The sequence below is a fragment of the Eleutherodactylus coqui genome, chromosome 6 (assembly GCF_035609145.1).
Source record: "Eleutherodactylus coqui strain aEleCoq1 chromosome 6, aEleCoq1.hap1, whole genome shotgun sequence".
Taxonomy (NCBI): Eukaryota; Metazoa; Chordata; class Amphibia; order Anura; family Eleutherodactylidae; genus Eleutherodactylus; species Eleutherodactylus coqui.
Genome location: NC_089842.1, coordinates 100,435,582 through 100,507,670, shown reverse-complemented (window position 1 = coordinate 100,507,670; position 72,089 = coordinate 100,435,582).

The window sequence follows — 72,089 nt, the reverse complement described above, 5'->3', positions numbered from 1 at the left end:
ACTCCACTCCTCCTCATGCTTCAGTCACTTCCCGGACTCCATCTCTTCCACGTCCCACCACAATGGCTCTCTCCGATTAGCATGTCTTCCTACTGCAGAATAACATCCAGGAAAACCATTCATAACATCAAGTAGCACAAAAATAGTGACATTGCTGAAATAACGGTTTGTCAGCTCCTACTCTGTGCGCCAAGTGTTGCCCGGACTCTGTGGGTGCAATTGGCATAAACAATGCAACATAGTTTCAAACATTCCAGTACTATTGCAATAAAAAGCTAACTAACATTATAACACATCATCAACTTATTGCACTGCCAGGGGCTAAGTATAGTGCTTGTAGTTCATCCCCTAAATGCATATGAAAGAATATTTTATGAATAAGAACAATTACTAGCTTAGTAAGATGTGATAAACAGTATTTAAACTTGAGTGTGGGAAAAGAAAAAGCTAAGAGATAACCCCCTGTATGAGGAATGGAAAATCCTGTAACAAGCTTAACGGCTTATCTTACCAGGCAGCGGAAAATTCTTCAAGTATGGGGTCAGATCATCTCCTACACCCAAAAAGGTTTCCACTTTGCATTTAATTTACACACAGTAGTACAATAGCCTGTTAGTTCCTGGGCAGACTCTTTTAGCCAATACCATACAGTGCCTTGCAGTGCAGTGCCATCCCCCTTGATATTTCTCCTGTTTTGTTTCATTACAACCTGAAATTAAAATAGATTTTTGGGGTTGTGACAAAGCAGTGCACAGAATGGCCTTTAGGGGGCTGTAATCAGGCCTTCTGTTTAATGGAAGGTGCGTTAATCAGCAGGGACAGCTGTACAGATGTGTCTGGAGGAGCTAAAATCTCCAGACACATTAAGTCCTTTACTAAAAGCCAGAGTGAGAGGCTACAGTCCTGGCCAGGCCATTAAGATTCTGATTGTTCTTTATAGCAGTCCAACTTCAAGATTGCAGTGGGACACTAAAGGAGAAGATTATTCTTAACTCGAATTTCAGCCATGTTTTCTTCTCTCTCTCCCCTCAATCTACATAATTGTGAACTGCTTTCATTGTGTTAATGAGACTATGAAGGCTTTAGTCAAATGTTTATTACATTATTGTAAAATTTCCAAAATGTCAAATAAAAATTACAGTAAAAAAACAACAAAAAACATACAAGCAGAAAACTTTAATGTGCACAAGCATGCGCTCCCTGAAATTCAATACTTTGTGGAGTCACCTTTTGCTGCAATTGCAGATGCATGTCTCTCGAGGTAGGTCTCTAATAGCTTAACACATCTAAACGCTGACATAGTTGTCTGATCTTCCAGGCAAAATTGCTCCAAATCCTTCAAGTTGGATGGGTTGCGGTAGTGTCCAGCAGTCTTCAAGTCATGCCACGGAATCTCAATTGGGAGTTGAAAACCTCCCGACCCACGTCATAGGCTTTTCACTAGCCAAGCCAGGATCCTACTGCACACTGATAAGGGGCAAATACCACGAAACAGCTGTCTGTGTATGGATTCTGGCTTTGTTTACAATTCCGAGCCATTGTTATAAGGCTTGCATGAAGGGTCTAACACTGACTTGAAGGAATGCTGCCTTACAATAGGTACCACTACAGAGGTATTGTTCCATCTTCCTTATTTGAATATTCCAGAGAGGAGCATGGTTAGCCTTATAAGTCTTCTCACTCACCTTCTAGGTGTTCTCCTTAAGACGATACCCCTCCTGACCCACATCATAGGCCTCTCACTAGCCAAGCCAGGATCCTACTGCACACTGATGAGGGTCAAACTCCCAAAACGGTTGTCTGTCTATGGATTTTGGCTTGGTTTTCAATTCCCAGTTATTGTTATAAGGCTTGTATAAAGAGTCTAACATTCACTTGAAGGAATACTGCCTTCCAATAGGTGGCGCTGCAGAGGTATTGTTCCCTCTTCCCTATTTGCATAATGAATTTAATGGTGCTCTATGAGATTTTCAAAGTTTGGGATATTGTTATATAACCGAAACCTGATGTATACTTCTCTACAACTTTGTCTCTGACCTATTTGGGGAGCTCCTTGGTCTTCACGTTGCTTGCGTAGTAGTGTTGCAGACTTGATGCCTTTTCAGAAAATGTGTATTCATACTGACATCATGTGACACATGACAGCACACTTTGTTTACACACAGGGGGATCTTATTCAACTAATTATGTGACTTCTGAAGTTAATTGGTTGGACCAGACCTTATTTAGGAGTTTCATAGCAAAGGGGGTGAATATATATGCACTCACAACTTTTCATTTACCTTTTCATTCCTTTTTAAACAAAGTTTTTTTTCATTCCACCGCCACAATTCGTACTATTATGTCAAGATCCTCCTAGGAAGCGATACAGGTGGGGTTTCACTCTAAAGCCTTTTTCTTCTATTTTCTATATTTTGGGCTCCCTGGCAGCGTTCCCATTTGAAATTATGATTTGTGGCTATTTTTGGTATGATGTATTTGTGTACATTAGATGTCACATTATTCATTCTTTCTTAGTTTAGGATATTTATTCAGGCAATTTTTGATGCACTTGTATTTATTTTTTGGTATTGAGTTGAATTTTTGAATATATTTCACAGCTAAATTATTAATAATAATGCATTTATGATGCATTTGAAGGATCAACAATTTACGGTTAAAATTGGAGTCTTTTGGATTATAATATCTTATTAATAATATTTTTTTGTATATTTGGATGAAATTCAATCATTTATTTTTTCATAATTCTGCTGGTGAGCCCTCTTTTTGCTACAATATAAATGATTCACGTCTCATTCTGAATGGCTGTAGTTTGCATGTCTCTTTATTATAAGGGCATTTTGGTGTTCATGCACTTGTTTGCTTTTTTTCAGTGCTTTCAACTTTATGATGTTTTCTTAGCTGCGATGAATAACATTATTTCACTTTTCTATTATTGCTGCTATTGTTATGGTGGCAAAACAATTTTTAGAAACAAGTTCTGTTGACTGATGGGAAAAGTTTTGGGATGTCTGAAAAAAAATTCCCAGTTATGACGGAGCTGTAAACCCAAAGTAAAGGTTTAGTTCACTGCCTATATTTAAAGGTCCCTTCTAGCACCCAACACTAAATGCTACAAAATGCCCTTTTCCACTATGATCACAACTTTGATTGTATCAATAAGTTACAATAAACTTTGTCTATTTTGTTTTTCAGGAAAGCTGCAAATGTGCCGGAGGAGAGGTCACCATGAGGTGATGAGAGAAAGATTCAAGAAGGTTTTGCTTTCTTGGTACAACAAATAAACACTAAATAATTTGTGACAAGTTAAACAAGTACACCCAGAAGAACCATTCAACCCTTTGAGGAACAAAGCAAGATGGATGATAGTTCCTTGTCAGCTTTTCACCTATTTCCTGTTATTAGCTGAAAACAGATTGACATTTAAAGGCGCAGAAGTAGCATTAAGGTGTCAGATATGATTTGCCAAAAATAAAATGCAGAAACATAAACATGTCTTTTTAAAAGGTTTCTATAATTTTTCACGTAACACTCCAAGCAAAGCAGAACCCTGTGATATATCTTATGCTGGTTCTGAGTTGGAGGCACATGACACAAGGATTTGCTCTTGGGTGTTTTTAATCTCTATATCATGCCTTAGGCCCTGCACTAGGTATACATTTGTATGTCATGTTTGCCCAGAGTGTTCCTTTAACCTCTTCCTGACTTACTCTGCATCAAACCAGTAGTTCCTGCTGTACATGTGTGGTCCTGCTTATTGGGTGGCTCAGAAGCAGAGCCCGCAGTAATCAGAACGGGATCTTACAGAGTGGTAACTTACAGCTGCCATCCCCCGCTGCGACCACCAGGATGGGGCTAAGCTCTGATTGCAGCTAAGCTCCCGCCCCCTCTTCCCCCCCTTGTCTGCAGCCAGCAATAGGAGGCTTGGGAGGGCTTAGCTCTGCCCCCCTCTAATTGCAAACAGGCATAGGGGAGGAGAGAGGCAGAGAGCCGGGCGAGGGGAGGTAAGGGGATAAACAGATCAGATGGTAGCGTATATTGGCCAGCCGTGAAAACAGCAGGCTATTTATGCTCCTGTGACTAACCCCTAAGGGCGAAGGCAGACAAGCTTTTTTTTTTGCGAGTGTGTCTAATAGAACAGGGTTCCCCAACTCCAGTCCTCAGAAACCGCCAACAGGTCATGTTTCCCGGATTTCCTCAGTGTTGCACAGGTGATGTAATTATTGTCGGTGCCTCAGATACTGCCACAGTTGTTCTCACTATAGGATATCCTGAAAACATGACCTATTGGTGGTCCCTGAGGACTCGAGTTGGGGACCCCTGTAATAGAATAATTGGTTTCTTATCTTGTGTTCACATGTCCATCTTTTACAAGCACAAAATACTCACACCTGCAAAAGATAGGACATCTGTGCACTGGGAAGGTCCGTGCTGCGCGGAAAGATTCCCAGCGGGGGGTCCCCTAATCACTGAACACTGTGACAGCACTGTCACAGTGTTCAGTGACAACGGGACTTCCTGCGGGGATGAAGGAATCCCCTGCCACAGCTGTGACAGCTGTGGCAAAGGACTGCGATGCCATCATCTTGCTTTCAATAAGGCCGGTGCTACTGCAAATGGCCCAATTGAAAGCAATGGGATGCAGGCAACCCCCGCAGTGATATATGCCCTGTCCTGAAAATCATCCCTAGCTGCTGTACAAAAAAAACCCAAAACATCACCTCTCTGCCGTTGTCGTGGCTCCAGCGCGTCTTGTCGCTGGCTTGCCTGACACTCTTCTGCAGCTTCTTCTCTTGCCAGGGATTTAAAAATCCCCGCCTCCTGAAAGGGCTGTGTCTGATTGGCTGAGCGCTCAGCCAGTCACAGGCAGCGCTCAGCCATTCATTGAATGACTGCTGAGTGCTGCCTGTGATTGGTCACAACACTCAGACAATCAGAGGCAGCGCTGAGCCATTCATTGAATTCAGCGCTCCCTGTGATTGTCTGAGCCCTCTGACCAATCACAGGCAGCGCTCAGCTGTCATTTTCTTCATTTATAACCCTGCCTTTTTAGGCGGAGTCAAGCAGAAATAGCGGTCATCTGTATGGTTTGCAGAATCCCGCCAAACCATAGGCACAGCAAAAGCCATAGATCATTTTTTTTATTTTTCAGCCATTCTCGTAGTTTAACTGAACAAGTGTTGCAACATATATGTGAAGCCCATGACTTAACCTGGTCCCCTACCTTCATACCAAAATAATGATGATAGGCAGTCTTCATGATTGCGTTTCTGTGACGAAAATGTTATTTCACCACAAATGTAACAAAAATCCTTCACTAAATTCACACATTTTTGTGGCATTTTGATATAGCAAATTGTACACTTCAAAAGCACTCCAAAACCAGAAATCCTGAAAAAAAGAAACACAGAAACAATATAAAATTCAGTCATAGCAACAGTTATTATGTTTATAACCTAGAAACATATATAGAATGCTGTGTCATGTCAGTTAAGAGGTGTGACAACTCCCCCCCCCAAAAAAATTCCTACAAAATAAAAATGTAAACTCAGAAAAATGACATGCCACTGTATCTCCAAAGCAAGAGCTAATCGGTCATTTTTATGGTGATTTTTGAATTCAGCAGATGGAAGTACATAAGAATACGCTAATTTTTAGCCTGAAACAAAATCATCCTTGGGCATTCTTAAAATCTGTGACAATAGCTAATGGTCACAAGTTAGCACTTCCTGTTCTTTTTACAAAATCACAGAGCATGCCCGCCACACTCCTCCCATAAAGTCAATGAGTCATCTCCAGACACCAGTTTCCTGTGTCCATATCCTCTTCTTTCTCATTGTCTTCTTTTTACATTCTTATATCACCAACATTATGTGTTACTTTAAGAAAACTTTACTTAACTATCTAAGAACAAACAACACAAATGTCCTCCCTCCTAGTTCTGTACTTTTTTACAGAAGCCGTACTGTATCTGGAAATAAGGAACATGAAGATTAACACCTCGTGTGTTTTAGGACATCACATAATATTATAAGGTGAGAAGGAATTATATGTACAAGATCTTTTCTTCAATTAAAGCCCATTAACAACCCAAGAGAGGATGCGATTTCCTGCCATTTTATGGATTGCTTAAAAGGCTTAAAGTATTTAATCCCAAAAACATGCTTTTGGCAAAAATCTCTAAAAAACCCCCACGATCATAAAGAATTCTCGCTTTTTGATATTGTAAAGGTTTGCGGGTTTCCTATTGAAAAAACATTGTTTGAAAGCCAGACATTGTGTGGGAAGGACTGTGCAGATGTTAGACAGGGTAAAGCTAAAACTGAAATGGGATGTAAATGCTAATATATATATGCGTGTGTATATATATATATATATATATATATATATATATATATATATATATATATTCCTAAGGCACTGCAGGAAAAAGGGCAATAATCATATAAACATAAAATAAAAGTGATATCAATTATGTGCTACTGAAAAGTACTGCAGGCCCCACATGAACCTTATAGGAATCATATAGCATAAACATTTGTATAGTAGTAAAAACTTGGCAAATTCACATCAGCCCCCCCCCCCCCCAAAGAGGACTAATTAATCAAAAAAGAGAGTGAACCCCCACCAACATGTAAAAATGTAATGGAAATTGACTTGAGAGAAAATCCGTAAAAGGTCTCCCACCTACCATTCTATTCATAATACTGATGTCTTCTTCTTTGGTCCCCCTCAATCACCAATGGTTGTCACTAATATCTCGGCCCTCTTATAGCTGGGCAAATAATATTTAATCATTTCTGTAAAAATAAAATTATACATATATATGTTTGTGTATCAACTTCATAAACTTCTACTTATTTCAACTTAAATTAACCTCAAAAATAAAGTCTGAAGAGAAAAATATGAATCATGTAGGTGGGATATAGCAGTATCCTGACTCTATATGTCTGTCTCTTCATCATTTCCGTAGACTGCATTTACTGTACACAACCACAACAATTACCTAATAGATTTCCACCTCTCCCTAATTCCTCATATTTTCCTCTTTACTTAGATGTGATAATCTTACAGCATTTATCCTTCCTTTAAATCCCTACTCCATGTCACCATCCCCCGCCCACGCACATCATGTTTCTTCTGTGGGGCTTTTAACATGTTTTTATTGCGGCAGCCATATTTGAGGGGGACTAATAAGATTTTAGTGAACCTCATTAGTTCCAATAATGGTTTTCACTTTTCCTGTTTCTTCATCTTACGTTTCATGTTGGTTTTCCACTAATACTTTAGTTAGGGTACCACAGCGACTTTTGCAGTAAAAACATAGTTTAATGGTTTACTAGACCTCAATATTTCCCTGTTAGGGAAAAGGTTTCCTGCTAATCATAACTATTCTGGAATAGTTGAAATCCGTGCAATTGCCATAAGTCGCCAGAAACTTTTTCCCAGGTTGGAAAAGTTTGAGATTCTTTGATAGTCATGAATACATGGCAATTGCCCTGGAGCCCTGGCCTAAATGTATTACAGCAGTCTTCAGGGGGTATGTCTTCCTTGAGAATTCTTCAAATCTTTGAATTTCACTTTTATGTATGATTGAGTTGCATTATTAATGGACTGCTCCAGGGAAAGTCTGTTGACTGTGTTTTGTCTAGTGTGGGTCCCTAGAGGCCAGTGCATGACTTCGAGATTCAAAAGCAATAGATTATCCATGTGTCATGACCATAGCTAGTGTGGGTCTGGTGGGGCAGATGCTGGGTGTTAAGAAGCCGCTCTGCTTTAGGCTTCTTTAATATGGGATGACTGTTGGGCAAGTAAGCATATGACAGTTGTCCCAGCGATTATTGCTCGTGTGCTTTCACACAGGAGTTTTTAATTTCTCGCTAACTTACCCTGTTGGGTCCCATATTTACACGATACAAAAGTCACCCATAATTTGCTTATTTTAGTGATTACTTGGGCGATTGTTGGCCCTCTAGTATCCTTAGCCAAGGTATTTAGATACAGGTCATGGTCAACAAACTTACAGGGGTTGTACCACAATTGGAAGTTATTCTATATCCACAGGATAATGGGTAATTTGCTGATTAGTGGGGTTCCTACTGCTGAGACCCCCACCGATTTTGAGAACAGGTCTCCTGTCACTGCCGGGATCACTCCTTCCCCCGCAGTAATGTCACTGTGAATGGAGCGCTGACCGAACATGCACAGTCAGTGCTCTATTCATTTCAATCGGGCTGGTGGAAATAGCCGTGTGGCACCCGCTTGGGTGTCTCCGCGGTCCCATTGAAAGTGAATGCAGTGCTAGGGTGTTTCTCTGACCAGCACTCCACTCAGTCTCCTCTTCATTGCGTGGGGTGCAGTAACCCCACAGTAAGGAGGAGGGGGGACATGGGACCTTCCATTTTTAAGATCGGCAGAGTTTCAGCGGTGAGACCCACACTGATCAGCAAGTTATTTTCTATGTTGTGGACAGGCAATAACTTGCCTAGTTATACCTCTGCTTTTAAGTCTGTTTCTTTTTGGTTGAATTAAACATAATAGAGCATAAAAAGAAAAAAAGAAGCACATAGCAAAAAGATAAAGTGGTCTCTGCTAGTAGGAGGCTCAGTTGTGGGTCTGTTAAGACAGAGAGTGTTTCTTACAGTAAAAACAGATAGGGGGAGTTCTTATTTAAACAAGTTGTTGCAGTTGCACTTGGGCCCTGGGGGATTCAATGGCCTCTGTGTCATGTAAGCGATAAGCAGTATTAAAAATAAGAAGTTATAGTTGGAGGGCCCAGGAGCTTCAAGTTAGCTATCTTATTGGCTGTCATGCACATACCCACTGCTCCATTGTTTTATAAGTCAGCTCCATTTTGATACTTGTTGTAATGCACATCTGGGAATCTTTGGTTTGCCAATTGTGACAAAGGGTTAATATAAGTCAAAAAATAAATTCAGCATTGTAATACATTGTTCTCATGTTGCATTTTTTTGTTTTTTCCACTTGTCCTTGACGGGTGTCATTAAAATTAGATATTCTAGACACTGAGTGTAATTTAAAAATGTGCCTCCGGGTTTAATGCGAAGCTACTCAAATATCATATGAACTGTTCTATGAAAAAGAGCTTGTCAGTGTGTAAATGCACAGATATAACAGCAGACTTACTCAGCTATGGCATTACATAGGAACTTGCAGAAATCTAGAACAGACACAGATAGAATATTAAAATACAGGAATACGGGCCACACCAGATGTGTGCTGAATAGAGATGAGCGAACGTACTCGTCCGAGCTTGATACTCGTTCGAGTATTAGCGTGTTCGAGATGCTCATTACTCGAGACGAGCACCACGCGATGTTCGAGTTACTTTCACTTTCATCTCTGAGATGTTAGCGCGCTTTTCTGGCCAATAGAAAGACAGGGAAGGCATTACAACTTCCCCCTGCGATGTTCAAGCCCTATACCACCCCCCTGCAGTGAGTGGCTGGCGAGATCAGGTGTCACCTGAGTATATAAATCGGCCCCTCCCGCGGCTCGCCACAGATGCATTCTGACATAGTTCAGGGAAAGTGCTGTTGATGCCGGAGCTGCTATAGGGAGAGCGTTAGGAGTATTTTAGGCTTCAAGAACCCCAACGGTCCTTCTTAGGGCCACATCTAACCGTGTGCAGTAGTGTGGAGGCTGCTTTTTGCAGTGTTGCACTTTTTTTTTTTTTTTTGTATATCGGCTGTGCAGAGCATTGTGTCCTGCAGTAATTTTACATTGTCCAGAGCCAGTAGTGGTGAGGCAGGGACAGAAGACATATTTAGTGTATATAGGCAGTGGGCCTTTCCAAAAACATTTGGGAAAAAAAATCTATTTGGGCTGCCTGTGACCGTCCTCAGTGTACTGGGTCTCTGCTGGGGGTAGTTGTCCTAATTCATACGCAGCCAATAAGTATTACAGCAGACTTGCGCAAAATTCTTTCCTGCCTCTGTGTTGCCTCTTACATCACCGCTGTATTCCTGTCCACAAGTGTACTGGGTCTCTGCTGGGGGTAGTTGTCCTAATTCATACGCAGCCAGCTAAGTGTTACAGCAGGCTTGTGCAAAATTCTTTCCTGCCTCTGTGTTGCCTCTTACATCACCGCTGTATTCCTGTCCACAAGTGTACTGGGTCTCTGCTGGGGGTAGTTTCCTAATTCATACGCAGCCAGCTAAGTGTTACAGCAGGCTTGCGCAAAATTCTTTCCTGCCTCTGTGTTGCCTCTTACATCACCGCTGTATTCCTGTCCACAAGTGTACTGGGTCTCTGCTGGGGGTAGTTGTCCTAATTCATACGCAGCCAGCTAAGTGTTACAGCAGGCTTGAGCAAAATTCTTTCCTGCCTCTGTGTTGCCTCTTACATCACCGCTGTATTCCTGTCCACAAGTGTACTGGTTCTCTGCTGGGGGTAGTTGTCCTAATTCATACGCAGCCAGCTAAGTGTTACAGCAGGCTTGCGCAAAATTCTTTCCTGCCTCTGCTGTGCATTCCGTAAGCAAAGTCAGCCTCCAACCACAGGCCAATAAGCGGCACATTTAATTACAGCGTTCTGTTTCTGCACTACTGGTAATACACCATGCTGAGGGGTAGGGGTAGGCCTAGAGGACGTGGACGCGGCCGAGGACGCGGAGGCCCAAGTTAGGGTGTGGGCACAGGCCGAGCTCCTGATCCAGGTGTATCGCAGCCGACTGCTGCGGGATTAGGAAAGAGGCACGCTTCTGGCGTCCCCACATTCATCTCACAATTAATGGGTCCATGCGGTAGACCTTTATTAGAAAATGAGCAGTGTGAGCAGGTCCTGTCGTGGATGGCAGAAAGTGCATCCAGCAATCTACCGACCACCCAGAGTTCTGCGCCGTCCACTGCTGCAACTCTGAATCCTCTGGCTGCTGCTCCTCCTTCCTCCCAGCCTCCTCAGTCCATTACAATGACACATTCTGAGGAGCAGGCAGACTCCCAGAAACTGTTCCCGGGCCCCTGCCCAGAATGGCCAGCAATGGTTCCTCTCCCACCGGAGGAGTTTGTCGTGACCGATGCCCAACCTTTGGAAAGTTCCCGGGGTCTGGGGGATGAGGCTGGGGACTTCCGGCAACTGTCTCAAGAGCTTTCAGTGGGTGAGGAGGACGATGACGATGAGACACAGTTGTCTATCACTCAGGTAGTAGTAATTGGAGTAAGTCCGAGGGAGGAGCGCACAGAGGATTCGGAGGAAGAGCAGCAGGATGATGAGGTGACTGACCCCACCTGGTTTGCTACGCCTACTGAGGACAGGTCTTCAGAGGGGGAGGCAAGTGCAGCAGCAGGGCAGGTTGGAAGAGGCAGTGCGGTGGCCAGGGGTAGAGGCAGGGCCAGACCGAATAATCCACCAACTGTTTCCCAAAGCGCCCCCTCGCGCCATGCCACCCTGCAGAGGCCGAGGTGCTCAAAGGTCTGGCAGTTTTTCACTGAGAGTGCAGACGACCGACGAACAGTGGTGTGCAACCTTTGTCGCGCCAAGATCAGCCGGGGAGCCACCACCACCAGCCTCACCACCACCAGCATGCGCAGGCATATGATGGCCAAGCACCCCACAAGGTGGGACGAAGGCTGTTCCGGTTTGCACCGCTGCCTCTCCCCCTGTGCCCCAACCTGCCACTGAGATCCAACCCCCCTCTCAGGACACAGGCACTACCGTCTCCTGGCCTGCACCCACACCCTCACCTCCGCTGTGCTCGGCCCCATCCAGCAATGTCTCTCAGTGCATCCTCCAGCCGTCAATAGCGCAAGTGTTGGAGCGCAATCGCAAATACGCCGCCACGCACCCGCACACTCAAGCGTTAAACGTGCATATAGCCAAATTTATCAGCCTGGAGATGCTGCCGTATAGGGTTGTGGAAACAGAGGCTTTCAAAGGTATGATGGCGGCGGCGGCGGCCCCGCGCTACTCTGTTCCCAGTCGCCACTACTTTTCCCGATGTGCCGTCCCAGCCCTTCACGACCACGTCTCCCGCAACATTGTACGCGCCCTCACCAACGCGGTTACTGCCAAGGTCCACTTAACAATGGACACGTGGACAAGCACAGGCGGGCAGGGCCACTATATCTCCCTGACGGCACATTGGGTGAATTTAGTGGAGGCTGGGACAGAGTCAGAGCCTGGGACCGCTCACGTCCTACCCACCCCCAGAATTGCGGGCCCCAGCTCGGTGGTGGTATCTGCGGCGGTGTATGCTTCCTCCACTAAACCACCCTTCTCCTCCTCCTCCTACGCAACCTCTGTCTCGCAATCAAGATGTGTCAGCAGCAGCAAGTCGCCAGCAGTCGCTGTCGCGCGGCGTGGCAGCACAGCGGTGGGCAAGCATCAGCAGGCCGTGCTGAAACTACTCAGCTTAGGAGAGAAGAGGCACACGGCCCACGAACTGCTGCAGGGTCTGACAGAGCAGACCGACCGCTGGCTTGCGCCGCTGAGCCTCCAACTGGGCATGGTCGTGTGTGACAACGGCCGTAACCTGGTGGCGGCTCTGCAGCTCGGCAGCCTCACGCACGTGCCATGCCTGGCCCACATCTTTAATTTGGTGGTTCAGCGCTTTCTGAAAAGCTACCCACGCTTCTCAGACCTGCTCGGAAAGGTGCGCTGGCTCTGCGCACATTTCCGCAAGTCCCACACGGACGCTGCCACCCTGCGCACCCTGCAACATTGGTTTCATCTGCCAGTGCACCGACTGCTCTGCGACGTGCCCACACGGTGGAACTCTACGCTCCACATGTTGGCCAGGCTCTATGAGCAGCGTAGAGCTATAGTGGAATACCAACTCCAACATGGGCGGCGCAGTGGGAATCAGCCTCCTCAATTCTTTACAGAAGAGTGGGCCTGGTTGGCAGACATCTGCCAGGTCCTTGGAAACTTTGAGGAGTCTACCCAGATGGTGAGCGGCGATGCTGCAATCATTAGCGTCACCATTCCTCTGCTATGCCTCTTGAGAAGTTCCCTGCAAAGCATAAAGGCAGACGATTTGCGCTCGGAAACAGAGGCGGGGAAGACAGTATGTCGCTGGATAGTCAGAGCACCCTCCTGTCTATATCTCAGCGCGTTCAGGAGGAGGAGGAGGAGCATGAGGAGGATGAGGAGGAGGGGGAAGAGACAGCTTGGCCCACTGCTGACGGTACCCATGCTGCTTGCCTGTCATCCTTTCAGCGTGTATGGCCTGAGGAGGAGGAGGATCCTGAAAGTGATCTTCCTAGTGAAGACAGCCATGTGTTGCGTACAGGTACCCTGGCACACATGGCTGACTTCATGTTAGGATGCCTTTCTCGTGACCCTCGCGTTACACGCATTCTGGCCACTACGGATTACTGGGTGTACACACTGCTCGACCCACGGTATAAGGAGAACCTTTCCACTCTCATACCCGAAGAGGAAAGGGTTTCGAGAGTGATGCTATACCACAGGACCCTGGCGGACAAACTGATGGTAAAATTCCCATCCGACAGCGCTAGTGGCAGAAGGCGCACTTCCGAGGGCCAGGTAGCAGGGGAGGCGCAGAAATCAGGTAGCATGTACAGCACAGGCAGGGGAACACTCTCTAAGGCCTTTGATAGCTTTCTGGCTCCCCAGCAAGACTGTGTCACCGCTCCCCAGTCAAGGCTGAGTCGGCGGGAGCACTGTAAAAGGATGGTGAGGGAGTACGTAGCCGATCGCACGACCGTCCTCCGTGACGCCTCTGCCCCCTACAACTACTGGGTGTCGAAGCTGGACACGTGGCCTGAACTCGCGCTGCATACCCTGGAGGTGCTTGCTTGTCCTGCGGCTAGCGTCTTGTCAGAGAGGGTGTTTAGTGCGGCTGGGGGAATCATCACAGATAAGCATACCCGCCTGTCAACCGACAGTGCCGACAGGCTTACACTCATCAAGATGAACAAAGCCTGGATTTCCCCAGACTTCTCTTCTCCACCAGCGGACAGCAGCGATACCTAAACAATACGTAGGCTGCACCTGCGGATGGAAGCATTGTTCTCTATCACCATCAAAAACGTGGACCTTTTAGCTTCGTCAATCTGTGTATAATATTCATCCTCCTCCTCCTGCTCCTCCTCCTGAAACCTGACGTAATCACGCTGAACGGGCAATTTTTCTTAGGCCCACAAGGCTCAGTCATATAATTTTTGTAAACAATTTTTATACGTTTCAATGATCATTAAAGGAGATGTCCCGCGCCGAAACGGGTTTTTTTTTTTTAAACCCCCCCCCGTTCGGCGCGAGACAACCCCGATGCAGGGGTTAAAAAAACAAACAGCACAGCGCTTACCTGAATCCCGGCGGTCCGGCGTCTTCATACTCACCTGCTGAAGATGGCCGCCGGGATCCTCTGTCTTCATGGACCGCAGGGCTTCTGTGCGGTCCATTGCCGATTCCAGCCTCCTGATTGGCTGGAATCGGCACGTGACGGGGCGGAGCTACACGGAGCTACACGGAGCCCCATAGAGAAGAGGAGAAGACCCGGACTGCGCAAGCGCGGCTAATTTGGCCATCGGAGGGCGAAAATTAGTCGGCACCATGGAGACGAGGACGCCAGCAACGGAGCAGGTAAGTATAAAACTTTTTATAACTTCTGTATGGCTCATAATTAATGCACAATGTACATTACAAAGTGCATTATTATGGCCATACAGAAGTGTATAGACCCACTTGCTGCCTCGGGACATCTCCTTTAAAGCGTTGAAACTTTCACCTGAACCAATTTTTATTTTAACTGGGCTGCCTCCAGGCCTAGTTACCAATTAAGCCACATTAACCAAAGCGATTAATGGGTTTCACCTGCCCTCTTGGTTGGGCATGGGCAATTTTTCTGACGTACATTAGTACTGTTGGTACACCAATTTTTTGGGGCCCTCGCCTACAGTGTAATCCAATTAATTTTTTGCCCACCTGCATTAAAGCTGACGTTACATCAGCTGTGCTGGGCACTGCAATGGGATATATTTATGTACCGCCGGTGGGTTCCAGGGAGCCACCCATGCTGTGGGTCCACAGGGAGTTGTAACTGCATGTGTCCACTTCTAAAGAACCCCAGTCTGACTGGGGCATGCAGTGTGGGCCGAAGCCCACCTGCATTTAACATGACATTACCTCAGCTGTGATGGGCAATGCAATGGGATATATTTATATACCGCCGGTGGCTTCCTGGCACCCACCCATGCTGTGGGTCCACAGGGAGTTGTAACTGCATGTGTCCACTTCTAAAGAACCCCAGTGTGACTGGGGAATGCAGTGTTGGCCGAAGCCCACCTGCATTTAATCGGACGTTACCTCAGCTGTGATGGGCACTGCAATGGGATACATTTATGTACAGCCGGTGGGTTCCAGGGAGCCACCCATGCTGTGGGTGCACACGGAATTCCCATTGCGGAGTTGTACCTGACTGTGACTATTTATAAAAAACCGCGGTCTGACTGGGGCATGCAGACACCTTGACAGAATGAATAGTGTGTGGCACATAGGTTTCCCATTGCTATGCCCAGGTGTGCAGCTCCTGATGGCGGTGGCACAGGATTATATTTCTCATTGCTTCTGTACAGCATTGTGGGCTATCGCCCCGCCCCTTTTAAAGAGGGTCGCTGCCTAGCCGTGCCAACCCTCTGCAGTGTGTGCCTGCGGTTCCTCCTCATGGCAGACGCACTTACAAATAGACATGAGGGTGGTGTGGCTATGAGGCCAGCGTGTGGCATGAGTGCAGCTGAAGGCTGTGCAGGGACACTTTGGTGTGCGCTGTGGACACTGGGTCGTGCGGGGGGGGGGGGGCTGGGCAGCATGTAACCCAGGAGAAGTGGCAGCGGAGTGTCATGCAGGCAGTGATTGTGCTTTTTTGGAGGTAGTGTGGTGCTTAGCTAAGGTATGCATTGCTAATGAGGGCTTTTCAGAAGTAAAAGTTGTTGGGAGGGGGGGGGGGCACTTTTGCCGCTCTTGTGGCTTATTAGTGGGACCTGGGAACTTGAGATGCAGTCCAACATGTAGCCCCTCGCCTGCCCTATCCGTTGCTGTGTCGTTCCCATCACTTTCTTGAATTGCCCAGATTTTCACAAATGAAAACCTTAGCGAGCATCGGCGATATACAAAAATGCTCGGGTCGCCCATTGACTTCAATGGGGTTCGTTACTCGAAACGAACCCTCGAGCATCGCGATAATTTCGTCCCGAGTAACGAGCACCCGAGCATTTTGGTGCTCGCTCATCTTTAGTGCTGAACAGAACAGACTCGCTGACAAATATCTGTGTCCCTATACGGTGCAATTTATCATAGTAACATAGCTTGCAAGGCTGAAAAAAGACATACAGTATATCCATCCAATTCAGCCTATTACCCCCAATGTTGATCCAGAGGAAAGCAAAAAACCACATGAGCTAGAAGCCAATTTTCCTCGTTTTATGAGAAAAAGACTCCAATCTTGCAATCAGAATAATCTCTGGATCAACAACCCTTGCGAAGCAACAGTGACTATAACTTATAACGTGTCATATTGTTACACTCCAGAAAGGTGTCCAGGCCCCTCTTTTACTCTTTTAGTGAGTTCGCCATCACCACTGCCTCAGATAGAGAGTTCCAAAGTCTCACTGCTCTTACAGTAAAGAACCTCCTTCTATGCCGGTCTTTCCTCTAGACGTAGAGGATGCCCCCTTGTTATTGTCACAGTCTTAGGTATAAATAAAATGGAGAGATCTCAGTATTGTCCCCTGATATATTTATACATAGTTATTAGGTCGCCCATCAACAGTCTTTTTACTAAACTAAATAACCACAATTTTGATAACCTCTTTCAATGCACCTCATGATCCTGTTTGCCTTGGCAGCAGCTGACTGACACTGGTTGTTTCAGTTATGTTTATGGTTAACTAAAATTCCTAAGTCCCTTTTCACATCAGTTATACCCAGTGTTTTCCCATATGTGCCAAAGTGCATAACCTTACATTCATCAGTGTTAAATCTCATCTGTCATTTTTTGCCCAAGCCCCCAACTTATCCAGATCCATTTGCAAACGTATCCTGTCCTCTCTTGTGTTGATATTTTACTGTGCAATCCTTACACCTGGTCATTAATAAATATATTTAAAAGAATAGGGCTCAGTACTGCCCCCTTGTGGTACCCCACTAGTGACGGTGACCCAATCAGAGTATGCACCATTTATAACCCCCCTCTGCTTTCTATCACTGAGCCAGTTCCTTACCCACTTACACACATTCTCGACCAGACCAAGCATTCTCATTTTATAAACCAACCGTGTATGCGATACAGTATCAAACACTTTGGAAAACTCCAGATACACAAGATCCAACGAGTTATGCAGCTATTTTCATTGAGGTACTCCAGGATAGCATCTCTTAGAAATCATCATGATGTGTCAGGTTTTTGATGTACAAGTTTGATTTACAAGGGGTATTCTATTTTCATGAAAAACCCCCATAGATGCAGGGAACATGACACACATTATACATTACGTCACCTATAAAAAAACATTTCACATATATAAAAAATGTAACCAATCATTGAAAAATGTATTGATTTAGTTTTCTTTATTTATCTTCAGAACTGCCTTCCGTGTTCTGCCTGTTATCTATGGAAACAGTCAGTAGTTTATTTCCACTGTCAGTCATGTGACCTTACTATTTAATAATAAGAATAATTTTTATTTATATAGCGCCAACATATTCTGCAGCACTTACATAGACAGGGGGACTATAGAAAGACAAAAATTACAGAACCACGGTTACATAGTAATCCGTTGATGGAAACAGTAGGGGTGAGGGTCCTGCTCCAACAAGCTTACATACTACAATTAATGAGGTGATACAGAAGGTAAAGGGGCTGGAGATGTGCACGGTATGGCGAGGTGGAGAGTGAGGGATTCTATACACATAGACCATGGTCAGACATTTGGCCGTGTGACAGCAGAATCGGTATGACTGCAGGAGCGGTTTATGATGGCTAGCAGGGATTGCAGTCAGTAGGTCAGGGAGCATGTTATCAGGCGGAGTACAGAGAGGTTTGTTTAGGGAATGCGGTATGCCTCCTTGAAGAGGTGCATTTTTAGAGCACGCCTGAAGTTCTGCGAGTCCTGGATTGCCCGGGTAGCCTTTGGTAGTGCGTTCCAGAGGACTGGTGCTGCTCTGGAGAAGTCTTGGAGGCGGGAATGAGAAGTTCGAATTAAAGGGGCGCTCAGTCTGGTTTCATTATCAGAGCAGAGAGCCAGGGCTGGGTGATGGATTGAGATGAGGGAGGCAATATAGGGTGGAGCTGCACTGTGGAGGGCTTTGTGGATGAAGGTAGTGAGTTTAAATTGAATTCTGTATTTGACGGGCAGCCAGTGCACTGACCAGCACAGGGCAGAGGCGTCAGAGTAGCGGCTAGACAGGAAGATGAGCCTGGCTGCCACATTCAGGATGGATTGGAGGGCAACAGTAAGCATTTTTAGCGTGTCTACAGTGAGAAAAGAGTGGATTCTTGTGATGTTCTTGAGGTGCAGCTGACATGTTCGGGCCAGAGATTGGATGTAGGGGGTAAATGATAGATCAGAGTCGAATATGACTTCAAGGCAGCGGGCATGTTGCCTAGGAGTTATGGTGGCGCCACACATTGAGATGGAGATGTCAGGATGAGGTCGGTTAGTGGAGGGTGGAAATACCAGTAAGTCAGTTTTAGAGAGGTTTAGTTTTAGGTAGAGAGAGGACATAGTGTTAGAGACAGCGGACAGACAGTCGGTGATGTTTTGGAGAAAAGGCGCAGTGTATAGCTGGGTGTCATCAGCATAGAGGTGGTATTGGAGGTCAAAACTCCTGATAGTTTGTCTAATAGGGGCTTTGTAGATAGAGAAAAGGAGGGGGCCGAGGACCGAACCCTGGGGGACCCCAACAGCAAGGGGAAGAGGATGGGAGGTAGAGCCAGCAAAGGAGATGCTGAAAGATTGGTCAGATAGGTAGGAGGAGAACCAGGAGAGAGCAATGTCCTTTAGGCCAATGGACTGAAGCATACTGAGGAGGAGTTTGTGGTCAACAGTATCAAATGCTGCGGGGAGGTCGAGGAGGATCAGTAGGGAGTAATCGCCCCTCGATTTGGCTGTCAGTAGGTCATTGGATACCCTTGTAAGGGCAGTTTCTGTGGAGTGTTGAGGTCGGAAGCCAGACTGTAGGCAGTCTAAGAGAGAGTGCTCTGATAGATAACTCTGATATTTAGATCTGTGTAACTGTTCTGTTAGCACCCACAATGCACTTCCTTTTGGCATGAGAAAAGCTAAATTCTGAATTAAGCCTAGGGTGTGAATGGAATTAAACACTTTACCTAACTCAAGGTCCCTACAAGATAAGTGAAAAGTGTTTGCACAGTTACACAATATTTGATGTAGTTTAACACTGTAAAATATTGTTCAAAAGAGGATATCTTTTCTTTAAAACAAAAATGGCATCATTAGTAAAATGGCGCTACTAGGACCATGTAACATAGTAGAATTGTAAATTCTTTTACTGTGATTGCACAAATGGACATTTCCAAGGAGCCCTATATGATATAGATCCCTAAAATCACATAGAAAAAAAACAAAATGGCTGCATGTTACTGGGCTGAACAAAAGAAATGGCGCTGACTTATTCGACATCACTTTCTGCTATTCAGTTATTGATTAAAGCTGCACCTCACTGACCTCTTGTCTGCATCCCTCCTGAACACACACTACAAATACTACTAGTAAGGGTGCAGATTTTGCTGCGGATTTGCTACAATTGCTGTGGAATTCACCTTTTGCAAATCCACAACAATTCTGTGGCAAATCTTCATGTAAGACATGTGGATTTGGCCACAGTTTTGTCCATGGTGTATTTTTATGTCTCATGTAAAAAACCCCTAAGGCCTCCTTCACACAGGCGACAAAGTCGCGTGATTTTGTTGCGTTGCTACAAATCGCATGTATGTGAAGCCCATGCTTTCCTATGGGTTCCTTTACACATGAGATGTTTTGTAGCATGCAACAACCCAACACAAAAGCCTCATGGGTCCAGTGATATGTCCACTACTCGCGAGGTTTTGTAGCCCATGTTTCCCTGTGGAGCCTTCCTGTCTGTTACATCGAATTGCACAAATTGCATCACACTGCACGATTTTCGTGCAGTGTGATGCAACTTTGAATAGGAAATCCTACGCCTCCTGGATGCGCTGGCTGTGATCGGCTGACACTTAGCCAATCACAGCCAGTGCTCGATGAACCAATCACAGACTTTCTTTGAGTTCTTGCTCTGATTGGCTAAGCATCAGCCAATCACAGCTAGCGCTTCCAGGAGGCGGGGATGTTCAATCCCTGGGCAGAAGAGATGAAGAAGACAAGTGGACTGGGGACTGTGGAGAAGCTGCAGCGGAGCCACGGACAGCGCATCTAGGTGATCTATGCTTTTTTTTTTACCTTTTTTCTTCTGCAACCCCCTCCCCCCCGAAAATCCGCGCATGTGGTGATACAAAATCGCGTGACTTTGTAGTACCACATGCAAATTTGTAGCGCTACAAAATCGCGTTATTGCCACGAGAAGTGATATCGTACGGTGTAGCAATGCAATATTGCTGCGATTTTCTCGCCGCGATGCCATGTCTCCCATGTGAAGGAGGCTTTATACTGAGAACAATTTTATTTGACCTGAAGGACTAGCACTAACCATTCCAAATTCATTTTACTCAGGGGCAAATATTAAAAGGCTGGTCAGTCTGGACATTCCCTTTCTGCTCGTGGGGCTAGATAAACTGATCAAATGGTGTCATACTGCTGAGACCTACAGAAGTCAGATCTAACCTGCGGGAAAACTTGGTAGCAAATGTTCTCCATGTGATCTCCACTTGAAAATGGGTTTCCTAAACCTGTCACCTCTTTAATTCTTTTAAATCAACTAAATGCAATAAAAATGTAACAAATACAATAAAATAAATATTTGCACAGCAGTGATATACCGGCTTGTACTTTCCTCTTGGGATGGTAAGTTTATCATCATGGGGACTTATTAATCTTTCTTTCAGGGACTTCATCTTGTAAATGGCGAAGCGTTAGTCAGTGATTCAGGAGTCCTATTCCTCAAGCTCCGGCCGGAGGTGAATTGATGAATAAATAAATTAAGGTTTTTGCTCTACTTTAGGGTCTTGCTGACCTTCCATTTCCTGTCCTGATGTACAACGAGAAAGTAAACATTTAACTGAATGTGGCACAACCACACAATGAGCTTTTATGGTGGAATGAATGCTAGCTCTTTCCTTCCCTTTAATAAATCTTTCAGGCTGAAGACGTTAATGGATGAATAAGAGGCAAAGAGGGAAATGAATCCTCCAGTTAATGGACTCAATTTCTCAAATTCTTTTTTTGCCTTTTTGCTTGAGAAATGTTACTGAAGTTTGTGTTCAATTTAAAATATTGCAATTAAAGTTAGTCTGGGGCTATACAGGGACATCTGGTCAGCCATGAGTCATGGTAAAATCGGGGCTTGACCACAGACTCAATGTTTTCCAATGGCTACCTTCCCACCACTGGAAAAATTGTACTTTTTATGATGATCCCAAGGTTGTCTGTACTTTGTTTACCTTACGGAAACATTAAAGCCATATCAAGATTATGTTTCAATTTTACCCTGAGCAGCACAGTTGCCGTGCAGGACTAGACTTGTAGGTTCAAATCCCACCAAGGACAGTACCTGCATGGATTTTATATGTTCTTCCTGTGCTTGTGAGGTTTCCTTCAGTTCCCTCCCATACTCCAGAAACATCCTGCTAGGTTAATTGGCTTCCAATGATATGGGTCCTCCTGGTGCATGTGAAATAAGGGAATTAGATTGTGAGCCGCATGCAGGATAGGGACTTAAGTGAGAATATGTTGATGCTATAATAGTATATAACTCATGGTTTCTACTGCTATATCATTTGTCTTCTGCCTACCGTATGGGCCCCATTATCATTTTAGATCTTATTATCTCATTATAATTTTAGATTATCATTTACGTCTCTATATTGTGAAATTCTATTCCTTTAAGGATACTTTCACACGGACCAATTATTGTCTGAAAAATTGCTCAAACAAACAATTTTTTTAAGTAATAGTTTTCTCATGTAAACCTATGATCCAAAAGGGAATTGAGTAGAGATGAGCGAACGTGCTCGTTTAGGACAATTACATCACTTTTTTCGAGTAACTGCCTTATCGGACAAAAAGATTCGGGGGGCGCCAGGGGGCGGGGGTAGCAGGGGGAACAGGGGGGAGCTCTCTCTCTCTCTCCCCCGCAACCCCCCGTTCACCCCCGGCGCCCCCCGAATCTTTTCGCCCGATTAGGCAGTTACTCGAAAAAAGCGATGCTCGATCGAGTAATTGCTCTAAATGAGCACGTTCGCTCATCTCTAGTATTGAGTGAGAAATCACTCTTTATTTGCTAATCTCTTTGTTTCACGTCGTTCAGTATAAACGGGCAGTCGGTTATCTTTAAACAACTGTCTATTTACAAGGGAATGGAGGTGGGCGACCAGAAGAAATCTCCAGTGCACTTCGCCTCAATTCATTGAATGACTGACGCTCCTGGGTAAAAACACAGGAGTGATAGTTATTGGAATGACTATGGGGCACTTCCACAGCCCACAGTCGTCTCATGTAAAAGTACCCTAACACAGCATCAGATAATCCAGCACTTTTTTATCAATGCAGATAAAAATAAATAAATCTTGTAATTTGTATAGCGCCAATTTATTCTGCAGCACTTTCAAGTGATTCAATAAATAAAATGGTAGCAATAAAAACCGCAGCTTGTCCTGCAAAAAATGAGACCTCACACTCCCATGAATGGAAATAAAAAGTTATGTGGCTCTGAATGTGACGACAAAAAGCATTTTTCTTTTTAAATTAATGATTTTAAATTTTTTTTATAAAGAAGTAGAACATGACAAAAGAAATATTTAAACACAGTAGCTTCATAATGGTACTGACCTACAGAGTGAAGTTAAAATGTCATTTTTACTGCACTACAAATGCCACAAAGGCAAGACCCCCTGAAAAATGGCATGTTTGCATTTTTTCCATTTCACACCACTTAAATTTTTTTTTAAGTGTTTCTATACATTACATGGTACCATTTAAAAAAAGAGCTTGTTCTATAAATAACAAGCTCTCATATGATTGACAGAAAATAAGAAAGCTCTTGGAGCGTGGAGATAAATGAAACGAAAACCTGAAAATGATAATTAAAGGGTTAAAAGTGAAAATTTAAAAAAAAAAAAAGATGGCTATGTCTGCAAGGGGCTACAGATAAACTAGATAGTTTGTCTGTTTCGTGCATAGAGCTCTTATGCAGTCATACATGTCTCCATGGTTACAACCTGTAAATAAACCATATGTAGTCTGACTGTAATGTAGAAAACATAACATATTTTTCAGGGCATATGGGAGCTGGAGTTTCAGCCGGAAGACCAGTTGTATAGCTGAATGGATGTCAAATATTTCTCATCTGGGAAAATTAAATAATATGACCCTGACATTCTATTTGCTGACATCCACCTGAACTAACGCTGCCAGGTTTGTCCTTGTTTTTGCCCTAAAGTAAAAAACAATAATTACTGTAGCTCATTGTGATGTCTGACTGCAGTCATATACAAGACTATCACATGATATGTCTTTGTGTGATTGTTCTCAGTAAGAGAAACCAAGTCATCTTAGATATGATACCTTTTAATGCCTAACAAAAAGACAATGTTTTAGCAAGCTTTCGGACCCACTATGGGTTCTTCTTCAGGCTAGGCTGAGGAAGAACCCTAAGTAGATTAAAAAGCTTACTATATTATCATGTCTTTTTGTTCAAGCATCAGGAAAAACACTAAGTAGGTTTGAAAGCTCGCTATTATTGCATCATGTATTTTTGTTAGCCATTAAAAGGTATCATATCTACAAGATTACTTGGTTTCTTTTACTGAAAACAATCACATTTTCCTCTACTGGCTAACAGGGTACCAAACTGTCTTCTTTACATGATATATCTTACACATGTTCAGAAGGGAGCTTGGGTTTCAGCCAGAAGACCAGTGGAATGGAGGTCAAATATTTCTCATCTGGGAAAATTAAGCAATATGACCCTGACATTTTATTTGCTGACATCCACCTGAACTAACGCTGCCAGGTTCGTTCCTTGTTTTTGCCCTAGAGTAATACACAGTAATTACTGTAGCTCATTGTGATGCCTGACTGCAGACATATATGACACTAGATTGTTCTCAGTAAGAGAAACCAAGTAATCTTGTAGAAGTGAACACTTAGGGCTCATGTCCACGGGGAAAATAGGATTTAGGATCCGCAGCGGATTTCCTGCATGCGGATCCGCATCCCATAGGGATGCATTGACCACCCGCGGGTACATAAATACCCGCGGATCGTCAATAAAAGTGATTTAAAAAAAAATGGAGCATGAAAAAATCTGGACCATGCTCCATTTTCATGCGGGAGACCTAAAATAGGAATTTAAAGCATTTACTCACCCGCAGCGGACCGCGAAGCTCTTCTCTTCCTCACGGCCGCATCTCCCTTGGTTCGGCTCGGCGGATGTGCCCGGCGCATGCGCGCGGCACGTCGACGACGTGCCGGCGACGTGCCGCCGGCGTCAGGAATTCATCCGCCGGCCGAAAATGAAGATCCGGCCGTGAGGAACAGCTGATCTTCGTCGCCCGCGCCGGAAAGGTAAATGCTTTAAATTGCTATTTTCGGCGCTCATGTCCGCGGGGCAGGAGGGACCCGCTGCAGATTCTCCATGGAGAATCTGCAGCGGATCTGATTTTCCCCGTGGACATGAGCCCTTAAAGGGGTTTTCCAGGGGGGGGTTGTCACTTTAGGCCTCATGTCCACGGGGAAAATCAAATCTGCTCCGGATTTGTAACGCGGATTTGGGCCGCGGATGCAGTGCGGATGAGCTTAAAATAGTATTTTATTGCATGCGGATGACACGCGGATGCGTTTTTTTCACGCGTGTATGCACGCGGATGGCATTTTTGCATCTGCGCGTGAAAAAAAATGCAAGGCCACTGAAAAAGAAGCCAAACTTGTAATCCGCATGCAGATTTCACGCACCCAAATAAATGGCATTTAACACCCGCAGCGGATTTCCCGCACCCCATAGAGATCAATGGGGCCATCCGGAGCGTGATCCGCACCTAAATGGAGCATGTCCATTTTTTTTCATGCTCCATGATTTTTCTAATTCACATTTATTGACCATCCGCGGGTATTTAGCTACCCGCGGGTGGTCAATGCATTCCTATGGGGCGCGGATCCGCGCGCGGGTGATCCGCTGCGGATTTTAATTATTATTTTCCCCGTGGACATGAGGCCTTATAACCCCACAAATCAGCCGATTCTCGGGCCCACTGTTGGTGCAGTGGGGCCAGATATCTGCACTGCAGTCAGAGCCAAAAGAGTATTAGGAGGCATCGCACTCATTGAAATCAGTGGGGGAGATGCCTTCTATTACACTTTTGGCTCTGACCTCAATGAGATGTGCTGTAATGGAAGGCTTCACTGTCATTGATTTCAGTGGCAATCATGCCTCCTATTACACTTCCGGCTTCAACTCCAATGTGGATGTCTGGCCCTGCTTCACTGACAGTGGTTCTGATGATCAGCTGATCGCTGAGGATTCTACATGGTAGACCCCTGTCAATCAACTATTGATGACCTACCCTGAATATAGGTCATCAATAGTAAAGTCCCCAAACCCCTTTTAAAGGTAAATAGAACTGCAATACCAGGCACAGCCTCACATATGGATGAGCCACTGTGCTTGGAAATACATGGAAGAGACAGGAGTGCTACAACCCCCTCAGTCTGCTGATCGATAGTAGTTCAAGACCTCAGTCCTCCATCTATTACATTGGCCTAAGGAAAGGAATTCAATGTGTTTTTACCCTGGAAAACCCCTTTAATTATGCAGCTCAAGTTTCACAACAATATTCCTCTGACTTGTGGAACCAGAAGTTACTTTGCTCCTCTATGATCATGTTGCTTAAGATGTTTGTCATGTCTTCTGGTTATTGCATGGGAAAATACTTTTCACCCCTCTGAATACTCTCCACTTTCTTTAATCTTCTTCTTTTTTTCACAGCTCTCTCACTGTGGGTGTCTCACCTAGGAATATCAGTTTCTTGTGTTTGCACAGTGTATGAATTTCTCTGCAAACGCGTTTGCCTAGATTGTAAAAAGTTTTGTTTAGATCTGCATAGAACCGTACAACTATGACTAAGCTCCGAACATGAGCCTTGTGTTTTAATATCAAATGCTTATCAACATCTTCAGATGTAATGCTATATTTTTAAACTATAGTGTGGAAAAAGGAGTTGAGCTACCTCAGGGGAGGTCAGGAAGAGGTCCTTGTCCTAATTAGGTATCCTGGTGGCGAAGTAGCAAAAAAGGTATAAGCATGGGGTGCCGGGTGCAACCAACCCAGTAAACATACAACCTGTGGGTAGACATATGCAGAATGAAATGGTATGAACCAAAAGGCTGGGGCCCACTCATGCCCTAGGTGTCTCCCTACACATTTTGGGTGCTCTCCTTAAGGAGAGACGACACCCCTCTTGACCCACGTCACAGCTAAGCCAGAAACCTACTGATGAGGGACAAAGACCCCTAAACAGCTGTCAGTGTATGGTGTTCTGGCTTGATTTCCTATTTCCAATCATTGTTTCACAGACTTATTAAAAAGTCATACATTGATTTGAAGGAATGCTGCCATCTAATAGGTGGTGCTGCAGAGGTGTTGTTTAGAGATGAGCGAGCATACTCGCTAAGGGCAATTACTCGAGCGAGTATTGTCCTTAGAGAGTACCTGCCCGCTCGGAAGAAAAGATTCGGCGGAGGAGAGCGCGGGGGGGGGGGGGGGGAATGGAGGGGAGATCTCCCCCCCCCCCCCCCCCCCCCCCGCTCTCCTCCGCCGAATCTTTTCTTCCGAGCGGGCAGGTACTCTCTAAGGACAATACTCGCTCGAGTAATTGCCCTTAGCGAGTATGCTCGCTCATCTCTAGTGTTGTTCCATCTTCCTTATTTACCAACGTATAAGTCTCCTCACTCACTTTTCAGGTGTCTTTTCACATCCCTTCCGGATGCTCCCCTTGGGGTGAGAAGAAGCTATATCCCCAACCCACTCACCTCCTTGGTGTCTCCACACACTTTTTGGATGCTCTTCTTAAGGAGAGATGACACCCATCTTGACCCTTAAATAGACATGCACAGACACAGATGATTTTCATGAAATTTTAAAAAAAAATTTCGCTAACAATCTGTATGTATATTTTTTAAATTGTAAATTCCTGCATTTTTCATACGGACCACAGAGGCTAATAATTACACTGAGAGGTAACACCTCTATGTAGATAACACAGGATCCATGTTAGGCGTCGCCCTGCTCTCTCTGTATCATGTGGCCTTACTTGCACTTTCCTTCAGCGCTGTGGGAGTTAATCCTCCCCAATGCCCCTAACCCAGCTGCAGACTAATGAACCATTACGCTCCTATATAACCGGGCCAGAGATGCCTTGCCTGAACTTTGGTGTTCACTTGTGTCTTGCTCCCAGCAAAGGTATTCTGTGTTTGATTCCCGTGCACTGACCCTTGGATCTTTTATTTTGACTTGCCTGAACTCTGCCTTCCCTGGCTCTTGGAAACGTTACCTGGACTTACCTGAATTCTGCTTGCCTCAACCCTTGGACTTGTGACCTGGATCTTGTTTAAACACTGCCAGCCCTGTCATCAGTCTGTATCCTATCTGTGCTCTTCGGCCTATCTCATAGTGTGTTGCACCAGTGTTGCCAACCCCGTGGGTCATCCACCAACTACATCGGGAATATGCCAGGAAGAATAACAATTTGGAGAGTTTTGAATTAGTACCTGAAAACTGGATATTCACTTAAAGGGGTTGTCCCGCGGCAGCAAGTGGGTCTATACACTTCTGTATGGCCATATTAATGCACTTTGTAATGTACATTGTGCATTAATTATGAGCCATACAGAAGTTATAAGAAGTTTTTCACTTACCTGCTCCGTTGCTAGCGTCCTCGTTCCCATGGAGCCGACTAATTTTCGCCGTCTAATGGCCAAATTAGCCGCGCTTGCGCAGTCCGGGTCTTCTTCTGCTCTCAATGGGGCGCCGTGTAGCTCCGTGTAGCTCCGCCCCGTCACGTGCCGATTCCAGCCAATCAGGAGGCTGGAATCGGCAATGGACCGCACAGAAGCCTTGCGGTCCACGGAGGGGGAAGATGCTGGCGGCCATCTTCAGCCGGTAAGTAAGAAGTCACCGGAGCGCGGGGATTCAGGTAAGCGCTGTGCGGATTTTTCTTTAGGTCCCTGCATCGGGGTTGTCTCGCGCCGAACGGGGGGGGGGGGGGTTGAAAAAAAACAAAAACGTTTCGGCGCGGGACAACCCCTTTAATGCATCATAATTTGTTTTTACATACGAATACTACTGTTTTTTTGTAAAACCTTTCTTGTTTTTACTATATTCCATGTATTCCTTGGTTATACAGATGTCCAATTAAGATTTGTTGAACCTAAAAACTACTGAAATAATCCATTTCCAACACACTGTAGGGTGACATGTTCTGCTGCTAAACTTACCAGCTTTGCTGTATGGACAGGGACGGTATCTGCAAAGTTATCTCATTACCTATATGGGAACAGATGTATTACACTACTGGCTGTTTCCATTAATAACAATCTTTATTTATATAGTGCCAATGTATTCTGCAGCACTTTACAAATCAGAGGGTTGAGGGACAGATAAAAATCAGATTTTACATACAGTATTGGGCCACTTTCAGACACGTGTACTTTTACCCTGGATTTGGTCTGTGCTTTCTGAACTGTAATGTACATCTATGTATATATATACACATGGTTGCATTTTTCATGTCGGTGTTTTAAAAAGGCAGCATGCGCTACTTTTGTCCGTTTTGCATTCATTGATGATATTTGTACTAGGCAAATGCGGATCCGTATTTGTCCAGTTTAACATAAAACCAATGACAGCAAATACAGATCAAAGAAACATACAATACTAATGACATCTGTAATGATCCTGACACTCGTCCCCGTACTACTAGCTCTCGTGCACCTGCACGGAAGATAGTATCGTTAGCTCTCAGCGGGGCGGTTGGAGGAGATTTCTCTCCTCTTGCTCCCCCGCCCCTCTCCAACGACATAACATAGCGGCTGCTATTTACACTGAACGATCATCGTTCGGCTCATCGTCCATCGTTTATGCTGCATAAACGATAGACGATGAGTTGATCACTTAGTGTAAATAGCGGCCATTCAGTATTGAATGGCCGCAGTGTTATGTCAATGGAGGGAGGCGGGGGAGTGAAAGGAGAGAAATTCCCTGCAGCCTCGCCGCCCCCCAGCTGGCCGCTCTGTGCGGGGTTTTGAACGATAATTGTCCCGTGTAAACGTATACAGAAGCTGAATGACTGCAGGAGAGTCGTCCAGTCGTTCAGTTTTAAGAAGCTTAAAATACTGAACAACACATCGTTCAGTACTTAGCTGCCGCTGTTTTCTGTGAATAGAGAGGGGTGGAGAGAGAACTCTCCTCCAGCCCTACCGCCTCCCTGCCGGCCGCGCTGTGAGCGATCTAGCGATACTCGTTCCTCTGTAACAGCACAGGCGCGAGTATACACAGGGACGAGTGTCAGGCATCATTTACCCGACTCTCGTTATGTGTAAAAGTGCCTTAACATGAGAAAAAAAAGTTTGATTATTTGCCATTCATTGTGTTATAGCACTGATTTAGATCATCAGTGCTATAAGATCATCTGATGATCTAAGAACCCAACCATGTCTATATGCAATGTTACTGCACTGTGACTTTTTACAAACATTTTTGTTTTCATGAATAGTGAATGCATTGCCTGAAATGGGCATAGTCTGAATTTCATCATATTTGGAGCAGTAAAACGCCCTCCAGAGGCCTCTGAGTTGGGGAAAATTAATTTTGCTAACCCTATACATTTAAGGAGTTATCCAAGACCCTAAACTGCCATTTATTCCACTCTTTATCTTACTTGAAGCTGTACTCAAGAAGGACATATCAGAGCTTGAGTGGGTATAAAGGCAGGTATCTAAAGTAATAAATGCCCAGAGAGTTTACCACAATTGGGATTATTTTTAGAAAAAAGACGGCTGATGAGCGACCTAATAACTATGTATAAATATATCAGGGACAATACAGAGATGTCTGTCATTATCTATTTATACCCAGGACTGTGATTGTGAAGGGGGTTCTTTACTGTAAGAGCAGTGAGACTATGGAATGTTCTGCCTGAGGGCGTGGTGATGGAGAATTCGATAAAAGAGGGGGAGGGAGAGGGAGAGAACACACACACGAACCAAAGAAAAAAAAAAAGCTCAGCACACGGCGTCCCACATACAAAAATGCTCGAGTCTCCCATTGTAGTCAATGGGGTTTGTTACTCGAGTGGAGCTCTTGAATTTTACGAAAAGCTTGACTCGAATAATGAGGACACCAGCATTTAGGTGCTCGCTCATCTCTAGTTGCCAGCAATCACGTGATCACCAGGTCCAATAAAGGAAATGGCACTGCTGTTTCCTCTGTTCACTACATAGGACTCATTGAGCTCTATGTAGGCTGGACTACAGAAAGCAAAAGGGGTTATAACACGCTTCTATCTTCTCCTCAGGGTCCTCTGCTCAGGTGTAACGTCCAGGACTAAGCTCCATATTCAGTTTTTATGGGGTTAATAGAATGCATGTTTTGCTCCATCTTGATGCCTGAAGAAGGTGCAGAGTAATCACAGTTTGAGAATTGCGCAAGGCTTGCATAACAAAGGGCTAATGTTTCCAGCTTATCACTGGAATGTAATAGATGGTTCATAAAAATGGCAAAAACTTTCAGATTTCGACACATTTTTGACTGTTTGCGCTTTGTGAAATAGTTACTAATGCCATCCAATATTCCTGTCAGTGTTTTATGGTCACTGAACCATTTGCAAATGATATGGTTATTCATTTATGATGGACAGTAACCAACCTATAGCACTTATGTTCTGATTTTTTTTCATTATTTTAACCCGTTTAGGACCAGGCAGAGTAAATATACAGCACCTGGTCCCGGGTTTAAAGACCAGCCAATAGTAAAATTATGGCAGGGACTTAAGCCTCCTGCCTCTGCAATCAATCAGAGGAAGGACCGGTTGTCAGCTGTTAGTGACCGCTGATAACCTGGAGGAGAAGGCAGGAGGTTTTTTTTAACTCTTTCTGTCTTCTCCGAATAAACACCGCTCAATGAGCTCTGTGTACAGAAAAATGAAAGTGGAAGTGTAACTTTCACTATGGGAGCCCGGGAGTCACGTGACCGCCGGGATTTCCTGCTATAGCAGAGCTGCAGGGTCGTACTAGACCCTGACCAGCTCTGCCAGTGACTAATGTCACTAGAGGGGATGTTTTTTCCTGTAACTCGGGTTCCTATGGATGCCTCAGCTACAATGGGAAAGTGTCAAATAAAAAACAAAAAACATGTGAATGTCCCCCAGAGGTCTTATATGACATCATGGGGGACATAGATAGTAAAAAACATAATTGCATAAATAAGTAAAACAAAATTACAGAATAAAACAACAATATATGCATAAAGAAAATAACCAAAAACTGATGCCAACCAAAACCGTTGCTATAAGCAACCTGTAATCCACAACCATACATATTATATATCAAAATGTTCTAAACAAAATGAGGGACTCGTTCCCATACTTTATTTTAACATAAATATACTAATTAAAAAAAATAACTAGAAATGTAAAAATAGAATTTATTTTAGCTTTTTACCCCCAATAATACTAAAAAATGGGGGGGGGGGAAAGTCAGTGAAAAAGATATTTAAAAAATAGCCCTATATGTCACGGGAAAAAAACGCAGCAAAAATAATTTTGATAGCTAAAGAAAAAAAAATATGGCAATAAAACCACCACATGGGTAAAATCCCTAGAAAGTGTCTGGCCCTCAAGGTACAAAACAGCCTGGTCCTTAAGGGGTTAAAGGAAAGAAGCACACAAGAGGCTTAGAATCAAATCAAGACGAATAATGCGATCTTAACAGAATATTCCCACTTCAGAAGTGTATAGAAGATGCAAAGGAACAGATATTCATCCCCAGGCCCTTATTTAATGAACCAAGGTGGCCAGCAGCTGGATTAAGGTTTATTTAAAGAGACTCTGCCACCATCGTAGTGCCAGTCACATTGATTACAGTGATATAACTGCTGTGTGGATCTGTGCAGTAGTTTTGGAGAAACTTGACCACACAGGAAGGAAGTACAGACCACTTCAATAATGGCAATTAGAATAATCCCTGAATCAACATTTGAAAAGTTCTTACCTGACTCCAAGACCCGAATCAACAACCCCGCTGTTTATTTAATTTCTATATCCTGTAATAACGTAGTGCTCTAAAAAGACGTCTAGTCCCAACTTAAACTGCTCAATGGATTTTGCCATCACCACGTCCTCAGGCAGAGAGTTCCACAGTTTCACTGCTCTTACAGTAAAGAACTCTTTTCTGTGTTGGCGATGAAACCTGCTTTCCTTTATACGTAGCGGATGCCTTCTTGTTACCGTCACAGTCCTGGGTATAAGCAGAGCATGGGAGAGACCCTAGTACTGTCCCCTAATGTATTTATCCATAGTTATTTGGTCGCCTCTTAACCGTCTCTTTTCCAAGGCGAATAATCCTAATTTTGATAGCCTCCCTGGGTATTCCAGTCCCTTCATTCCATGTATTAGTTTAGCTGCCCTTGTTTGAACCCCCTCAAGCACTGTAACATCTTTCCTGAGTACCGGTGTCCAGAACTGTACACAGTATTCCATATGAGGCCTACCCCTTTAACTCCAATCAAAATCTGAAACCGCTACAGATGTAGCAAAATTGAATATGGTTTTTACCACATTATGATAACTTTCTGTGCTACAGATTGTTTACCCTGTACGTTACTTTACAATGGCTTTTGTTGTGTTAAGACATGATAATAATAGGTTTTTAATGGCTTAAGATAAGATAGCTTGTCACAGAAAATGACCACAGACAAGTTAAACTTTGCTACATCAATATGATGTCAGTTGACCTTAATATTCTTTTTCTCCCTTAAAGGGGTGTTCTTCTTTTCAGAGTGCTTATTTTGTTAGAACAGTTTGCAAAAATTAAGTTTTTTATGGGTTATCTTGCTGCTAAGATCGATCACCAGTGATCAGCTATAATTTACAGAGAAACCATCAGCAACTGCTGTTAGGGAAGGTGACATGGAGCCGGGGAATGTAATTTTTTTATACTGGCCCTCCCTGGTCTCCACACTGTCACCCACTGAAGTTTGTGCACTGTCCCATACAAGTCTATGGGAGGGTGCATGCACGGCGCTCAGACTTCAGAGGGTGACTGTGTGGGAACCAGGGAGTTGCCTCGCCGTCACCTCCCCTTACAATACCATAACTAAGATTTTATAGTGCTGCAGGGAGGTGACAATTTCCCTTTAATCTCCCTGCAGCGCCAAAACAACAGAAATAAAGCATTAAATGGTTCTCACTGAAATCAATGTGCTGCCTATTGAATGTACAGAGGTGTCCAAAAAGAGAGAGAAACTCTTTATAGCCACTTTCTATTTCAACTAATTGATGTGGCTCTAGGACCTTTTCCATTAACTTGCTATTCCCTAACAGGTGTTTTAAATTTAGGTTTTCTAATTTAGTTCCAGGTTCATGCATGTCACATTCACAGATGACAAATGGACAGTTGTTGAGTTGGGTTTTGCACTGTAGAACTTTTTTAACTGCCATTGTTATAGTCACCAGCCTTGTTAAGGGTGCTTTAACACAGGGAGATAAATTGTACATAATGAGCACTGATCGCCAATACAACAAGTTGCTTAGACTTGCAAAGCTGGCATTTCTATTTAGCCCCCTAATTAGTCCCCAGTGTTAGCAATTAACACAGTGAAATTGCACCTCTGGTGCACAAATGCGCAGAAAGTGGAGCATGTTCATCTCCTCTCAGCCTTCTTTTTTGCAAGCTAAACATTCCCAAATGCTTTAACTGTTCCTCATAGGACATGATTTGCAGACCGCTCACCATCTTGGTAACTCTTCTCTGAACTTGCTCCAGTTTGTCTATGTCTTTTTTAAAGTGGGGTGCCCAGAACTGAACATAGTATTCCAGATGAGGTCTGACTAAGGAAGAGTAAAGGGGAATAATTACCTCACATTATCTAGACTCTACGCTTCTCTTAATACATCCCAAAATTGTGTTTGCCTTTTTGGCTGCTGCATCACATTGTTGATTCATGTTCAGTTTATGATCTATTAGTATACCCAAGTCTTTTTCACATGTGCTGCTGCTTAGCCCAATTCCTCCCATTTTATATGTGCTTTTTTCATTTTTTCTTGCCCAGATGCAGGACTTTGCATTTCTTTTTGTTAAATACCATTCTGTTAGTTGCCGCCCACTGTTCAAGCTTTTCTAGATCTTTTTGAATATTCTCTCTTCCCTAGTGTTAGTTATCCCTCCTAGCTTTGTGTCATCGGCAAATTTGATCAGTTTCCCATCAATTCCCTCCTCCAGATCATTTATAAAAATTTTGAACAACACTGGGCCTAGGATGGAGCCTTGTGGTACCCCACTTGATACAGTCTTCCACTTGGATGTGCAGCCATTTATGACCACTCTTTGAGTACGATCACTCAGCCAGTTGTGAATCAACCTAACAGTTGCCTTGTCAATCCCATATTTGGTCATTTTTTCAATGACATACTTTGTCAAATGCTTTACTAAAGTCAAGAAACACAGTACATAACGCATTTCCCTGATCAACTCAGTCAATGATTCTGTCATAGAAGGAAATTAGATTCATCTCGCATGACTTGTTTGTAACAAATCCATGCTGGTTCTGGCTAATTACTCCATTTACTTGCATACATACTGTTTAATAATTTATTCAAAGATCTTTCCTGGTATAGAAGTTAGGCTCACAGGGCTGTAGTTTCCTGGATTCACCTTCTTCCTTTTATTTTAGATAGGGACAACATTAACCCTTTTCCAATCTTCTGGGAATTCTCCTGTTCTCCTGTTCTCCAGGAATTTTCAAGGATTATGGCGAGTGGTTCAGCAATTACCTCCACTGCTCCAATCCTTTAGTATCCTAGGATGTAATTCATCTGGACCTTGAGATCAGTTGATGTTCCATCTACTTTCTGAGAGAAAACAGATACAAAATAGGAATTCAAAAGTCCAGTCTTCTCAACATCATTCTTAACCAATTCACCATTTTCATCTTGCAAGCATCCGATAGCATCTTTGACTTTTTTTTTTGCTTTTGATATACCCCCATCATCCCTTTTTATTGTTTTTGGCCTGTGTTGCAAGCCTCAATTCCTTATTAGCTTTAGCTTTTTCTTACACTCGCTCTACACAGTTTCTGCAGACCATAGATGTGAAATTGATAGATATGAGATAGATAACCTGTTTCCCTGAAAATAAGACCTACCCTGAAAATAAGCCCTAGCATGATTTTTAAACGGTGTCCATGCAGCTATACATGTAAAAAATAAATATTTTGAAGCAAAAAGTTAATATAAGACCCTTTCTTATTTTCAGGGAAACACGATAGATAGATAGATATGAGATAGATAGATAGATAGATATGAGATAGATAGATATTTTATCTTATGCGACTCATGTATTAAATCAATTGTAAGCGATGTTCATGCACTTTGTGTGCTTGCTCTGGCCTGCTCATTTGAGCAAGGGTTAATACAGGCCAATCAGTTATGGTCACACTCGAACAATTTGTGCCTGTTTTTGCCATCAATCCTTTCCCACAATCCTCTCTTTCTTTTCATGCAATAATCTAATTATAGAGTCTCTGGTATATAATAGATATAAAAGGTGGTGTGAAGGCAAGATGAGGGAAATGGGGGGGAGTCATACACAAAGGGACTAACTTTCAAGAAGTCACTTGAGAATAGTGTTGGCTTTAGAAGTCTATAGCGTTCTGGGCATCCTGCTGTTATTTCATGACAGGCAATGCATCAATTTAACATGCGGCTACCGCACACACAAAAAACTCTCCTTCAAGGACATTGAGAATCCAGGGAAGTATCACTGACTTGGGAAGAAATATCTTTTATTGCATTAGTGCATTGTAAACCTAAGATATAAATGACTGTATCCTCGTATAATATTCCACATGTGTAGGTAAAATGTGTACAATGTGAGGTTCTCATATATCATTGCTCTGCTTGTAGAAAAGTTAGCAATTATAATGTAATTGCCAAATAAATTACATATGCAAGGCACACAAAAGGCAGCTACAACAGGCTTTTACAGAGTTTATAGAGGAACTTTCTTGTAGGTATCTGGTCCAGGATAATAACCACTAATGTCTTCTAAGTGTAGTTCATAAATTCCCATCCAATTCCCACTTCAACTAAAACATTCAATTATTCTGGATTCCCAAAATTTGTATTAAAATTAAATGATCAAGAAGCAAGTGATAACCCCTCTGCAATTACTGTATGTAAAGTCAGTCTAAGGGCTTAAACACACGGGTGCATGCACTAAGCCGCTCGCTGCTATGAAGCATATTAGCACATGTACTAGTGAAAAGTTATTTTTTTTACTGTTTAAATTTAGCGCTATTGCATGCGGTAAAAAAATACAGAAAGTTAGGTCCTAGCTAGAGATGAGCGAGCACACTCGTCCGAGCTTGATCCTCATTCTAGTATTAGGGTACTCGAGATGCTCGGTACTCGAGACGAACACTACGCGGTACTCGAGTCAATTTCATTTCCCTTCCCCGCATGTTTAGCGCCATTTTTTTAGCCAATAGACATGCGGGGAAGGCATTGCCACTTCCTGCTGTGATGTGCCAGCCTTGTGCACGTCTATAGCAGTGAGTAGCTGGGCCGATCAGGTGACCGCCGAGTACTTAAACTGGTCCCACCCGCGGCTCGCCTCAGACGCATGCTGACAGAGGTTAGGGAAAGACCTGCAGCTGAGATAGGGAAAGTATTAGAGTAGGGATCCTCTCTTCAAAAACCCCAACGGTCCTTCTTAGGGCTACTCCTCATTGTGTGCATTACTGTTGTGGCTGGCTGGGAGCAGTAGTGCACCTTTTTTTTTTTTTTTTAAAGCATCTAGGCTTGTGCAGAGCATTTCAGCTATACCATTCTCTGTGTGCAGTGCATTAGGCAGAGTTCTCATTGCTAAACAGTACGCTAATATTTGGCACAGGATTGGAATGATGATCGTACATCAATTTATCATCAATTCTCTACAGCATTGTGGGCTATCGCCCATACTTTCAAAGAGGGTCACTCCCTAGCCCTGCCAACCCTCTGCAGTGTGTGCCTCTGGTTCCTCCTCATCCAGTACGCACTTATAAATAGACATGAGGGTGGTGTGGCTATGAAGCGAGCGTGTGGCATGAGTGCAGCTGAAGGCTGCGCAGGGAAAATTTTGTGTGCGCTGTGGACGCAGGGTCGTGCAGGGGGGTTGGACAGCAATGCCAGCATATAACCCAGGAGAAGAGGCAGCTGTGTCGCCCCCGCAGGCAGTGATTGTCCTTGGTTGCAGATAGTGTGGTGCTTAGCTAAGATCTGCCAGCGCGTGTGCCTTGCTAATGAGGGTTTGTCCCAAGTAAATTGTACTTCCCTCACAGAGTATTGCGGGTCCTACCTCGGTCATGGTTTCTCTGGCTTCTTATGCCACCTCCTCCTGCTCCTCCTTGGGGTCTGGGGAACAGCACTGGTCGCCATGTATTATCTCTTGTTTTACCACAGTTATCCGAGATACTGGATTGGAGCATTCACAGTAAGAGTAACTGATTGAATGAGACGTGCATAGGATCACTGTATATCTGTGGTGGCTACTTTTCCGACACCTCCTGCTTCACACGAATCTTTGGTGTTAGTATGCGCTGCTGCAATGTGGAGATGTGTAGAAGTGCTGGCACCTGAGTCCCCTTTATGCCCACGTTTGCGGCTTCTGACAATTTTGTGACGGAGGTGGCACAGGATTGGAATTATGATTGTACGTCAATTTATCATCAATTCTCTCACTTTCAAAGAGGGTCGCTGCCTGGGCTTGCCAACCCTCTGCAGTGTGTGCCTCCGGTTCCTCCTCATCCAAGACGCAGTTATAAATAGACATAAGGGTGGTGTGGTTATTATCAAGTGAGCGCGTGGCATGAGGGCAGCTGAACGCTGCGCAGGGGAAATTTTGTGTGCGCTGTGGACACTGGATCGTGCAGGGGGTTGGACAGCAATGCCAGCATGTAACCCAGGAGAAGAGGCAGCTGTGTCACCCGCAGGCAGTGATTGTCCTTGGCTGCAGGTAGTGTGGTGCTTAGCTAAGGTGTGCTGTGCTGCTCATGGTCTGTCCCAAGTAAATTGTTAGGGGGGTGACCACCAGGCTCTGGCCCCCAATTTGGCTTAATAGTGGGACCTGGGAGCCTCAGATGCAGCCATGCATACTTTCCCTGCCATTCCCTATCCATTTCTGTGGTGTTTCCATGACTTTCTGAGGTTTTCAGGTGTTTCACACAACCTCCCCCATACGGAGCATCGGTCAGCTTGAAAAATGCTTGAGTCCCCGATTGACTTCAATTGGGTTCATTCCTCGAAGCGAGCTCTCAAGCATTACGAAAAGTTCGACTCGAGCAACGAGCACTCAAGCATTTTGGTGATCACTCATCTCTAGTTCTCGTATGTACAAAAACTATGTGTGAGAAAGATAGGGCAATGCCTATCTTTTCTCATGAGTAATCATATCGCACAAGAATCACGCTTGTCAAAGCGAAACCATTGAAGAATCGAGCTGAAAATCAGATGACGGTATCATATTTCTTTGAATATAATATACACAGGGTCTTTTTTGGACAAATAGTTTCAGTAAAAAAAAATCGCAGCCTGTGCTATTCGTGTCCGATTTTCCGTCATTAAAAGCATATGTCAATGTTTGGTGTTCAGCACTGCAGACAGTACATGGTCAGGATGCCCATATGCTGTCCAGTCTGAGCTGTGCCCGAAAATCTTGGGTGCAACTTTTAAACGCCCATGTGCAAGTACCCCATATCCGGCTTCACACAGGTGAGAAAATCGGACAATCCAATTCTATGCGGGAAACAAATTGCTGTATGTTCTATCTTGCTGCATGTTCTTGCATCGCAGCGTCCATTGTTTCTCAAGGGGGCTGACGGCAGCAGCGCCGACCCCATTATATGCATTGGGAGAAACGAAACTCTACCATCCTCTGCTGTGGCTGTGACAGCCGCGCTGGAGGATCCTCAAAGTGATGTGAGGCTGTTTTGCTATTTAAAAGCCTCGCATCCCTTGGGAATTCACATGGTGGCGAGTGCGATAAGGGGGCGGGATTCAAGGCCCCATATCGCGCTCGCCCATGTGAAATTAGTGTAAGGGTTCATTCACACGGGTGCCAAAATCACGCAGAGGTTGGCCGCGCAAACAAATCACAGCAAAATTGACCAAAAATCATGTGAATTAACACTTTTCCACGATCAAGTCCCGAACCTCATTAGCATTAAAATCTCCCATTCGCACGATCGGCAGCGGCATGTTGCCGAAAAAATGCACTGCTGAGAGAGAGATTTTTATTTTGTCTAGTCAGCACAAAACCTTCAACTCACTACATACAGCCATCTGACATTCTTTATCAGCACTACCTGCTGCTAATCTCACTCCCCCTAGCAGCATTAAGCTAAACAATGGTAATGTTTAGCTAAGGCTACTTATCTCACTCCCCCTCACATGCACTTCTATAGCACTCTTTGTCAGCTAGTTGCGTTTTTCAGTCAAAAATGCTCGAGTGCTCGTTACTCGAGTCGAACTTCCCGCGATGCTCGAGGGTTCGTTTCGAGTAACGAACCCCATTAAAGTCAATGGGCGACTCGAGCATTTTTGTATATCGCCGATTCTCGCTAAGGTTTTCATTTGTGAAAATCTGGGAAATTCACGAAAGTGATGGGAACAACACAGAAACGGATAGGGCAGGCGAGGGGCTACATGTTGGGCTGCATCTCAAGTTCCCAGGTCCCACTATTAAGCCACAATAGCGGCAAGAGTGGGCCCCCCCCCCCCCCGCACTGTCAGCATAAAGATCATTCTTCTCTGCCGCAGCTGTAACAGCTGTGACAGAGACGAACGATGTTAGCCCATTGAATTCAATGGAGCCGGCTGTATTGCCGGCTCCATTGAAAGCAATGGGCTGCCGGCGAGCGCGGGATGAATTTTCGGGAAGGGCTTAAAAAAATAAGCCCTTACCTGAAAATCATCCTAAAATGTGTAAAAAAAAAAAAAAAAAAAAAAAAAAAAAATGTATACTCACCTTCCCCTGAAGCCGGAGTTCAGCCGCGTCTGGCCGGCAGTTCTCCTGAACTGCTCTCTGTAGTATTCAGCAGCCGGGGATTTAAAATCCCTGCCAGCTGAATGAGCTGCCTCTGATTGGTCACAGCCTCACCAATCAGAGGCAGCTCTCACTCACACCCATTCATGAAATCATGAATGGGTGTGAGTAAGAGCTGCCCCTGATTGGTCCCTGCGCTGAGCCAATTAGAGGCAGCACTCACCCATTCATGAATTCATGAATGGGTGTGAGTGAGAGCTGCCTCTGACTGGTGAGGCTGTGACCAATTAGAGGCAGCTCCTTCAGCAGGCGGGGATTTTAAATCCCCACCTGCTGAATACTACAGAAAGCAGTTCAGGAGAACTGCCGGCCAGACGCGGCTGAACTCCGGCTGCAGTGGAAAGGTGAGTATACTTTTTTTTTTTACACATTTTAGGATGATTTTCAGGTAAGGGCTTATATTTTTAAGCCCTTCCCGAAAATTCATCCCGCGCTCGCCGGCAGCCCATTGCTTTCAATGGAGCCGGCTGTATTGCCGGCTCCATTGAATTCAATGGTCAGTGCTTGTTTAATCGAGACGAGTACCGTGTGGTGCTCGTCTCGAGTAACGAGCATCTCGAGCACCCTAATACTCGAACGAGCATCAAGCTCGGACGAGTATGCTCGCTCATCTCTAGTCAAGACCTATTTTTTCACGCAGCAGAGAATTTCAGTCGCTGAGGTCCTATATTATTAGGTGGCGCTGTTTCTAGAAGAAAGTAGCCATAGGTGTATCACCTTTAATTCTACAGGAATTTCATAATGTAAGATGCCCTTGTGTGTTGTTTGTCCCATTATTTGCAATGCTCAGCAGCTGTGGGTTTGACAGCTCTCTTCTGAACCTACACATGCTACTATGCCAGCTGTGTTGGGTGACTATCTATAGGGGATTGTCTCATGAAGAAGGATTATGGTCTCCCCTATTCAAGACCCTCCTCCCTCCATCAGCTAGAGAGGAGATATGCCCGCTCGGAAGAAAAGGTTCGGCTGCCGGCGCGGGTGAGAGGTGAGTTGCGGCAGTGAGGAGGAGGGGAGCGGGGGAGAGATAGGGAGAGAGATCTCCCCCACCGCTGCCTGCCAGCTGCCGGCAGCCGAATCTTTTCTTCCGAGCGGGCAGGTACTCGCTAAGGGCAATGCTCGATCAAGCAATCGTCCTTAGCGAGTATGCTCACTCATCTCTAGTGACAACTATATGGTAGTATTATGTGGGCTCTTTAAGGGTGTATTATGTGGATGATGCATATTATTTGAGCACTGTACTATAGTATTGTGTGCGCTACATATGGCAGTGCTCTATATTATAAAAAAAATAAAAAGCCTTTTAAATTGCAAACTGGGCGAAAGGGAATTATTCTATGAAATCATTTGTGGCGCAGAGAATAGAACCCATGGTCTTCAATGGGTTTACTGTAGTCTTCGCTTTTGCGTGAGCATTTCGTGTGCAAAAAAAGCATGATCTATTTTAGTACGCATTTGCACACTTATGGGGACGTGTGCGCCTAAGACTCGCGCAATTGCACAATTTAGCGGGTAAAAGAACACACTGGAGAAATTAGGCTAAATAGCATTTTAACTCGGAGCACAGCTGTGTCCCACACTCATGTGAATGGTCCTGGTCAATGAGAAAAGTACAGTAAAATGCACAGATAAACATGCAATTGCACAATGTTCACGGTGCAAAAAGTTGCGCTATCACATGGAAGCCGCCCATAAACACAGATTCAAGTCCAGTAAATACATCCTCCTGGAACTTAATGTGTTAAAGAGGTCATGTGTGGCCCAAATTGGTACTTCAGTTGTACGCTCTCTAATGTCCTTTCTTTCCTTGTGATTGTATAAACATGCCTAAATTATGGGTTCTGGGCCAAATCCTGAATTATAATAATGCCGGGGGTCATTCTCCATTCTCTGACTATAATGGAAAATCAGAACCTGAATATTAAAAATGTTATTTGTCTCAAGAGGAGATTTTTGCTACTTAATTATTTCGACCTCCTTACTAAAAGCATTTTTAGCAAATTGGATATGCATTGGTTTTATAGCAGAGGCTTTCCAAGAACTGCTAGCAATTTTAAAGCAGGATTGGAGCAAGAGTGAATGTTGCCCAACACCAATTGGAAATTGTAAAGTGTTTCTATTATGGTATTTGAAGGTTTTTAAAGGGGTTTGGGGGGAAGCCGGGCTTGGATTTTCAGCTGCCCGCATTGTGGCCGAAAATTGCATGTACGAGAGAAAGCAACGACCAAGTCGCAGCTAGGTCTTGCGTTTTCTCGCCTATTCAGATGGCCGGGTACAGCGTATATACGACGCAGCTCGGAATTCCATCTGATGGGGGGGGGGGGAGTTTAGTGCTGCTAAGCTGTCTCCCCCTCACTCTCCCTCCCTTTGCTGGCTGATCGCAGCAATACAAGCTCCCATAGAAGCCTATGCAAGCCTCGGCAAAGGGAGGGAGTTTAGCAGCACGAGACGCTGCTAAAGTCCCTCCACCTCCCCTTCTATGGTAAGTGCAGGCTGATCGCGGCCAAAAGATAGGACAATCTGCAGCATATGTGCTATCTTTTCCGGCCGTCCAATTTTACGTTCCGGAAAATCGCCCATCTGAATGAATGCATAGGAATCCAATGCTTCAGATGGCTGCGATTTTGGGCCAACGATTTATAGCTGCAAAATAGCTGCAATAAAACGTTTGTGTGAATAAGGCCTTTAAAGAAGGGACCCTAATATATTAGCTAGAGCGGCAGTATAAAGCATCTCTCATTATGGAAGACCTTTCAGATGCCCAAATTAAATGGATGGCCCATTGACTTCAATGGGAACTATGCAATGCTTCATTTCACTTATGGTGGTGCTGTTCTTTATTTTGGTGAAGCAACAAGGAACCTGGATAGAGGACCCCCTCTATTAACCCTGAATTTCCTAGTAGGGTGTATAAAATGTTTTTTTGTTTTTTTTCTCCAAAAATGAACAACCCATTTAAGGTGTTTTATAGATGGTAGAGAGTCTGTCTGAAGACAGGTACCCTTTAAGAAATATAAAATGACAACTGAGCAGATGTACAGCACGGGTGCCTGATTCCTGCAGAGGGCACATGTATTAAATTACCTTGTTAAATAAATACAGGCGATGTCACATGCGTGGGAGTCAGGGGACAATAGGGACTGCCTCAATGTAACTTCTAATGAAAAAGAAGTCTGATGCCAGATACTGACAATGCTGTGTACATTACATGATATGAGCAGCAGGCTTTGTTAATGAAGTCAGACTTTAACCCATGTGAGCCTGCGACAAATGCATGGCGTCTGATAAGTGGCCAACATAACAGAGCAAACAAGTATGTAGAGATCCCAGAGGTCAGCTCTCACTATCGCTCATCTGGCACTGCTCACTATCCATTGTGTTAAACTGATAGAAAGTCCAACCAGAAAATACACCGTACTCACAACTGAATAAGGACTTTTTTAGACGACCGTATTTGTGCATGGTTTTGTGTGTGTAAGGCCTCCTTCACACAGGCGAGAAAATCATGCGATATTGCTGCGTCTTCTTGCAGCAATACTGCGATTTTGTAGTGCTGCAAAGTCGCATGTGATGCTACAAAGTCATGCAACTGTGTAGCATCACATGCAAGGATTTTCAGGGGTGGGCGGGGAATATAAGCTCTACTGAGAAAATAAGCTATACATCACCTCCACCGCCCTGTCCGGGGCACCGCCGCAGCTTTTCCCCGGGTCTCGGCACTGTTTCTTTTCTTCATCTTCTGGCTGGGATTGAAAAATCCACGCCTCCTGGAAGTGCTGGTTGTGATTGGCTGACGCTTAGCCAATCACAACCAGTGCTTGATGAATGGCTGTGATTGAACCAAAAGACTATATACACATGTCATGTAAGTTCATTTTTTTCCAGTTAAATGCACGTATTTTGGACTGACAATCATTTTTGCAATAGGGTTTAAGAATTCTGCACCGTTTGTCTTCTGCAGCTTCTACACATTGCTGTATACAGACACTGCAGTCTCAGTAGGAGATCTGTCAGTGAAGCTGGACTGACGGCTTAGTTTCCCTTTTGTTCTGTCTTCTCCTGAACATTGTTTTATCAGCTACAGTAATTTATGACCTCAAAAAAGTTTATTTTTGTTGTACTCATAAATTAGTTATTAGGAAGGTGCAGGAGAGGGAAGATAAGGGCACAAAAATGAAGGGTGGCTTCAAGGCCCGTTTAGACACAACGATAATCGCTCAAAAGATGTCGCTCAAGCGACTTTTGAGCGATCATCGTTGTTCCATTTACAGTGCAAGATGATCGCTCAAGATGAGTGATCACCTTGCGCTGCCAGCGGAAGATGCAGAAGACAAGCAGGGTATCCTCGCTTGTCTTCTGCATACAGCTGTTCCCCTCTCCGAGCGCACGGCTGTTATACAGCCGAGCGCTTGGAGTGGAGGATGCAGACAGCAAGCGGGGTGTCCCCGCTTATCTTCTGTATCCAGATCCAGATGTTTTCTGACCGGAGCACCCAGCTGTTATACAGCCAAGCGCTCCATACCTGGTAGGGAGAACAGAGCTGGACCGCTTTGTTCTTCATACCCAGCTGTCATCAGGGAGCGGGATACAGCTGAAACAATAGTATCAGCTGTATCCCGCTATGAATCCCTGATAAGGCTCATCGTCGTCTTTCAGCATGCTGAACGACAACAATGAGCGAGGGCATAATGAAAACTGCACGATGTCAGTGCAGTTACACACAACGATTATTGCTCAGAAGACGGCTTTTGAGCAAATTTTGAGTGATAATCGTTGTGTCTAAATGGGCCTTAACACAGGATAAATATCCCAATGATTATTCTATGCTTTCACACAGGAGGGATAGTCATTCAGTGAACAGAGGTGGAGCGTGCTAGAGATCTCTTCCCACCGCCCGCCTCCATTGAGTAAACAGGCAGTCGCTCATGGATGAATGACTGCCTGTTTACATGCCCAATAGTCACTTAGTTTTGTGAAATAAATACCAAGTAACTTTGACAAGTGAGCGATTCCCGTGCTAAGATTGGACAATAATCACCTGTAATTGCTCTTTTTGTAAAGTGACCCTAAGGGCTTATTTAGACGACCGTATATCGGCTCGGTTTTCACGCCGAGCCGATATACGGTGTCCTTGTCTGCAGGGGGGGGGATGGAAGAGCCAGGAGCAGGAACTGAGCTCCCGCCCCTTCCCCGCCCCTCGCCACTATTTGCAATGGGAGGGCCGGGATGGGGGCGGAGCTAAGCGCTGTTACTTAGCTCCGCCCTGTCTCTCCTCCTATTGCAAATAGTGGCAAGGGGCGGAGAGGGGGCAGGAGCTCAGTTCCTGCTCCTGGCTCTATCAACCTCCTCCCCCTGCAGACAAGGACACCATATATCGGCCGGCTGTGAAAGCCCAGCCGATATACGGTCTTTCTAAATAAGCCCTAAGTTGTCAGTCCAGACTTGCTAACAGACCCCCATTGAAACTTAGACTGCAGTGTCTGCATACAGTGATATGTAGAAGCTGCAGAAGGCAAATGGTGCAAATTCTTTAGTAAACCCTATTGCAAAAATGATATCAGACCAAACTACATTTAAGTGGAAAAACGCATAATTATACAACTTGAAGGGTCTAGCATGGTGCCACATCTGGCACCATGCCATACCTGAATGGACCCTAATGCTTATAATGGGGTCTGTCCGGTTTCCGTTTTGCCCCTCAATATTTATCAGGATGAAACAGCACAATGCAGCACTATTTCATCCTGGATTTTAACAGAACTCTGTAACAAAAGCTTTGGAACAGAAGCTCCAACGCAGATGTGAAGGAGTCCTAAGACTTCTTTTAAAAAATGGGATTAGCTCTACTGGTGATCAAGGCAGGACTTGCCCTATCTTCCTGCTTTTTTTTCAAACTCACGTAGAATAGTACAGAGTTTGAAAGGTAAAAGAAAAAAAAGATCTTTACCTTGTTCATGTGCAACTACGCTCCGTAGCGGCAACTGTAGTTGCGCAAAAGCCCTCAAAGAGAGGTGGATCCAACTGACCATTCAATGTCTATTACATTTTCAATCAACGGTGGTTTAACAGATGTTGGTAATAAGGATCAGACATGTTGGATTTCAACATGTCCACTCTTTTTATTCTCCATGGAGATGAGGTATCTGGCAGCGGCTTACTTCCCACTCTCTACTGAGAATATTTGCACCCTCATCTGAGCACGTATATGGGAGGGTCTGGAGGAATAGCAGTCTGATAGGTCTGTGGCCATCTTACATGATTACGAGAGATACATTATATGACCTAGGGATACATCGAGGAGTAACAACTTGGTGCATTGCACAAATAGACCTTTTTGTTTGCATAGAGTACAGTCAGATGAGGTTCAGTACATTAAGGGCAGTCCTGCCACCAAATGCTACTCTGTTTATACAAGCAGCTGTGACCAGCGTTCTCTGAATACTATCATTTCATCCCAGGCAATTACACAGAAGTCATACTTTCATTTATTCCAGTTTGAGCTGGGTTTTGCGTCTTCATATAATTGCCACTGTATAAAGTATAACTTCCATGCACAATACATCCTTGTTTTTAGTAGGTAACAATTTACTTACTCAATGGAATGGAAAGATAATGTAATGTGGTTAGGGCCTCACAGGTCGACATGGAATTTTTAAGGTAGAACTACATGCAGAAGTCAACACATATGTATGCAGTCTTTGTGTAACACAGATATCTCTGTCTCTATGATTAAATATAGGATTATGAAAAGTCTACAAACTGGCACCAATGATGAGAGGGTATTACACATTGCAGGTACAAGTCGGGCCTGGAATATCAGTACATAGTATAAGCCAACCTGCCACATAGGATGTTCTCTTCAATATCAAATAAACTTGTTTAATGTTTCCTGCTACTAAATGGGCAATAAAAAGAAGTGAACTGATTAAGTTGGCGTCACACCTGCATTAGAACTAGGGTTTTCATCTCTCTGCTTTGTTTTTTTTTCCATTGACTTCAATGGGGTTAAAAAAAACTGAAAGCAAACGGAAAGGCTTCTGTTTGGGTCTATTCTATCGGGTTTTCGTTTTTTGGATGGAAGCATAAAACTGCAGACTGCACAAATCTCCCGTCCAAAAATCAGAAACCAAATGAAATGGAAATAAACTGAAGCCTTTCCATTTGTTTTCCATTTTTTTGAAACCCCATTGAAATCAATGAGGAAAAAAATGGATCCTTTATTCCATTTTGTTTCATTTTCTCTTCTCCAAAAACAAAGCAGAGAGATGGAAACCCTGAACTGAGCTCTAACACAGGTGTGACAGCTACCTTAGGCTTCCAGTCCACGGGCGATTGTTCATTACGTTATCCGCGGTGATAATGCGCACGCGGGTAACGCACCAAACGCTTTCCATAGGATAACATATGCAAAACGCAGCCTGATGTATATGAGCAGAAATCCTTTTGATTTTCTGCTTGCTTAATAAAAATCACGGTATGCCACGATTTGGAGCGAATGAACCTTCCATTTAAAGTCAAAAGCTGCGATAAATCGCAGTGACTTTAGAAGTTCTCCCGCGACAGAAATCTGCTTGCGTTAAAATGCAACGCAATGTTCTTAATATTTATGTTGGTCATTTGTCTCTGCATCTCCGGCGGTGGCTTCTCCTCCCTCCGCAGCAGACATTGCGTTCGCCGCTGTAGATGCAGAGACAAATGCCTATCAGCCAATTCATAAATCCCGCCTTCAAAACACGATGGCTGTTGATTGGTTCTTAGAACGCTGCTCAGACAATCAATGCAGCGCTCGATGAACCAATCTCAAACATCGCATTGTTTCATTGAGAGCTGCATCGATTGGCTAGCAGCGCTGAAGAACCAATTAGAGCCATCGCTTCCTGGAGGCGCGATTTATGAATCCCGGAACCAGGAAGCGACTTTCTGTCGGCGGCTGAGGACTGCAAACGTGAGCTCCGGAAAGCAGTGGGAGGACAGATAAGTATAATCCCCTAAAAATAAGACCTAGTGCCTCTTTTGGGGCAAAGACAGAGTCTTATTTTTGAGGAAATCTGGTAGCAGTAGTACAATGTTACTAGTACTATTATTATGACTAATGATTTTATTACTGGTATTATTTTATTACTATGGTATTAGGATTTGCATTATTCGTATTCCTCCAGGAGAAATGCATTGCAGCGCAGTATGGAAGGTGGAGTAAATTAGTACCTGTGTAAGGACAGCATATTTCCACATTATGTAAATAGAATGAATGACAGTGATATCTGGAAGCTGTCCAAAATACTTTACCTATAAACCAGTTCCAGCCAGAGAGACAGGATGTTCTGCAGCACAAAGGATCATACGATTAAACAAAATGCACAAACACTGGGTGTATCATTAACAAAACAAGGTTGTGTTCTGAGAGGCTGGAATTCATTCTGACGCAGACGCCACATATTTCAGACAAAATACTATGTTGCAGACTTTTTTTTCCACCTTTGACAACCTGTTCTCCTTGTATTTCTAAGAATATTATTTTACTGAACTGATTCCAGTTTATCTCACAATTACTTACTGTATCTCCAAAAAAAACACCAGTTAGGGCTCCTCCAGACGAACATTCGCATAAGTGTGCGCAGCGCAGTGTATTTGCGCATGAACTATGTTTGAAAAACCATGTAATCAGCCTGTTGCATGTGTCAGCGCATATGACTGTTATATTTATGCGTGCAGGACCACTTTACACACCTGCGTAGTTATTAAAGCCTAATAGAGCTCAGTTGTCACACTCTTCCCCTTGCGTATTTACGCACTTCAATGGGGTCTTTGCTGCACAAAGCGCAGGAAAATACAGCAGGTCCTACGTTTTTGCATACTCACAAGATGAACGCTCAAAATGCACTTATGAGAACAAACCCATTAAAAAATAAATGGGTTCATATTTAAGTAACTAAGGGCTCTTTCACACAAACGTTTACCGGACGCCGTTTTCACGGCCGGACGATATACGCTATGATCTGAGAAGTAAAAACTCGTGAACAGGTGCACAAATCTAATGTCTGTGTGCCCATTCAGACGGCATGGGCCCCGGCGCATATATAACGAGGCCGTCATGCCGTTGCTTCTTCCCTCCCCCTCATGACTCACCTCCTCTCTCCTCTCCTCTGGCTGTTTGCAATGAGAGGGGGTGGGATGGGGGCGCAGCTAAGCACCACCCCCTCCTCACCTCTTGTGGAGGTGGGATGGGCAGTACTTAGCTCTGTCCCCTACCATTGCAATCAGCTGGAGTGGAGGAGAGAAGAGGGAAGGAGTTTAGTAGTCACGCTGCTAGACTGCCTCCCACCTCCCTCCTCTGTCATTGGCTCCCACAGGAGCCCATACACTGGCCGATGTATTCCGGCCCTAAAGATAGTTCCAGGACTATCTTTTGGGCCTGATGTAAAAGTGTCCGGCGCTATATTGGCCGGGCGCTTTTACATCGCGGGAATACGGCAATGTGATCTGATGCATTGGAATCCAATGCATCAGATCGTAGCATATATCAGCCTAACCGTGAAAACGGCGGGCCAATATTCGCTCATGTGAAAGAGCCCTTAAGGGCTTAAACAGACAAACGTGCTTGTGGAGGTTTTTGCGTGCCTGAAAATCACGCCAGCAAAATGCGATGAAGCGAAGCCATTGATTTCAATGGGTTTGATCTCACGAGCGTGTCAGAATTGCGTGCGAGAAAAGAGAGGTCCTGCCCTATTTTTCTGCTCTTCTTTTTTGCACACACAATAGTGATGGGTTGGAACAGTAAAATGTATGGCACTTCGTCGAAGACATAACTTCTTCATGCAAATATACGCTCTGATGCAGCAAGCGAATTTGTGCATATGTTTGTTTGTTCAGGCCCTAAACTGGATTAGATTTTCACAAATTTCATCCACATATTGCAAAAAAATGCACAGTGCAAGCTCACCTACACTGCAGATATTAAATCTGTGACATATTTTCAATGAATTCTGCCAGTTGCAATGCAAAGTATGAAATCTGCAGCAAATCCAAAGCATTGAAGCACCGAAATCCGTGGCAAAATCCACAAAATATAGTTTTTCCACATTATGGATCTTCTGCGGAATCAGGGCTTCTTCACATGTCTGTGTGAAATCTGCATGCGCTAAACACCGAGAATAGAACCCATTGATGTCAATGGGTTTGTCCTCATAAGTGCGTTTTGCGCGTTCATTTCACGAGTGTGCAATAAACTAGGACCTGCTCTATTTTCCTGCGTTTTGCACAGTAAAGGCCCCCCAGTCTATAGGAGGTGCGCAAATATGTAACTGGAAGGGTGTGAGACTGCGCAAAGCGCAGGAAAAGAAGACAGCTGGACCTCATTAGACTTTAATAGCCAATCATTTCTATGGAAAGGGAGTGTCACGCGCACATGGAAATTGGCCCTGCGAGCGCAAATATTACAGTAATACGCGCTGACATGCTCGCAACAGACTGATTACATGGCTCCTCACACATTGTTCATGTGGAAATACACTCGTTGCAGGAAGGAGATGAATGTATTGCCACCATGCCCAAAACTATATAAATATACTTACCATGGTGGTGGACCGTATGGCGTTGTGACATCTGATAGGTGACATCACCAGGTGAAAAGACCCAGTAATGTTCTGTAAGCCTGACTTGTGGGTTTTTAAAGTAGAAGCCCCTGGCAGGTTTATAGGGTGTCATTAGTGGCGTTCCTGTTGGGCCTTCTGTTGGCTGCAGCGGTCATGTGGGTAAGTAACCACCGTATCGCAGTAAGCATCATGGCAGCAGGAGGTGAGTATTATGTTTATTTTTTAAATACACTGCATGCTCCCACTGCCACCAATAAATTGGAGAACCCCTTTAACTGCGGAGGCCAAACCACCCTGTTTGGTAACTTGTAATGCTGCCAGTGTGGATACATGAGATAGATGTGCTACATGGGGAAGCTGAGGTAGGTATTGATCATAGGGCCTCATAGCAAAAGTTGGTATTGGGCCCCACACTGGGAACTCAGGTGAGAGGGACGCAGAGCTGAGTTGTCAGGTCATGTCTGACCATAGAGTACCAGTAAACCATATTCACATACAGACAACCTTTCAACAGACACTTTTTGTGCCCTGCCTTTCCAGGTGCTTACAGAGCTTCTACAAAATGCCATACACAAGATGCAAATAAAATGCCCATGATAGCACCTCATGCAGTGCAAGCACAAGTCCCCACCCCTCACCCCCCCAAAAAAAATTTTGACAATCACATAACTCATCGTGCAAAGTGCCAGCCACATGCCCCTCATAATTTCCAGCCCCCATTTACAGTGCAGTTTACAAAATGCCCTTGTATATAGTGCAATCATTTGCCCCACACACAATGTGGACACATGCCCCACTAAACAAATTGCCTGCTGTATACACCCCACAATTGCCAGCCACCTACCTCCTCCCTATATCTAGTGCAGCCACATGCTCTTGCAAGATTGCTAGTCACATGCCTCAATATAGAATGCATCTACATGCCCCCATCTATAGTGCAGCCACATGTCCTGCCATATACAGTACAGCAATGTGCCCCTCATATATAATGTGCCATATGCCCCCATATACAGTGGTCAGATGCCCCCATATACAATGCAGCCACATGCCTCCATATACAGTGCAGCCATGTGATTCCATATACAGTGCAGCCACATGGCCCCATATAGAGTGGTTACATGCCCCCATATACAGTGGTCACATGCCCCCCCCCCCCCCCCATACAGGGGGTAATTTGAAGCTCTTGGGCTCCAATGCAAAATCTGTAACAGGGCCCCCACTATAATGCTTTATTCATAGTACTGGGCTCCCTATATGGAAAAGAGAGGCCATATGGGCCCCCTAAGGCTCCGAGACCCGGGTGCAACCGTATCCCCTGCATCCCCTATAGTTACGCCAGCACCCCCATACAAAACAGCCACATGCCCCCCATATACAGTGCAGCCACATCTCCCCCCCCCCCCCCCCCATAAAATGTAGCCACATGCCTCTGAAATACAGAGCAACTTATATCCATTGGCTTTTGCTAGGCAATCATTGGCTGTACTGTCATATGTTCTATCTTTATTTCTACTAATATCATCTAAGTGTATTTCATGCAGCACAGCACCACAGGTTCCCGTCACCATACTCCTCCGTGTAATTTATGAATGGGCCTGTCACTACCCATATATGTGGGACATACTGTATGTACCGTGACATGATGTGCTCTTGGCAGACACTGTCCCTTCTCTGCTCATCCATGACACACAGATAACATATCCACACAAAGCACTGTGACATTTTGTGATGGCTTTCCTTATTACAGAGCCTTGGCATTGAGTCACCCCCTCACAGCATTTAACCTCATGAAGCCGGTTTTCATGTCCCAACTAATATTTGCTTTGAGTCTGTTTAATAAAGTGAGTGTATAATTTAATATAGGGTTAATCACCTGGAATTCCTGTAGTATAGTGATGTAAGACAATCTACCTGTTACCTCACCGGACCTGCATGCCATAGTAGCGTGTAGAGCGTCTCACTTCAGCGCTCTGTAATACTTTGTACTATGAGTTACTTCTTGTTGATTCATTGATTGTAAAGTCACATTGTCACTGGATACTAAAGTACAAGATGTTTTGTCAATTCGCAAGGGACTCGAAGCCGAGTTGTTCCTAGTAGAGCATTCTGTGTAGGGTTGAATAACTCCAGTGCACCCAGGCTCTGACAAAGCCATGGGCTCCAAAGGTCCAGCGGGAGGAGACGTTGGAACCAATCACTGGCAATTAGAGTGCATTTCTTATGATGTAATCCAAATAACCTATTAGATCGTATTGCTGGGTCATGTGTGTGTAATGATAGCAGCGAAGATTACAATGCAATTGTACTGTTAAATGGAAATGTACATGTTCTGTATAGATGGAGGGTCAGCTCTCCGGCCGTATTAAAGCTTCATCAAATTGTAACTGAATTGATAACACTGTGTTGCAGGGGTGTATTTTCCTGTGTAAAAATCAGTGTTCTTACCTATATACAGGGTGCTGAATCCAAATATGGAAACCAAAATTGTTTGTCAGGCAAGATAATGAAGTTCTAGACATCATAAGAAAGTAGGATACCCAATATTGCACCATTGTGTTACAGTATATTGACCATTAAACCAATGGGCCACATTTATAAAAACGCTTTAACAGGAGAGATGCAGTGACTTATCAGATGAGCATGGTGAAAGATTTCACCAGGACATACGTGTTATTGAAAAACAGTATGAAGGGAAGTGGACGCCTGCGATGCCGGCTGATTACTGCTGGAATATTTCCAAGGGAGAACACTGGTGGACATAACAGAAATGTGACTTATGCCAACATTACATCTAACTTCCCATATTTTCATGCCACTTATGGAAGTTCTTTACTATCCATCTGCCACCAGGTGATCTTATGTCCTGTTATAACTGTATACTACCCTATCCAGGATTTATTCTTTATAGGAACATGTATAAAACACATTTAATTACAATTATATCTACACTTCTATATTCTACTGTTAAGGTTATTGTCTGTAAATCTGTAAATGTAAGTCAAAATCTGAGTAAGCGCTTATTCAGATGTGCGTATATCTGCCGGGTTTTCACGCCCGTCCAATATACGCTGTTCCTCTCTGCGGGGGAGAAGGCAGGCCGGGCTGGGAGCAGTGCACTGAGCTCCCGCTCCCTCTCCGCCCCTCACCACTGTTTGCAATAGAAGGGGTGGGATAGGGCAGAGCTAAGTCCCCCCACCCCGCCCCATGCTATTGCAAATAGTGGCGAGGGGCGGAGAGGGGGTGGGAGCTCAGTGCAATGCTCCCGCCCCCCCCCCCTTCCCCCTGCAGAGAGCGGCAGCGTATATCCGCTGGGCAGGAAAACCCGTCCGATGTACGCATGTCTGAATAAGGCATGAGGCCTTATTCACACAAGCATTTTAACGTTGCTAATTTAGCCGCGATAAAAAAATATCCACCTGAAGCCATGATTTCCAATATATTCATTCTAGAGATGAGCGAGCACGCTCAAATAAAGCAGTTACTCGAGCGAGCATCGCTCTTCTTAAGTAACTGCTTACTGGTCCGAGCAGGCTCGGGGGGGCGGCAGGGGGTAGCGGGTGGGGAGAGTGAGAGAGATCTCTCTCCCCCCGCTCACTTCCCCTGCCACCCCGAGCCTGCTGGGACTAGTAAGCAGTTACTTAAGAAGAGCGATGCTCGCTCGAGTAACTGCTTTATCCAAGTGTGCTCGCGCATCTCTAATTCATTCAGATGAGCGATTTTTTTAGTTGTGTAAAAACATTGCACCCAATATAATAGGACATCAGCAACCAATTTTATACACAGCCGAAAAGATAGGTCTTGCCCTATCTTTTGCAAAGATACACTGAAGGCTCCCATAGGCTTCTATTAGAGCTGAAACAAAGGGAGGGGGGAGTTTAGCAGCGTCCAATGCTACAAAATGATTACAGCTGGCTCTATTTAACTGTTAGTCATTCAGAGGATTTTGGCCGACTGAGAGATTTCCGTGCTCTGTGCTGCAGCATATATTTTCGCTAATACGCAGCAGCCACCTGTGTGAATGAACGAGAAAACATGGCTGCAGCTCAGGACTTGATCGCGGCTATTCTTCATTCATATGATTTTCGGTGGCCAGCATGAGAAAGCATCCCCCGTGTGAATGAGCCCTAAGAAACAAAAAATTTTGTCCAGAAGAAAAACAAAACATTTTTTGTAGGACAGTGCAATCATTCTACTACCATGATACAGAGAACTCATTGACTTGCCCTGTTAGATTAGTTTGTGATAAACTGGGCAAACTGGTGAATAGATGTTCTTATCTGTAATTGGAAAAAGTCAATCAAAATGCCAGTCTATACTGGGCAGCACAGTAGCTCAATGGTTGGCACTGCGGAATTACAAGACTAGGATGTTGGTTTGGAACCCAACCAGGAACAACATCTACATGGAGTTTGTGTATTCTTTACGTACTTGTGTGGGTTTCCTCCAGATGCTCTGATTTATTACCACACTACATATAACATGCTGTTAGGTTAATTGGCTCATATGTAATTAGCCGTAGGGCATGTGAGATTAGATGATGAGCCAAATGAGGACAAAGACAGACGTGAGTGATTAGAGTTTGTGGTAATTAGTAAATATCACAACATCATATTATTCACTTTAATTCACCCAAAATAACCACAGATGCTGCAAATAAATTAACCCAATGCATTATGCCACATCATTATTTTGTATCATAACTCCCAATATTTGAATCCCATCTATGTTGGCAAACACAGGGCGCAACCAGGAACACTTCCAAACACTGTCCTTGTATGCAAAACTGGATAAAACCCAGGGGTCCCTTCTGTGGGACCCTTTTGTGCAAAAAGGGACTGTAAAAGGCTTCTCAGGATGAAATGTTATTGTCCTATTTTATATAACCTGTTTAAGGGCGAGCACCCACTGGCGTTTGCGTTTTCCGCGGGGAAAAAAACGCAGCGTTTTCGCCGCGTTTCCCGCGATTTTTCCGCGCATTTTTCGCGGTGTTTTTCGCGGCGTTTTCGCGGCGTTTTCGCGGCTTTTCCATTAATTTCCATTGACTTTCATGGGTGCATTAGGAGAAAAATAAGGACACATATGCAACTGACAGTTCCTATGTTAAAAACGCAAACGCAACGCAAAAAAAACGCCAGTGGACAGGAACACATGTTATCTCTATGCCTGTGCAGGAAAAACGCAAAACGCAAAACGCAGGTAAAAAAACGCCAGTGGGTGCTCGCCCTTAGGGCTCATTCACCCCCGGATTTACCGATGATTTCAAATGGGGTCAATATGTATGATAAAATGTTTATATTTATGGGACTGATTGAAACCTCGATGAACTTATATAATGTGCCTCATTCCTGTACTGCAAAATAAAAAATGGAATAGAAAAACTTACCTGTAAACACATAAACGTACATTTTTTTTATTTTAAAAGGGTGTCTAGCAGTGCTTCAGGTTTTAAAAAAATTACCTTTGGCTCCTAAACAGAAAATTTTAGGACACAAGTGTATTGCGCATGCAAAATTTGCACACGCAATATGTAGTGAATAAAACCCATTGGTTTCATTTCGTTTGCAAAATCAATGGGAACCGAGCGACAACTGCAACAGCACTGCACTACCAATGTCAGTGCCTGACCAGAGGCGTAACTTGAAGCTTCTGGGCCCCGATGTATAATCTGTAACAGGGCCCCCAACTATAATGCTTTATTCATAGTAATGGGCTCCTTATTTGGAGAAGAGAGGCCTGATGGGCACCCTAAGGCTCCTGGGCACGGGTGCAACTGCATCCCCTGCATCCTCTATAGTTACGCCTCTGCCTGAGACTGTCTACTATCCAGTGTAACTGATGAAGAGGCTCTCTTGTCTTGTAACAAGTTTTATTGCTGGCTTTATTGAAATAAAAACTATCTCCTCTTATTTGTCATAAGAGCACCCTTTTGGAGGTTTGTGCTGTGCACCAGGCTTTTTATCCAGTGTTTTACATTGGGCTCACGCGTTTCACCTGGTTGGCACCCCTCTGTTTCACCCATGACTCTGCCTCATGTCACTCTGCTTCCTTACCTTTGACTCAGACAGACCCTGATGAGCCTCCTGCTCTCCTCCACGAGGCCTTAGCTACTCTCCGGAAGAAGTCCAGGTATAGGGAATGGAGACTTTGCAGTGTGCGTCCCCCAGCAGCTTATCTACAGAGAAGCAATTATCTCAAAGTACAGTGTTGTGCCCTGTTCACAGGGTACTTGAAAAAGGCCTATACCTGTGAAGGCAGAAACGCGCTGTACGAAATAAACTTGTGGAACATATTCCTGTTGCCGACCACGATTTATACACCTACTGGGATTGGGGGTGCCTGAGCTTAGGCACCCCCGTAAAGTAAGCTGTTTGCCTCGTTACTACTTTTCTAATAAGAACACCGCTGGAGCGCTGAGAGTTTTTTTTCTTGTTACCTGTTGTTGTTCTTTTCTCTGTCATATCTTATGACCGGAGCATACTCAGGACGCTCTCCTGCATCGTATGGGATATCAATGTGATCTGCGGATCCCCCTCATGATCTAAGGATATTCTGGATCATTCATCTACGGACATTTATATCCTTATTTGTATGATTCATTGGGGGAATTAATCCCACCTATTTACCAGCTCTGTCTTTCATTGTACTTTCCCTCCTCGCCTCCCCTTGGAGCACTGCCTCAGAACTTCTTTACAAAGTACAGTGTTGTGGCGGGATTAGTCACAAGTGGCAATAAGAATAAAAATTCTTGTCGCCAATTGCAATTTCTTGGGTGCCTTAGCAATCATTTTGGTCCCCATCTGGATCCCTGCCTAGTTTACAAAACCTATTTTCAAAATATTTGGAAATTCTGAGTTAAAGGGGTTGTCTAGTTGTATACTATCGATGGCCCATCTGCAGGATAGGCCCTAAATAGATTGACAAGGGTCTGCCACCTGAGAACCCCATTCATCAGTTGTTTGTGGTCCGCTGCACAGACAGCTCCGTTCCCACTGCAGTCGCCAGGTTTGGTATTACAGGCTATTCATTTCAATGGGAACTTGCCTGTAATACCAAGCCTAGCCACTGCAATAGGAACTGAGCTGTCTGCTTGTTACAGAAATCAGCTCAGTGCACCACCACAGAGAATAGGTAAATTTTTTGGAGTTCCAAACAGCTGGCCACTGCAGATTTACTACTGATGGCCCATCCTGCGTATAGGACATCAATAATTCACAACTGGACAACCCCTTTAATGGAAAAAGTGTCCTGATCGGAACCCTTGTCTACTAGCCTACTAGCTTGAGCAGAGTACAGCTATAAAGAGTGTCTGAATGACCAGGCATGTCCATACATTACATGAGCAGTCTACTTTTTCAGTAAGGGCTGGGTAAGGCTTCATATCACCTTTGGAGGTGTTGAAAGATAATTTAACACTTTCTGCAAGGTTACACAAGAGATTAAGGCCTTATTCACATGACCGTATATATATATTGTAGCTGCGTCCAAAAATCGCGACCATCTGAAGCATTGGATTCCAATACAGTCGTGTGAAGAAGGCCTTAGGTTGGATTCACACGAGCATATATCGGCCTCGCTTTCACGCCCGGCCGATATACGCTGCCCCTCTGATGCATTGGTTTACAACGCATCAGTTCACATGGGCATATATTCCTGTGGTGTAAAAGCGCCTGGATGGCCAAGATAGCGCATTTCGGCCGGGAGCTTTTGCACCGCCGGCGGCTGCATAGATTCCTATGGGAGCCAATGACAGCTGCCGGATGAGGGAGGAGGAAGGGAGTTTAGCAGTGTGACTGCTAAACTCCCACTCCCTTCCCTCCTCCTCTCCGCACCTTGCCAGCTGTTTGCAATGGGAAGGGGCGGGAGCTAGTTGCTAAGCTCCCGCCCCCTCCCATTGCTAGCTGCTGACAAGGGGAGAGAGTCGGCGGGAGTTTAGCACACTAGCTCCCGCCCCATTCTGTCCCCTTGCAGAAAGCTAGCGAGTGAAGGGAAAGACAGTATAACAAAAAAATGGGAGTATTTTGAAAAAATTGTCATTTTTTTCACATTTTCAACTGTAATATCTCAAATATGTACAAACATACTGAATAAATTGTATCTAAGATATATACCTCCATCTGTTCACTTTATTCTAAATGCACGTTTGAAAAACTTTTGTTTTTTTTTAACCATATAGGAGACGTACAAATTTAACATTAATTATCAACATTTTGAGGAACACTTTATTTTCCGGCACCAAGCCAAGATTGCAAAGGCTCATAGGTGTCAGAATGATAGATAACCCCACAAATGACCCCATTTTAAAAACTACACCCCTTTGTAATCACTGAGGGGGGTCAGGAGTATTTTGACCCCACCGTTTCTTTTCAGGAATGAATGCAATTTAGAGTAGAAAAAATAAAATTTCATATTTTTGCAAATACGTAATTTTTAACACAGGATTTTTTTCTATAGTGCACATGAAAATGAGGATTTACACCTTAAAATGCAAACCTGTTTGTCCTGTGTTCAGAAACATACCCATTGTGGCCCTAATCTTCTGTCCGTATGTACAACGGGGCCAAAACCGAAAGGAGCAGCCGGTGGCTTTCAGATCAGACATTTTGCTTGAAGGCGTTTTAGGCCCCATTGCTCACTTGTAGACCCCTCGAGCGGCCAAAACGCGCAGGACCCCCACAAATGACCTCATTTTGGAAAATAGACCTCTTAGCGCATTAATCTAGGGGTGTACTGCATATTTTAAACTCCACAGTTTTTGAATGAATCAAAGCAAAGCAGAGGTAAAAAATTACGATTTTAGTTTTTTTAATCAATTATGTGATTTTAAAAACAGGTTTTTTTGGACAGCAGACATATGAATGGAGGCTTTCACCCAAAAATGGATACCCCCGTTTGTCCCGTGTTCAGAAACATACCCATTGTGGCCCTAATCTTTTGTCCGTATGCACAACGGGGCCCTAACCGAGAGGAGCAGTGAGTGGTTTTCAAAACAGACATTTTGGTTGAAGCTGTTTCAGGCCCCATTGCCCACTTGTAGAACCCGTGAGCGACCAAAACGACAGAGGACCCCCGCAAATGACCCCATTTTAAAAACTACACCCCTTAACACATTAATCTAGGGGTGTACTGCGTATTTTGAACCCGTTTTTAAATGAATCGAAGCAAAGCAGAAGGAAAAAATTACGATTTTTGTTTTTTTTGGCAATTGTCATTTTAAAAATAGTTTTTTTGTACAGCATGCATAGAAATGAAGACGTTCACCCCAAAATGTATACCCCCATTTGTCCCGTGTTCAGAAACATACCCATTGTGGCCCTAATTTTCTATCTGGATGCACAACGGGGCCCAAACTGAACAGAGCGTCAAACTTTAACTGTCTTTTGACTTTTACATGATCGCCATTATCCGTTGGATAATGGCGATCACGTGACCGAAGACCGCTCACCGCGGCCCCCCGTGACATCTCTAAGCTCTTGGCTAGCCAGGAGCAAGGCGATTTTAAATTTCCTCTTGCCCTCCCCAGTTCTGCGTCTGCATCCGCCATTTTGGCGACGGGCGCATGCGCCAAAACTCGGGTGAGGTCCGCGGATAAGGATCTCATCAGGGGACCTCGCCGGTGGCCTTATTTAAGTAATTTCACCTCCCCTCACGGATCCGATCCGTGACGGGAGGTGAAAATTGAGCTTTTTTTACTTTCACGTGATCGCCGTTATCCATTGGATAACGGCGATCACGTGACTGGGAAAAGCGTACCATGGCACCCCATGAAATCTCCAGGCTCTTGGCTACATTTAGTAGCCAGGTGCGGGGAGATTTTAAATTACCCTGCCAATCTGCGGCTTTTGCGCCTGCATCCGCCATTTTGGCGACGGACACGTGCGCAGAAGCCGGGCAAGGTCTGTGGATAAATCTGGGGGCTTAAGGTACCAAATTTCATCTCCCCTCATGGATATGATCCATGAGGGGAGATGAAACAAACTTTTTATCTTTTTTTTTTATACTTTTTTAACTTTTACATGATCGCTGTTATCCATTGGATAGCAGCGATCATGTGACCGGGAACCTCATACAGCGGCTCCCGGTGACAGCTCTCTGCTCTCGGCTACTCATACTAGCCGGGAGCAGGGAGTTTTTAAATTTCCCGGGCCTCCCGGCTCTCTGCGCATGCGCGTGATGTAATGCGTCTGGGCCGGGGAGAAGACTGAAGATGCCGGACGGTGCGGAGGACTGGGGGTGAGTACTCTCAGCTCCCCTTACGGATCGGATCCGTAAGGGGAGCTGAAATCTTAACTTTTTTTAACTTTACATTGACTGGTGGACACCGGCGATTGCGTTACCGGGGGTGGGGTCCCGCGGCCCGGGATGACAGCTCCATGCTGTCGGCTACCTCCGGTAACTGGCAGCATGGAGCTATCACATCCTGAGCCTGCAGGGCCTTTATTCCTAGATGCATATTTCTACGTCCTCTAGGAATAAAGCCCAGCAGGCCAGGACGTAGAATCCCGATGGGGCCGTCACTAAGGGGTTAAGGGACCCGTCTAATAAAGAGAGATTGACCAAAGTTACTTATTCCTTTAACTTTTTTTTATCCTCTTCTTATGTTCCTGCTTTGACATTTAATCAGACACCTTGATAAGATTCTTGAACTGAATTTCCCACATGAATTTGTATGATGTAAGAGTCGTTGGTTAATCTTAAATTACTTAGCTAGTAGGAAGGAAATATTCTTTTTCATTCATGCTGATGAGTCACAAGTATTTCACGTGGGATTGTAGCTGTTCTGTGGAATGCTGAGATTACTATGATGTAAGATAAGACGTCTCTTACCTTATGGCAGTCTGCATACCATAGTAGTGTGCCTGCTGTTGCACCACTAATCAGTTTAATATGAAGTTATGTAATAATCAATCAATGCTATATCCTTCTATGGGCAAAGCCAGTTTGTGTCAAGTGTGGAAATGTCAAATTCTTTGTCAATGCTTTCATACAGGTGTGAGGTGAATGGAGGTGGAGCAGGTCGGGGATCACTTCCTGCCGTCCTCCTCCATTCACAATGGGCAGGCTGATCATCGGTTCATGTTTCTGAACAGATCATCGTCAGTCATTACCAGCCTTGAGGCCTTATTTGCACAAACGTTTTATCTTATTTTACTGCAATAAGACATCAGTCGAAAATCGCGACCGTCTGAAGCATTGAGTTCCAATGCATTGGTTCAGATGGGCAATTTTGTGGCACGTAAAATCGACCTGCTGGAAAAGATAACACATACGCTGCGGATTTCATCCGGCCACTTTTACACGTGGCCAGAGAGATAGGTCCTACCCTATCTTTTGACCGCGGTCAGTCCACAGCTCCCATTGAAGCCTATGGGAGCTGCCGCCAGCTGCTGCTAAACTCCCTCCCACCTCCCTCCCCCTCCCTTTGCCAGCAGCTCCCATAGGCTTCTATGTTGTAAAAACCCTGCATTTTACAGTGTTTTAGAACAGCATTTTCAAACACATTCAATAGCGTTTTTTAACGCACCCAAACATTTCAATGGTTGATGGGGTGCGTTAAAAAACGATGCAACGCACTAAAATAGAACAAACAGGGTTCGTTTAGCTTTGCGTTAGAAACGCACGGTAAAATGATATTCTGAGAAGTCCCATTGAAATAAATGGAGGCTTAGAACAGTGCATTTCAAACGCCCGCTAAACGGCTGTATATAAAACACCTGAGGCAACTGCCTGCACCAGGAGCCTCCCCCCTCTGCCCTGTCTGCAGCAGGTCATAAAGATTAGCCATGCTGCATCAGTTATTCATCATCCAAACTGAAACACGGTCAGTAGGAAATTATCCTCTGTGTTCTCTGCAGAATTTCTGCCAGGCTGTTTGTTTAAGATCCATGCAGTAAATCCCTAAGGCTACTCTCACACAGGCGTTTTCTTACAGCGTTTAGCGGGCGCTTAAAACTTTCGCAAAAAAACGCTGTACTGAGCCTCCATTCATTTCAATAGGTGAGCGTTTTAGCAAAGCGTTTTTCTAACGTGTGCTAAAATGAACACAGTATGATGTATTTTCGCGTATTCAGCACGTTTTTAACTTATCACATCACCCATTGCAATGATAGGGTGCATTAAAAATGCTGACAAACGCGTTTCAAAACTCTGTTCTAAAACGCTGTAAAACACTGCGTTTTTACAAACGCCTTAGGCCGGGCTCACATGCATAAAGCCCTGTGTGAGTCACACAGGGTTTTACCGCTGTGGAGCCAGCAGTGAGCCGGCCAGTTGTTGCGTATGACAGCGATGTTGTACTGCGCATAACAGCGTATCTCACACATGCTGTCGTGCGCAGTCTTCCTGGTTTTTTTTCTTTTTTTTTCTTCGTGCTGTCGCTTTGCAACAATGCGCAATGTAATTGCGTATGGGCAGCATTGATTACGCACCCATAAAGAGCAATGGACTCTCTTGCTCGTAATACATGACAAAATAGAAAATGCTACGTTCTTTTGGCGCTTCCATATTACGCAATGCATACCCACAAATGTGAGCAAAACAGAATTAGACAATGTATTTGATTGCCTACAAAGTACCACGTATCACATGCACACACATCACGCATGTAATACGCATTAAACTTATGGTCGTGTGAGTTTGGCCTAAGGGCTCTTTCACACAAGCGCATATACGGCATGTTTTTACGCCCGGGCATATATATGCGCTCCTGAGAGGCATTGGTTTCCAATACATCCGTTTACATGGGCAAATATACGACGTGTAACTACACCGGCAGCGTGAAAAATAGAACATATACGCATCCGGCACATATAGGCTCAGCCAAAAGATCTTTTGGCCAATATACTCCGGCGGGTCCTATAGACTCCTATGGAGCAGGGAAAGAGAAGGGAGGGGTGGCATTTTTTCAGCGTCCAACACTGTGAAAAGCTTACAGGTGCCTCTATGTAGGTATTGGAAGGCATCCCGAGGATTTTGTCAGAGCAAAGGATTTCCGGCATGCGGTGTGTTTTTTTTGCTAAAAACGACACTTACGGTCGCGCGAATGGTCGAGAAAATGCTGTCCGCGATCGGTGAAAAATGCCCATTCAGGGGCTTATACGGAGCGGGCATGAAAAATGTAAAAACGCCGTCAACGTTTACGTGCTTGTGTGAAAGAGCCCTAAGACTGAAGAACAGTTGGGACAAATTCATCTCCTGTTTACTTCTTATCATTGTTCTAGATTTACTGTTACCTTAGGAGCATCTCACAAAAAGAAAGTTTTCCATAAAGTCTAAACACCATGTAGAAAGTGGGATAACATTCTATAATGACCTATACTATGGGAATGCATTGCACTGTATACCATCATTATGTTGTTGTTTATGGGAAGCACTCGGAAGGTGATAAGGTTAAGAATCCATTACCTCTGGGAAGTGGATATCACACTTCCCGTTATACACTGACATCAAAGTTGATGGAGCACTTTTAAAATAGTACTCCTTAACAGCGCTGCACTCCTGGGTCACACGGAGTTATCATATCATAATTGTTCCTTGGCTTTGCTAGAGCATTGTGAAAGCTGTTCACATTGAGATAAAGCAGAGGCGTTGTTGATACTCGCTTTAGAACCTTTTGACGTATAGTTGTTAAGGAAAAGCTAATGGCCAAGATTAAAAAGAAGAAGACCTCATGTGGAGTCAATGTCTTACAAAACGAAGGAATTTCCTCTTATAGGATTATTGGCTGATAGGACTTGGCAGGACAGTAGCATCAGTAAAGACTTATTTAGAGGTAGTAATAATACAATGCATACAGTAGTAAGACGTTTATAAACTTCTGTCGTCTGGTAATGACAATTTCGGGAGTCATGTGTCACTAATCGGTCATGTAAGAAAATTGTAGTTTTTAAATGTATCTTAAAGTTGATCACCATTTTTTAACAGCCCGTAATTTTTAGGCTGAGTACCAACAGCTGCCATTACAGGGATCTTTGGATGCTTACTACTGTCTATGCATTGATCTTTGCATGCTTACTACTGTCTATGCATTGATCGTAAAGGGGTATTCCCATCTTCAAAGTGATGACAATTCACTCAAATATCCCACTACTCTTTTATTGGTGGAGGTCCTACTTTTCGGACAACCACTGATCTTGAGAATGAAGGGTCCACATCGCCATGCAGGGAACTGTTTCAAATGGCCTTCTGAAAGACTCCTCACACTTTACAAGCTGTTTTGATTCAAGCTAATATAATGAATGCCTGGAGCTAATTACCACGGAATGCTAATAAACAATACAAGATAATTTATAACAGGACAGAGGGACAAAGATATCTTAGACAGTAAAGTAAACAACTTATTTATAACTTGATCTCCTCTCATCTACTTTATGTAGTTTTTTGTAATGTGTTTAACATAATAAAAAAGTGTACAAAAAATGTAATTAAGAAAAAAGTGACACAACCAGGACATAGGTCAAGGAAGTAGATTTAGATGGATCAATTGTAAGCATTGGAAGAAATTAACATGTCCTTACTCCACCCCTATAGTAAACCCAGTGGCATATATAGAAAAGAGGGAGCCCCAAAGCAAAGATCAAAGTTGGCTCCTTCTTAAAGTACTGGATTTTGGCACTCAAGACAGAAGGGTCTGGTGTTTGTTTTCCTTTCAACTTCCTTTCTATAACCCTTAAGACAATCCCCAACCCCCTTATTTTTGAGCAATTCAGTTCCTCTGAAGATGGAAGTCCTGCACTAGTTCCAGCCACCCAGTAGAAAAGGGAGGTAGTAGTAGACGAAAAAGAAGAAGCGGAGCACCCATAAAGATAGATGCGTAGTGCAAAGATAGAGCTCACTGGGGTGGGAGAAAAGAAGGGATTCCTCAAACGGTGCAAGACCTTCAAGGGCAGTCAACCAGTTGAACGGTGCATCAACAATGTTGGGCATAAGAACAGTGAAAAATATCATGATTGAAAAATGGTGAGATTAAGGCGTAACCTGATAGAGTTTAAAAAAATCACATATCCTCAGGATTAATATCTGACTTCTTCATTTATTTGTAGTACCTGCATAAAAGGCACATTTTGAGGCAGTAATGCCTCTTCTTCTGAAACACTGGGGACACATGTCAGGTGGGGGATGCACATTAGGGAGGCTTATACTCCCCTTACCCACTGTGTCCCATGCTGCCGCTCCAGGTCTCCCCTTTGATATCTTGTTTACAGCCTGTTTTATGGGACGTGACAGGCGCTCCAGCCAATGACAGAGTACGCCCTGCATGGGGAATTTATTGGCATTCTAGCCTATTTTGTTTTGCATAAAACATTCAATAAAATCTTCAAAACAAAAAATAATATATTCTAGAGTTTATAAGGTCAAAAACACAAAGATCCAGTAGACACAGTTATTTAGGGTGGAGTCCTCCTTAGAATGTTCTTCTCCCCTTTGCTTTCCATGAAGTTATGAAGGAACGTTGCCTCCTACTTACTATGTAATGAATTGAGCATTTTCTTTGTTCTCACGAACTCCACCATTGTATTGTACTATGGGGACCTTACTTATATTCATTCCCAGGACTTTTTGGATAGATGTCAATTTTTTCCTAAACAGAGCACAGTTACTGAAGATATCAAGGCTTCCCACAGACAACAGCCATAACTTGCATTCCATTTCCTTATAAATAATGGTAATTGCTGAAGGGCAGTCACCCAGCTACGGTGTTTAGTAATTGTCAATTTCTAGGATTCTACAGAGGAACACAGAGTCCTGTATAGTTCCTCCGTGCAGCACTAAATTTGCCCCTAGAGTGAATCATTCCTAGTGAGAAGACCATACATGGCCTTAAGTCTCCTAACACCTTTTAGGTACTCTCCGTATAGAGAAAGTATACCCTTCCTGACCCACTTCATAGGCCTTTCATTCAGCCAATACATACATTATTCATATGCACCCGTAAACCAATACCCATACATTTTCTTATGTTGTAGCCTTGTGCGAATTCTTTTAAAAATTCCAATTTTCCTCATCATTCTGCACTCAATATCCCATAAAGGTAAAGTGAAAACTGAATGTTAGAAATCTGTACATTTTTAAAAAAATGAAAAACTAACATTTTGCATTGACATAAGTGTTCACACCCTGTACTCAGTACTTAGATGTGGCACCTTTGGCAGCATTTATTGCCTCCAGTCTTCTTGGGTATGATGGTGCAAGGTTTGTACACCTGGATTTGAAGATTTTCGGCCATTATTCTATGCAGATCCTCTCAAGCTCTGTAAGGTTGGATGGGGACTGTCTGTGGACGGCCATTTTCAGGTCTCTCCAGAGATGTTTGATTGGGTTCAAGTCAGGGTTCTGGCTGGGCCACGTAAGGATAATTGCACTGTTGTGTTGTCTTAGCTGTATACGTAGGGTCATTGTCTTGTTGGAACCTTGTGCTCAATCTGAGGTTTCTTGCACTCTTGATCAGGTTTTTATTAACAATATCGCTGTACTTTGCTCCATTCAGCTTTCCATTAATCCTGACCAGTCTACCTGTCCCAGCTGCTGAAAACACCCCCACAGTAGGATGCTGCCACCACCATGCTTCACTGTAGGGATGGTATCGGGCAGGTGATGAGCAGTGCCTGGTTTCCTCCAGACATAATTTTTAGAATTATGGCCAAAAAGTGCAATTTTGGTTTAATCAGATCAGAGAATCCTGTTCCTCACAGTCAGAGTCCTTTAAAAACTTTTTGGCAAGCTTCAGGTGGCCTTTCTTGTGTCTTTTACTAAGGAGAAGCTTCTTTTTGGCCATAACTCCTCAGTGATGGTTGACCTTCTGGACGTTTCTCCCATCTGCACATGGGATCTTTGAAGCTCAGCCATAGTGACCATTGAGTTCTTGGTCACCTTTCTTACCAAGGCCCTTCTTTACTGATTACTAAGTTTGGTGGGTCATCCAGCTCTAGAAAGAGTCCTGGTTGTTGTAAAATTCTTCCATTTAAGAATGATGTGATAGGTCATCAATAGTATTTGCCTGGAAAACCTCTCCAGTCTTGTTTTGTGCTTTTCTGCGGTGAGTTATACACACTGTATAGGCTCTTGATTGCTGACCCCTACCTACCTGTGTTTGCCCCACTTGCTGCTGATTAGGGCTGCGTACATCATGAAGCCACTTTGTAATTTTTTTCTAGAGCCACTTTGGATTCCCAATCCAACCCTGGTTTGATGAATGCACCATTTTTGTAACTATTTTTTTAACACCCATGTCCCTCATGATGCCATATCAGACCTGTGGAGGACATTTACATGGTCATTTTTTCATTTTGCCAATTTTATTTGACACTTTTCAACACTAACTAGAGCATCCATAGGAGCCCAGTTATAGGGGAAAAATATCCTCCTAGAGTAATAATAGTCAGTGGCACAACTTATCTCGGTCTTCTAAGACCCAGTAGCTCATACCAGAGATCATGTGATGACCGAGTCAAATGGCAGAAACAGTATTTCCACTTACTTTATTTTCCACATAGCGCTCATTCAGCACTATGTAGCCTGCAAGAAAGAAGGCAGAAGCGGTTAAAACCTGGTTTTGTCTTCTCTGTCACAGACAGACATAAAAGTGCGGTCCCATCGCTATCCCCTGCAGTGACAGGTCACTGTCACAGTGTTTATTGAGGAGGGGACTCCACATGGGGATAAAGGAATGCTATCCTATTGCTTTAATATAAGCCCTACTCATTGCTTTGAAATATAAGCCCTACCCCGAAAATAAGCCCTAGATGCTGGAAAAAAATATACATCAGCTAGAAGCGGTGTCTGGGGTTCCAGCGCATTTTATCCCTGGGTCCGCAACACTGTTCTTCTTCTGGCCGGGGATTCAAAAATCCCCGCCGACTGGAAGCGCTGCCTCTGATTGGCTAAGCGCTTTGACCAATCACTGCACAGAATGGCTGTGATTGCTCAAAGCGCTCAGCCAATCAGAGGCAGTACCTTCAGAAGGCGGGGTTTTTTAAATCCCTGGCCAGAAGAACAGTGCTGCGGACCTGGAGAGAAGATGAGCCGGACACCGCTTCTAGGTGATGTATTTTTTTTTTCAGCATCTAGGGCTTACTTAAGGGTTTTGACAGTTAGCTTTCCTACTGTCAGAGTAGCATTGATTCGCACAAAACGCTGTCCTATAATTTGCAGGTGCGAATTTTATATACATGTAAAAATGCACAAGTGACTGCTTTCATTGGAAAACATTGGTTCTAATAAATGCGATTCGCAAACGCGCCTAACATGTGTGCACAAAAACGTTAGTCTGACTGAGGCCTAAAAGAACACAACAGAAGTATACAACAATATCAGCCAATTGAACTGCTGGGGAATACAATATTTTCTGCTGGTCAAATGTATGGTAAGATTTCATGTATTGTAGTTTCTTGCTTGTGATAGGATAATATTTCCTCTGTAACATCCTGTTTGCAAGTCCAGTTCCAAATTTCATAGAGAGTCTAAGTAAACATTTGCATTCAGTATATCTCATCATCTCAAGGTTTTTAATTAATGTTACTTTTTCCCAGAAGCAAATTATCCCTGGTGGGAATAAAATGCAGGTGTGTGTGCTATTCCCACAGTGCTGTGTAACGTTCCATGTGCAAATAACAGAGGGAAATCTGTGCCAGCTATGATAATGAGTGCATGACATGCTATGTGATCCACTATTGTCTAACACTATTGTACAGGATGCATCAGTGAGTGGAGCATAAATTCATAAAGGGTAACTCCACTAGAACAAAATCTTATTACAATAGTAGTATAGTTTTTGGGTTTTTTTTGTTTTACCTTTGTTCTCTGTCAGTGATGTCACCATATAGAGCAGTGATGTCACTTGATATAAGTTCAAGGACATAACTATAGGGTTTGCAGAGGGTGCAATTGCCCTGGAGGCTGATGGATCCTAAAGACCCCTTTGCCACCTGACATGGTGTCAATGATGTCAATAACATGTGGCATTAAAAAAAATCATTACTTACCTATTCCTCCCCCATTATCTCCCTGCCGATCTCCTGGCTTGTGCAGTCCCCTAGGCCTCCTCACCGCAAGTTGGCTGATTTTTGTACTTCCTGTGAGGAAGCGTCCATTCACACGCAGTCTCCTTTCTGCAGGCCAATGTACGCTACGTCACTAGCAACGTAGCTTTCACTGTCTAGCGGGGAAGGCCGATTTCTATGCCGTGCTATTGCCGAGACTGCATATGCACACTGTTTCATGACAATAGTATATGAACATTTGCAGTGAGACAGCACGCACGCTCAGTCTCAGCAATAGCCTGGCATTCCCTGCTAGGCAGTGAATGCTATGTCACTAGTGATATAATGGACATTGACCTGCCGGAAGCAGAATGGACGCTCCAAAACAGGAGGAAGAGAATCCGTCTGGCTTGCGGTGAGGTGACCCGGGGGACTAGAGGAGCCAAGAGAAGATCGTGGGGAGAAGATGCGGTAAGAAAACTGCCTGGGGAGAAGTAAGTAAGTTTTTTTTTCTAATGACAAAACCCTTTTAAAGTTGCTTGGTCCCAAAGCAAAATCTATTACAGGATCCTCATTTACCATGTTCTATTTTTAACATTGGCATTGTCTTATGTGTCAGAGAGGCATTTGGACCCTCCTTCCTTAAAGGGGTTGTCCCGCGCCGAAACGGGTTTTTTTTTTTTTCAACCCCCCCCCCGTTCGGCGCGAGACAACCCCGATGCAGGGAGGTAAAGAAAGCTCACCGGAGCGCTTACCTTAATCCCCGCGCTCCGGTGACTTCTCTACTCACCGCTGAAGATGGCCTCTTCCTCCGTGGACCGCAGCTCTTCTGTGCGGTCCACTGCCGATTCCAGCCTCCTGATTGGCTGGAATCGGCACGTGACGGGGCGGAGCTACACGGAGCTACACGGAGCCCCATAGAAGACTGCAGAAGACCCGGACTGCGCAAGCGCGGCTAATTTGGCCATCGGAGGCCAAAAATTAGTCGGCTCCATGGAGACGAGGACGCCAGCAACGGAGCAGGTAAGTATAAAACTTTTTATAACTTCTGTATGGCTCATAATTAATGCACAATGTACATTACAAAGTGCATTATTATGGCCATACAGAAGTGTATAGACCCACTTGCTTTCATGGGACATCTCCTTTAAGGCATCAGAACTCAAATTCAACTGCTAGTTCTGTAGCCCTTATAGCTATGCCTCTGCATACAAAAGTTGGGGGGTGGTACAGAGTTTGCTTTTGAGCCAGGAGCTTTCAAATTGTCAGTGAGCAAAAAGTAGTGGTTGGCTATTGGAGGGATGCTGTGTGCTGGGAAGGAGGAGGAAAGCATGTGATCAGCAGAGGCTTTGACTGGGGCTCTGGAACAAGCCCCATGGTCTAGAGGTGGCAACTGTGCTTCTTTCCGCAGGTCTGACAGCTAGTAGTCAATTTTTATTTGAAAAAACACCAGAGGAGGGAGAAAGAGTCCAGGACTTTGAGGACAAGGATGCTAGATAGTGATTGGGACAGAGGCAGACGCTTGCCACTTGTATCTTCTTCAGCTCACAGATGGGAATGTTGGGGTAGTATGTTGCTATGGCGGAACCATTGAGGACCTACTGGAAGGTCAAAGTGAGAGAACAGATAAAGAAAAGGGGCTTTGTCAAGCTCTTCTTCTTGTTACCATTAGACAACGGCCTGGATAGTTGGCCAGAAGAGAACTGGAGTGCAGAGGCAAACAGCTCAACTTTACTCGAGAGCAAATTTGTAAATGTTGGTATTTGAATACTTTAATTGAAGAATTGAGGCAGTTGGCGAGCATAGTGGGGCGTCCCAGAGTTTTAGTAATACATTTGAAGGGAAAAGTTTTGCGTATGGTGCACCAACTCAATCTTCTAAAAAAATAAGAGAAGCGATATAGTCTGTGTACTGTCCCAGAATAACATCCTGGTGCCCTCCATAAATGTCATACATGTGTCGTCTTATGTAGATGCACTGTGCAAAACTGTTATGTCAAATTTCTTTATGTATGTTGCACAGCTGTGGCGTCTGAAGGG